Here is a 72,089-nt window from a genome sequence, read left to right as displayed (position 1 = left end):
TAAAAAGTCTGCTTAAAGAATTCAAATAAGCAAATTGCCTATCAATCTACACAAGTCAAAATTTTAACGACTTGAATTGAGGTCATTTGGGTGCTGATTAAATAAAAAGAAGATTTAAGGGAATGAATCCACAAAATTCATTCCCTGTGAATGAATTCTGTTGTTCATTGTTTGTGATGAACAACAGATGAATGTTTGTTTTTTTGGTATGTTTGAGGGTTTGCATATTGAAAATGACCAAAATATACCCAAATAGTTTTTGGGTATAAAAAGCTTAAAACATTGGTCTCAAACTTAGTGTTTCATTTTTAATCTCTTTTTTAAATGTTGTATAATCTATGAGCACTGATTTTCCACAATTAAGTTGGAATAAGTTGGATCTGAAAAATAAAGAAAAACTAAAAAAAAAGAAAAAGAAAATAAAAAAGGTAAAAGAGCTACAAAACTAAAAAAAAGAAAAGCTAAAAAAGAAAAAAAAGAAAAAACTAAAATCTTTTTTACCTTTTTTGTTTTTTTGTTTTTTTCTTTTTTTTTCCTTTTTTTCTTTTTAGGTTTTATCTTTTTTTTAGTTTTTTAGACTTTTTAGTTTTTTTTCTTTTTTAGTTTTTCTTTTTTTTTAGCTTTTTTAGCGTTTTTTCTTTTTATTTTTTTTACCTTTATATTTTTACCTTTTTTATTTTTTTATTTTTTGTCTTTTTTTAGTTTTCTTTTTTTATTTTTGTTTTTTTTAGTTTTTCTCTTTTAGTTTTTCTTCTTTTATTTTTTCTCTTTTAGTTTTTCTTCTTTTAGTTTTTCTTCTTTTAGTTTTTTCTTTTTTTTCTTTTTTTTCTTTTCAGGTTTTATATTTTTTAGTTTTTTGGCTTTTTCAGCTTTTTATTTCTTTTTTAGTTTTTCTTTTTTTTGTAGCTTTTTTTTAGCTTTTTTCTTTTTAGTTTTTTACCTTTTTTATTTTTTTTAGTTTTTTTAGTTTTTTCTTTTTTTAGTTATTTCTTTTTTTCTTTTTCTTTTTTTTAGTTTTTCTCTTTTAGTTTTTCTTCTTTTAGTTTTTCTCTTTGAGTTTTTCTTCTTTTAGTTTTTCTTCTTTTAGTTTTTTCTTTCATATTTTAGTTTTTTCTTTCATTTTTTTCTTTTTTTTCAGACGTCATATGCAAACCCTCAAACGTATCCCACCAACTAGGTGTTGGTTCGGCACGAATCACCACATCAACAGCTAGTATATATATATATATACTATATATATATATATATATATATATATATATATATATATATATATATATATATATATATATATATATATATATATATATATATATATATATATATATATATATGTATATATATATATATATATATATATATATATATATATATATATATATATATTATATATATATATATATATATATATATATATATATATATATATATATATATATATATATATATATATATATATATAAAAATATAGATATATATATAAATATATATATATATATATATATATATATATATATATATATATATATATATATATATATATATATATATATATACATATACATATATATATATATATATATATATATATATATATATATATATATATATATATATATATATATATATATATATATATATATATATATATATATATATATATATATAAAAGTAAAGTTGAGAGAAAGAGTCAAACTTTAGCGTAAAGAGTTTTAGCGTTCGACACTATGTCGAAACTTGAAATTATAGAATTTGAAGAAATCTCCACTTCTTTTAGTTTTTTTTTTACTAGTTCTGACGAATTCTTAATGTAAGAAATTTGTGTAGACATGAGTGATTTACATAATGACACTAGCCACTTACTCAGAGCAATTGTTGGTGACTTTGTACTCGCATGAATTGGTCGTAATGGTAGATTTGGATTACGTATCTTTGGAAGTCCATATAATTTAGGGCACAAAGAACTTCTTGGTAAGAATTTGTAGAAGAGTTGAGGTGTAATCTTCCCTTCTTCCTTCAAACTCTTAAACTCGTTCTTAAACTTCTTTGTGTATGAGTTCATCGGGTCAAAAGAAAGTTTTTGTACGTTTTTTCATCTTTCAGTAAAGCGTTTAATTTTGATTTTGAATCGTAGTCCTTGGTGTCCATTACCACTAAAGTGTTACCCTTGTCTGCTTTTGTAATAATAACAGATTCATCCCTTCTTAAATTATTAAGAATCTTTATGTCTTTGATGGAATTGATAAGGATTTCTGGTTTTAAAGCACACTCTGACAGGGTTTTAACTGTAGAAGCTCTTACTAGGCTAACATCTTTGTTAGGATGGGGTTTCTATGTAAAGATGTTTCTATTGAAGAGATAATTTCTTCTACTGGGACTTTATTAGTTTTAAAACAAAATTTTGGTCCTTTTTCTAATACAGACTTTTCTTGTAACGTTAAGGTCCTTGATGAAAAATTAACTACACCTGGTAATATGTACCTGGTAAGGTGTACCTGGTACACCTGTTAATAAAGTCCCAGTAGAAGAAATTTTTACAGGCGAAGTAGAAGAAAGTGGAAGAAATTTTTACAGGCTGTCCTTTTCATTTACTTCGCTATGAAAGGAGAAATGAAGTGTAGAGTTCAGGATAATAGTTACTGTTGTATCCTTTTTCTCTGCTTGTCGGTGAAAAGGATTCGTCGGATCGATGAATTTAACGTTGGCCATATCCAACATCAACCTACTGGCCTATAAAAATTACCTCTGATTTATGCTTCATAGGAGAATTTTGCATATTATGAAGTTAATGGAAAAATTTTAGTTGTCTTTTCTTAAGTTTAGATAAAAAGATTTTTTAAAGTCTAAGTTATGCTCCATGATTCTAGTCAAACTCGGAGAGATATATCTTACGTCGTTGAATAGATGCCTGTAACATACTGAGCAGAGTTGAATTTATAAATATTTTGGTCGCACCAGAATGTATAAGTGCTTTCAATTTGATTCAACTTATTCAAATTACGAAATTAAACATAATACTAATAATAATTAGGATTCTCGAAGCAAACTTGTCGAAGACCATAACAACAAAAATTGAAACTCAAAAAAAAAAAGAAAAAGAAAACACGTATAATTAAAACAAAGAAATGAGTATTTGCGACACTAAAATAACTAAATAGGGGCAACATTGTACTATCATCACTATAAGAGGATACAATTACTGGGTTGTAACTATTAAAAAGTCTCCCCGAAAGATCGTTCCTACTAGTTTAGGTGGCTTGGATCGTTACCCTGAGGGTTAATTGGAAAAATAAGTCCAGAATAAAGGTGTGGAAATTACTATACCTAATCCATCAGTCATAGTCAGTTTTAGTGAGCTGATATATTCGTTTCGTTTGATTAGAAGATATTGCATTTTTATAGGAATATCTCTGAGTAGCACTCCAGGTTCTGTTTTCGAAACAAAACTCCAGATCACATCAGAGGTTGTATTCTCATCCACAATTGAACCATCCACTAATGAGCAGTAAATATGTATTCAATATTGAACTCAAGTTTTCCACAAATAGTCTCTATTGCAAATGAGTCGCATCGAGATATATCACATCCATCCTTAATTCAAATGTTTCTTGAATTTCTTTTGTCTAAATTGGTGCATTTCCCCTAGTTTTTCTTCTACTGATTCTCTCAACTTGTCCTTTACTTATACTTTTCTAAGAGAGGAGAAATAAGGTGAAAACTTTGGACAATTTTGATGTTCAAACTGGGAGATGCATGACTTAAGTCTTTTGACAAATGTCTGCAATTTATTGAACACAGTTGAATTTATTCAATATTGAATTCAAGTCTTCCAAAAATAGTCTGTTGCGAATGAGCTGGGTCGTATATATATATATATATATATATATATATATATATATATATATATATATATATATATATATATATATATATATATATATATATATATATATTTATATATATATCTATATTTTTATATATATATATATATATATATATATATATATATATATATATATATATATATATATATATATATATATATATATATATATATATATATAATATATATATATATATATATATATATATATATATATATATATATATATATATATATACACATATATATATATATATATATATATATATATATATATATATATATATATATATATACTAGCTGTTGATGTGGTGATTCGTGCCGAACCAACACCTAGTTGGTGGGATACGTTTGAGGGTTTGCATATGACGTCTGAAAAAAAAAGAAAAAAATGAAAGAAAAAACTAAAATATGAAAGAAAAAACTAAAAGAAGAAAAACTAAAAGAAGAAAAACTCAAAGAGAAAAACTAAAAGAAGAAAAACTAAAAGAGAAAAACTAAAAAAAAGAAAAAGAAAAAAAGAAATAACTAAAAAAAGAAAAAAACTAAAAAACTAAAAAAAATAAAAAAGGTAAAAAACTAAAAAGAAAAAAGCTAAAAAAAAGCTACAAAAAAAGAAAAACTAAAAAAGAAATAAAAAACTGAAAAAGCCAAAAACTAAAAAAATATAAAACCTGAAAAGAAAAAAAAGAAAAAAAAGAAAAAACTAAAAGAAGAAAAACTAAAAGAAGAAAAACTAAAAGAGAAAAAATAAAAGAAGAAAAACTAAAAGAGAAAAACTAAAAAAAATAAAAATAAAAAAAGAAAACTAAAAAAAGACAAAAAATAAAAAAATAAAAAAGGTAAAAATATAAAGGTAAAAAAATAAAAAGAAAAAACGCTAAAAAAGCTAAAAAAAAAAGAAAAACTAAAAAAGAAAAAAAACTAAAAAGTCTAAAAAACTAAAAAAAAGATAAAACCTAAAAAGAAAAAAAGGAAAAAAAAAAGAAAAAAACAAAAAAACAAAAAAGGTAAAAAAGATTTTAGTTTTTTCTTTTTTTTCTTTTTTAGCTTTTCTTTTTTTTAATTTTGTAGCTCTTTTACCTTTTTTATTTTCTTTTTCTTTTTTTTTAGTTTTTCTTTATTTTTCAGATCCAACTTATTCCAACTTAATTGTGGAAAATCAGTGCTCATAGATTATACAACATTTAAAAAAGAGATTAAAAATGAAACACTAAGTTTGAGACCAATGTTTTAAGCTTTTTATACCCAAAAACTATTTGGGTATATTTTGGTCATTTTCAATATGCAAACCCTCAAACATACAAAAAAACAAACATTCATCTGTTGTTCATCACAAACAATGAACAACAGAATTCATTCACAGGGAATGAATTTTGTGGATTCATTCCCTTAAATCTTCTTTTTATTTAATCAGCACCCAAATGACCTCAATTCAAGTCGTTAAAATTTTGACTTGTGTAGATTGATAGGCAATTTGCTTATTTGAATTCTTTAAGCAGACTTTTTAGTAGACTAAGTATGCACGTTTAAGCTGGTAAATTTGTCTTATGTTAGTAACGGATAACTTCTAATAACTTTAGATAACTTCTAATAGTTTAAACTAAAACTTCTTTAGTATCAAGTTTATTAAAATAAAATAAATTTCATACTTTTTTTTGTAATGTTTGAATTGTCTTTAAATTACTTCTGAAAAATTTAATCCAAATATAACAACTAGATTGAATATAAGGATAAATAGGATTAAATTAAAAGATTCGGCAACTTTTTTCCTGAATGAAAATTTTACTTTATACAGAATCCCCGCTTCTCTTGCAATATAGATAAGGAATTTTGATATTTTTTCCATGCCAATAAGTCATCAATAATTACACGTAACTATTTAAATTTTGAAGCCCTATCTATAAAATATCCATCAGCTGTTAAAGATAGTTCAAGGTTACCCTTACTATAGCAAAAAATCATTTAATTGTTTTTTTAAATTAATCAACAAATGGTTATTCCCAATATATTTCATTAGATCATTCAACGGCCTCTATATGGTTTTACCAAGGCTTTCAAAAATTTAAAGCTCAAAATAATAGGACTATTATTTGTGAATGTATCGTCAAACAATATTTCATCTCATTCCCTATATTCACGGCACAAATTAGGTAAAGGAGTGGCCCTATAATTGACCCCGTGGAATTGCACAAGTTATTAGCTGCTTCGTGACCTTTTAGTCCTATTATAACCACCTGTGACATATCCAATAGATATGACTCAATCTAATTAAACATCCCTGGTGAAAATTTATTTCTCTAACTTTCTATTTAATAGATTAGGGTTTACTGTATCAAATTTTTTCGACAGGATAATAAATAAAGGTGAGGTATATAAGCCTTTATCTGGAAAATCATCCCTTTGAAAAATTGAAAAAGTAACCGTGTGATCACATTTTTTCAGTCAGAGGTTCACTTTCCCATTCCTGCATCATTGACGCATGAATGCTAAAACATTGGATTCTTATTGTAACCAGACAATTGTATTGTTCAAATTCCACAGCAAATCAGCAAATAGAAATTGACAACCCTTGAAAAATACTATCCGCTATTTTTCATTTGTCGTATTTTTAATACACAAGCATAAAACCATTTTCGTCATTTAGTACAACTAAATCAAGGAGGCACACTCGTGCCTCTATAAAGAGGCGACACACGACAATGTTAAGCGATCTTCGGTTCCAGTGGTCGCAGACGGATAGGGAGGGATGCATTTCGTAGCCCGAGCTCCAACTAAGAAACCTGCAAAATTTCATCCCCCTCCAACTTTTCCTTCATGGGGAAAATATGACCGAAAGTTTCGACCTGTCAACCCAAGCCCCCCTTTAACGTTGTCCGATCGGGCTGAAATTCACAAGTTAAGGTCCCCTAGGGCCCAGGAGCTTATCCGCGAAATTTCAGACTTTTATACCCAGTAATTGCACCCTCTTTAAGTGCCCATAATAAAATATTGTCATTATTTCCTGATTTTAGGGTCATAAATATTCGTTTCAAAGCGCTTGTGAAATCAGGTACAACTGTAAATATAATAACTTCAACCGTGTTCAATAAATAGCAGACATTTGTCAAAAGACGTAAGTCATACATCTCCTAGTTTGAAAATGAAAATTTTCCAATGACCTTCATAATATGCAAGAATTTCTTCCATGAAGCAATAATCAGGGCTAATTTTTAAAGAAAATTGGGTATTGTTTGATATCGCCAAAGCTAGATTCATCTATCCAACAGATCTTTCCTCTCTACAGCCGAAAAAAGAGGATACAAAAGTGAATAGTAAACCGAAGTTTGCACCTTATTTCTCCTCTCGTACGAATGTAAATGTAAAGGACTAGTTGAGAGAAGAATCAGTAAAAGAAAAACTAGGGGAAACGCAGCAGCTTAGACAAAAGAAATTAAGGAAATATTTGAATTAAGGAAGGCGTGATATATCCCGACCCAGCTCATTCGCAACAGACTATTTTTGGAAGACTTGAATTCAATATTGAATAAATTCAACTGTGTTCAATAAATTGCAGACATTTGTCAAAAGACTTAAGTCATGCATCTCCCAGTTTGAACATCAAAATTGTCCAAAGTTTTCACCTTATTTCTCCTCTCTTAGAAAAGTATAAGTAAAGGACAAGTTGAGAGAATCAGTAGAAGAAAAACTAGGGGAAATGCACCAATTTAGACAAAAGAAATTCAAGAAACATTTGAATTAAGGATGGATGTGATATATCTCGATGCGACTCATTTGCAATAGAGACTATTTGTGGAAAACTTGAGTTCAATATTGAATACATATTTACTGCTCATTAGTGGATGGTTCAATTGTGGATGAGAATACAACCTCTGATGTGATCTTGAGTTTTGTTTTGAAAACAGAACCTGGAGTGCTACTCAGAGATATTCCTATAAAAATGCAATATCTTCTAATCAAACGAAACGAATATATCAGCTCACTAAAACTGACTATGACTGATGGATTAGGTATAGTAATTTCCACACCTTTATTCTGGACTTATTTTTCCAATTAACCCTCAGGGTAACGATCCAAGCCACCTAAACTAGTAGGAACGATCTTTCGGGGAGACTTTTTAATAGTTACAACCCAGTAATTGTATCCTCTTATAGTGATGATAGTACAATGTTGCCCCTATTTAGTTATTTTAGTGTCGCAAATACTCATTTCTTTGTTTTAATTATACGTGTTTTCTTTTTCTTTTTTTTTTGAGTTTCAATTTTTGTTGTTATGGTCTTCGACAAGTTTGCTTCGAGAATCCTAATTATTATTAGTATTATGTTTAATTTCGTAATTTGAATAAGTTGAATCAAATTGAAAGCACTTATACATTCTGGTGGATGGGAATACAACCTCTGATGAGATCTGGAGTTTTGTTTCGAAAACAGAACCTGGAGCGCTACTCAGAGATATTCCTATAGAAATGCAATATCTTCTAATCAAACGAAACGAATATATCAGCTGACTAAATCTGACAATGACCGATTGATTAGGTATAGTAAATTCTATGCCTCTATTCTGGACTTACTTATCCCATTAACCCTCAGGGTAACGATCCAAGCCACCTAAACTAGTAGGAACGATCTTTCATGGGGACATTTTATAGTTCCCACCCAGTAAATGTATCCTCTTATAGTGATGATAGTACAATGTTGCCCTTATTTAGTGATTTTAGTGTCGCAAATATTCATTTCTTTGTTTTAATTATACGTGTTTTCTTTTTCTTTTTTTCTTGAGTTTCAATTTTTGTTGCTATGGTCCTCAACAAGTTTGCCTCGAGAATCATAATTATTACTAGTAGTATGTTTAATTTCTTTATTTGAATAAGTTGAATCGAATTGAAAGCACCTATACATTCTGGTGCGACCAAAATATTTATGAATTCAACTTTGCTCAGTATGTTACAGGCATCTATTCAACGACGTAAGATATGTCTCTCCCAGTTTGACTAGAATCATGGAACATAACTTAGAGGTTAAAAAATCTTTTTATCTAAATTTGAGAAAAGACAACTAAATTTTTGTATTAGCTTTATAATATGTAAAAAACCAACTGTGAAAAAATAATCAGATATAATTTTTTATAGGCCAGTAGGTTGATGTTGGATATAGCCAACATTAAATTCATCGATCCAACGAATCTTTTTAACTGACGGGTGGAGAAAAAGGATACAACAGAAACTAGCATACCAAGCTCTATACTTCATTTCTCCTTTCATAGCAAAGTAAATGAAAAGGACAAGAGGGGTTAATAAGTAAAAGAAAAAATAGGGGATCAAATATTTACTTATTAACCCCTCTTGTCCTTTTCATTTACTTTGCTATGAAAGGAGAAATGAAGTATAGAGCTTGGTATGCTAGTTTCTGTTGTATCCTTTTTCTCCACCCGTCAGTTAAAAGGATTCGTTGGATCGATGAATTTAATGTTGGCTATATCCAACATCAACCTACTGGCCTATAAAAAATTATATCTGATTATTTTTTCACAGTTGGTTTTTTACATATTATAAAGCTAATACAAAAATTTAGTTGTCTTTTCTAAAATTTAGATAAAAAGATTTTTTAACCTCTAAGTTATGTTCCATGATTCTAGTCAAACTGGGAGAGACATATCTTACGTCGTTGAATAGATGCCTGTAACATACTGAGCAAAGTTGAATTCATAAATATTTTGGTCGCACCAGAATGTATAGGTGCTTTCAATTCGATTCAACTTATTCAAATAAAGAAATTAAACATACTACTAGTAATAATTATGATTCTCGAGGCAAACTTGTTGAGGACCATAGCAACAAAAATTGAAACTCAAGAAAAAAAGAAAAAGAAAACACGTATAATTAAAACAAAGAAATGATTATTTGCGTCACTAAAATCACTAAATAAGGGCAACATTGTACTATCATCACTATAAGAGGATACATTTACTGGGTGGGAACTATAAAATGTCCCCATGAAAGATCGTTCCTACTAGTTTAGGTGACTTGGATCGTTACCCTGAGGGTTAATGGGATAAGTAAGTCCAGAATAGAGGCATAGAATTTACTATACCTAATCAATCGGTCATTGTCAGATTTAGTCAGCTGATATATTCGTTTCGTTTGATTAGAAGATATTGCATTTCTATAGGAATATCTATGAGTAGCGCTCCAGGTTCTGTTTTCGAAACAAAACTCCAGATCTCATCAGAGGTTGTATTCCCATCCACAATTGAACTATCCACTAATGAGCAGTAAATATGTATTCAATATTGAACTCAAGTCTTCTACAAATAGTATCTATTGCAAATGACTGGCATCGAGATATATCACATCCATCCTTAATTCAAATGTTTCTTGAATGTCTTTTTCTAAATTGGTGCATTTCCTCTAGTTTTTCTTCTACTGATTCTCTCAACTTATCCTTTACTTATACTTTTCTACGAGAGGAGAAATAAGGTGAAAACTTTGGACAATTTTTATGTTCAAACTGGGAGATGCATGACTTAACTCTTTTCACAAATGTCTGCAATTTATTGAACACAGTTAAATTTATTCAATATTGAATTCAAGTCTTTCATAAATATTCTGTTACGAATGCTCTGGGTCGGGATATATCACGTCCTTCCCTTATTTAAATATTTCCCGAATTTCTTTTGTCTAAGCTGCTGCGTTTCCCCTAGTTTTTCTTTTACTGATTCTCTCAACTAGTCCTTTACATTTACATTCGTAAGAGAGGAGAAATAAGGTGCAAACTTCGGTTTACTATTCACTTTTGTATCCTCTTTCTTCGGCTGTAGAGGAGAAAGATCTGTTGGATAGATGAATCTAGCGTTGGCGATATCAAACAATACCCGATTTTCTTTAAAAATTAGCCCTGATTATTGCTTCATAGAAGAAATTCTTGCATATTATGAAGGTAATTGGAAAATTTTTGTTTTCAAACTGGGAGATGTATGACTTACGTCTTTCGACAAATGTCTGTTATTTATTGAACACAGTTGAAGTTATTATATTTAAGGTTGTACCTGAATTCACAAGTGCTTTGAAACGAATATTTATGACCCTAAAATTAGGAATTAATGATAATATTTTATAATGGGCACTTAAAGAGGGTACAATTACTGGGTATAAAGTCTCATGCTTGAAATTATGATATTATTCTTAATGTTAAACTTAATGAAAAATTGGGCTCCTTCTTGCTTTTCAACCATTTTAATCCTAAAAGTGTTCGTCGAACGAGTTGCTTGGGCCTCCCTGTGGGTGCAAACTTCGGTTTACTATTCACTTTTGTATCCTCTTACTTCGGCTGTAGAGGAGAAAGATCTGTTGGATAGATGAATCTAGCTTTGGCGATATCAAACAATACCCAATTTTCTATAAACATTAGCCCTGATTATTGCTTCATAGAAGAAATTCTTGCATATTATGAAGGTAATTGGAAAATTTTTGTTTTCAAACTGGGAGATGTATGACTTACGTCTTTTGACAAATGTCTGTTATTTATTGAACACAGTTGAAGTTATTATATTTACAGTTGTACCTGAATTGACAAGCGCTTTGAAACGAATCTTTATGACCCTAAAATCAGGAAATAATGACAATATTTTATTATGGGCACTTAAAGAGGGTACAATTACTGGGTATAACAATTTTCATGCTTGAAATTATGATATTATTCTTAATGTTAAACTTAATGAAAAATTGGGCTCCTTCTTGCTTTTCGACCATTTTAATCCTAACAGTGTTCGTCGAACGAGTTGCTTGCGCCTCCCTGTAAAAATGACAATTGGGTCAGCTGCTTTTAGAAAGCCAGGAAATTTATGCAAATTGAAATTTACATTCTTTGCATTGTCCTGGATGGATTTTTGTTTTTCGCATGACAGCTCTGTAATATTTCTCTTCAATATTATTATTAATTAAATTTAAATTACTGTTTTATTTGCGATAAATCTGCCACAAATAGCATCTGTTGCGAGTGAGTCGCGTGGAGATTTATCCCATCCTTCTATAACTCAAATACCTCCTGAATTTGTTTTTGTCTGCATTGCTGCATTTCCCCTATTTTTTCTTTTACTTATTCACCCCTTTTGTCCTTTTCATTTACTTTGCTATGAAAGGAGAAATAAAGTGTAGAGCTTGGTATGCTAGTTTCTGTTGTATCCTTTTTCTCCGCCTGTCAGTTAAAAGGATTCGTCGGATCGATGAATTTAATGTTGGCTATATCCAACATCAACCTACTGGCCTATAAAAAATTATCTCTGATTATTGCTTCATAGTTGGTTTTTTACATATTATGAAGCTAATAGAAAAATTTTAGTCGTCTTTTCTCAAATTTAGATAAAAAGATTTTTTTACGTCTAAGTTATGTTCCATGATTCTAGTCAAACTGGGAGAGACATATCTTACGTCGTTGAATAGATGCCTGTAACATACTGAGCAAAGTTGAATTCATAAATATTTTGGTCGCACCAGAATGTATAGGTGCTTTCAATTCGATTCAACTGATTCAAATAAAGAAATTAAACATAATACTAATAATTATTAGGATTCTCGAGGCAAACTTGTTGAGGACCATAACAACAAAAATTGAAACTCAAGAAAAAAATAGAGAAATAAAACACGTACAATTAAAACAAAGAAATGAATATTTGCGACACTAAAATCACTAAATAAGGGCAACATTGTACTATCATCACTATAAGAGGATACATTTACTGGGTGGGAACTATAAAAAGTCTCCACGAAAGAACGTTCCAACTGGTTTAGGTGGCTTGGATCTTTACCCTGAGGGTTAATGGGATAAGTAAGTCCAGAATAGAGGCGTGGATATGTAAATTACGCCTAAAGATGTATGCCAGCCTCCCTGATGGACGGCCTCCAGTTACCCTGGCAGAGGTAAAAAAAAATTCTATGTGACAACTGCCGTGTGGTAAACGCAGCATATTAAGGCTAGCTAAAGTAAAAGAAATGCTCTTGCAAACAAACAAAATCCTACTGACTGCATAATTCACCAATAAAAAAGTCTTCGTCCTTAATTCCATTAATATTTTAGGATATCGCAGAAAACTGAAAAGTCATTGATGTGGATGCGGGTTCTTTTTTAGTCTTTCTTGCCTAACAAGAAAAACTAAGTTGCAAGATGGGTGGTTTGTATCGCAGTTAGCACATCTAGGTGTAGCCCTGCATGGTTTATTTGTCGTAGAAATGTTTGCTCCTATGAAAATCGGCACATTAGGGAGTATCAATCGGACAAGCTTGTTGAGTGGATGGAGGACCGAAATTTGAAACTGTATTTTTCACGTTTTGTGTATTGATATTACCGAAAAAATTCGTCTCCAAGCTTCACCCCTTCCTTTAAATAAATTGGTACAAGAAAAGTCTTCGAAATCGAGTTTTACGGAAAGAGATGGTCCAAATCTCTTCGCATTTTTAAAATGCCATTTTGAATGTAAAGTATATTGTTGTCCACTCCGGTTGGTGCACCTCGTATTGTTTCCAGAAAAGGCTTAGAAAAGCACTTTAGTAGCAGTACTAGTCAATTTTTCATGCAGAAGAATAGAAAAATCCCCACTAGCTGATTTTTCAATGTTAATATACCATTGGTCTTTTACGGGTTTAATACTGCATATTAATTCATGACCATTGAGATAATTAATAACTCATCCTTTTCAGAGGATTAGAAAGGTAGTGGGTATATTCCAAACAACTATGGTTGCATTGGTATCAGCAGTCGAAACATGCAGGTGGAGTAATGGATATTCAAACTGGTATTCACTCTGAGCTGAAGACATGCCAATGATAGTCTAGTGCAACTGGTTGATTTTGACCAGTAGCAAAGAATAAACACTTACCAGAAGGCCTGTCTCTTCAGTGGGAATTTTTTTAAACAATATATTTAAAATGATCTACCATCACAAATAGAGATCTCTTCAAGATCTCATCTATATAATGATAATATCAATAATCATTACATAAAAACTAGGGAGTTTGGCAACTTAAATAAGGCTCTAAGAAACTTCATCATTTCTTCTGCATATTTTCCAGAAAATAGCTTATTGATAAATTGGGCTTTTCAACTATTATAATCCTAACAGTGTTGGTAAATAGAGCTCCCTCTGCCTTCCAGTTAATATGACGAATGAGTTGCCTACTTTGACAAAACCATGAAGTTTAGCGAATCGGATTGCAAATTGAAATCTGCATTCTTATAATTGTCTTGGGGGATTTTTCTTTTTCGCACCTTAAATTTGTGATATTTCTTCTCAATATTATTCTTATTTGAATTCAAGTCTTCCACAAATAGTCTGTTACGAATGATTCGCGTTGAAATTTATCGCATAGCATTTTTAGTTTTTTTTTAGTTTTTTCAGACAGTCAGACAGACCGGACATGCAAACGAGACAGACAGACAGAGAGTACTTGTTAACGCAGCCAATTTTTAGATTTCAAGTGAATTTGGGTGGGCTCGTTACTGTGTCACTTAAAAAAAAAGGGGAAACACCACCAGGCTACTTGTTCTGGGTTCTGGAACAGCAAAGTTGCCAACATCGTCACTTTTTAATATTTAAAGTTTAAATCCCACCAGATCATCGTAAAAAACCATTCAAATTTCAAATCTAATTTCCTTCTGATGAAATACGATTTGGAGGGTTAGTGTAAACGATATGCATCCATATATATTCATAAAAAAAAATACAAAAAAAAAATATATTAGAAAAAAAAAGTTTTGAAAAGGAGCAGCAATGTTGCTTACATTGCTGCTCCCATTTTGGGTTCTGGAACAGCAACGTTGTCAACATCGTTGCTTTCTTGGAGTTCAAGCTTAAATCGCTCCAAAATTTTAGCATGAGGAGAAGTCTGAGCCAAAACTCGTGGATATGAAAACTCCCGACGCTGAGGCGTCTGACCTGAAAAAACAAACATTGTAATTCACACTGGGCAGGACGATAGCTCTTATAATTCTATTTATTCAAAGATAAATTTGAATTTGGTTTCAAAATGTGTTGTTTGAATGTTGATTCAAAACTTCCTCAAAGAATACATCACGTCTAAGTAATACATCACGAACCAATTATTGTATTTTAATCCAAAACTTAATAATGAGTCCTGCAGTGGCCACTGGAAGAAGGTTTGACCTCAGCTTGGTAATACGGGACTCAGAATTCGAACCAGAATTCCATATTTATGTATACACACCCCCTCCTCTTTCTAAGTTTTAGTATTCCAAAGTAGGAAGAATTCTGAGGCTTTTTTAGATTTTTAGGAATTTTTAAATTTTGTAACTTTAACGAAACTTTTTTCTTCTTAGCAACACACTGTAGGGCCGACACAAGGACCTTAACTGACAAGAAGCGTCGTTACGTCTATACTGCTACTACTCCTACGAATATCCGAGAATAATTAAATGCAAGATATATTGTATGTCTTGTTACATTAGTTACTTCTATTCATAGATGAAAACTACGATTTTCAAAAATTTTACTGAAATATGAGTAATGAAAATATTGATGTTTATACAGGGTGGGACATTAGGTCTTGTAACTCCTTTTGTTAAAAATAATTTTGAATTTTTGTCTAAAATGTATTATTTTAATCTGAAACTTGATAATGATTCCTGGAGGGTGTAAAAAGGGAGGCTTTGAACAGAGGCGCCATTTGGGTGGGACAGGTGGGCAACTGCCCACCCCAGATTTTTCAGGGGGCCCAAGTTTCTACCAAAAAGGGTCCTTTAGACTATTTGCTATTAACCATTCTAAACTTTGAAAGCAAGTTAGATACATAATCTAATTCTCAAGTTCCGTCAAATGCCCGTTTCCTAGATGATTATATTAATATTATAAATTCTGAATATTTTCAGTAATTCCTCTAAGTTGATAGACTAAAATAGGTCAGTTCCTGACCTATCATTTCTTGATGGAATCGTTCCTTGTTATCTTCCAACTGCACTACATAGAAGCAATTACGCGAGGGACAAAATCGCTGTCTCAGCAACTCCATGTAGTCGCCACCGACTTGGTTATTTCTCAATCGCGCACCCTGACTAAGGCCACAAGAAGCAAACTCACCGACCTGCGTTCAGATGCTTCATTTGTATCGCTTTTCAAGAAGGCTAAAGAGTTTGCAACAGAACTCGAAATTGAAGTGCCTGCTGTGAATGGACCCGCGACTAGACCCTCCTCTGTTGGTCAGAAAGGATGACCTTGAAGAACTCAAAAGATCACAAAGCATCGGAAACAATTTGTGACAACTTTGACGCTAGGAAAGAATTTCATCGAATCTGGAAATTGGACTACTACTTTGGCGGATGAAATGAAGCAAGAATACTTCAAAACTTTTGACCGTCTACTAGCCGAATTTGACAGAAGGTTCACAAATAACTTGCCAGTGCTGAGTACGCTCGAAGCCTTGGATCCAAGCTCAACCAAGTTTATGGACACGGAGCTGCTCAAGCTTTTCTCTTCTCTTTACGGCGACCTGGATATCAACAGCATTCTTCTCGAATCTCAAGCTGGTATTGCCAAGAGTTTCTTGTCCAATGAGAAGAAAAAGCAGGAAAACTTCCTAGACATTGTCGACCATCTTAAGGCATTACCAGTGGCTTACTCAGAAGTAATTAAAGTACTTCGTATTGCTGCCACACTTCCTGAGACAACAGCGAGCTATGAGCGTTTGTTTTCTAGCCTAGAAATAGTGAAAACCTACCTGCAGTCTACAACAGGAGATGATCGTCTCAGTCACCTCCTTTTGATATATGAAGAGAAGGATTTAGTAAAAATGTGGACTACAACCAGCTTGTTGACGGTTTTGCAAAGATGAAAGCTCGGCGGTTCCCCTTGTTACCTTGAATGTTGTTATGTTTTTTTTCTTGTCATGTTTTTCCTTTTTATAAATATATTTGATCTGGAAGATTTCTGCCGAAGGGACACTGAGATTTTTGTTACAACCCTCAGCATAACAATAAAGGTTACTTTCACCGACGTATTGTTTAATTAAATAAGAAAGTTTCTCGCTGAAAAATGCCAGACTGTAGTCTGGTTGAATTTTCCACTTTCAGTTTAATCACTTAACCTCGTTGATTGTATTCTTCGTTGTTATAATTAATCTTAAGAGGTCAGTGTGGCTGAGTTCCACATTTGGTTACAGTACATTTCCAAGCAACACACGGGTGCTGAAAATGCATTTTTACTTAGAATATTCAATAATTCCCAACATTGGCATCGATATAACCCGGATTTTTCTTATGCGACACAAAGTGAATTGTGGGGGGGGGGCAGATAGAGTTCATGCCCACCCCAAGATTTGGCCCAAATGGCGCCTCTGGCTTTGAATAAATTGGGATGGAGGAGGAGCGTGCGTAGCTGTGTTGGCCTCAGGTGGCTTGGTGCTGCGGTGAGTTGCTAGTAGTAGTATTAGTAGTAGTAGCAGTGGAATATGACTAAACGAAACTAATTTTAGAATACTAAGGGCATAAAACTAAAACACATTTGTAGTATTTTTTTTTTATTTTTTTTTTGTGTCATTATTCATTGCATGTATTTTGCTAGTGTCTATTCATACTTGTCGAACGAGATTCTCTAAGACTGTTCTTTGGGTTGTTACAAAATTATGAGGTTATTAAGGCACTACCATATTTTGATCAGTGTTGCCACATTGAAACGTAAAACTAAATATGCAAAACTAGTTATTTGAACTGATAACACTTTTTTGTCTGTAAAAATTCAAATATTAACAATGTTTCGATTACCAAAGACAACTACACCTTCAAAGAAATGATACTCCAATATTATATTTCTTAATCAATCGCTAGAATCCCAAGTCATGAGGACTTTAGGGCATTATCATATCTTGATCAGTGTTGCCACGTTGAAATGTTAAAATAAATGCGCAAATCTACTTCTTTAAATTGGTAACACTTTTCGTTAGTAAAAATTAGCATTAATAATCTTTTGATTACCAAAGACAGCTACACTACCAAAGAAATGCTGCATCTTCGTAAGGTGTTTTGTGGCATGTGTCTTTAGCTCATTTTTTTGTGGATTTTCCACCCCCGTTTCTTGCTTTTAAATTCGGGACCCGCTACTACGAAAAAAACAGCATAATTGAATATGCAGGTCTCATTCATTAAAAATTGAATCCCCGATTTATCCTGATTTTTGAAATATAAGGTTAGGTAATTTATAACTTAACCTTTTCAAATAATGAGATTCCATTTTCACTGTCCTTGGTACTTTAAACGCTAATTCAGAGGAGAAAAATAGTCAGATCATATACAGCTTTAGAACTCCCATTTTTTTACTGCAAAAAAGAGCTATTTGAAATGTGATCACCGCAGCAAAATTTACCTTTGCATGACTCAACAGAATTCAGCTTAATTAAATCTCAACCCAGCAAAACTGAACCCACAAAACCAAACCAATATACAATTCAACCAGGGTAAAGTTCGAGCAGTACAGCATTAGACTCATGCAAAACAGAACCCGAATATTGGTTAACTTAATAAAATTCCCGGTGACAATTCGTATGAAGATTGAAGGAGGTAGAGCTAAAGGATGGAAAGGTTATTGGAGAAGAAAGCTTTGTAGAGGCATCTTTGACATATTTAAATGACAATGCCAATGACAATAATGGTGGTCGTAATGACCAATTAAGGGAAAAACGATGGCAATTCCAAAGCTAAGTTTTTGTGGGTTTAATATTAACCGGTGTAATAATCGCAGGTTGGGTCAATAGAGAGGCCATGTTTTTTAACCTAAGTTTGTTTTTTGGATATTCCATCCAATTTCAATACACGATAAGCTATTAGGACGGGTACATCAAAAAAAAAATCAAGGAAAGAGAGCAAAATACCAGTGGGCACATCACAGGCAAGATCCTCAGTTAAGAATTTTTCCACTTCTTCCTTTCTTGAGCGGAATGCAACATTCCCAAATTGGATTAGGTCATTCAATGAGGAACAGTGACGTTCAAGTTCTTTTTGACGTTCCTTAACAAATCCAAGAAAATCTGACCTCTGCTCTTCGATAAGGCTTTTATGATTTTGACTTGTACTATGCAAGGCCTTGGACAGAGACTGAAAAAAAAATTGAACAAATGTTTAAAATGACACAGTGTTAAAAAGGTGTCAAGAAATACATTGTTTATCAATAAATGTTTTTGATAAAATATATTGGAGCTAAGATGTATTTTCAGCGCCAACATCTATGGAAAACTTGAGAGGATTAGAAAGTCCGCTTTAGACGATTTTGTCACTCCTAGCATGTTATTGGATTAAGAGCCCTCCCCCTCACCCCATTTTTGTCAGCATCATCAGAAATTACAAATGCTTCTGAAATAATTTTACACTTCCCAGAAAAAAATGAAAAAATGAATTTTTTTCTACAGTTCAGTAAGAAAAATTGTATTTTATACAGTTATACACAATAATTTAATAGAACATTATTATGAATTAAATGGAATACTTCAGAATCGATTTAAATATTGTTTTAGACGTAATATGTATTTTTGATCATATAAAATAACTATAAAACTTAAGTTAATCCACAGGGCGGCACTGTCCTATAATTCAATAAGCACTTGCATATCCCCGTCACTGATAGTGCCGAAATATGCTTTTATAAGGAGTCACTGATCACAGTGAGTCTCAATAAACCAATACAACAGAAATATTTCAACGGCCGATATCAAACAAGAGAAATTATTATGTATATAAGGGGGGTTTGTCTCCACCTCAATACCTCGCTCTTTACCCTAAAGTATTTTTATTAACTTCATAAGAGCCATTTACTCTAATTAAACGGCCGTTTTGATTCAGGGTTCATTCTTAAAGAATTGGAACCAAATTCGAACTTAAGAGTAAAGAGAGAGATACTGACGAGGGGGAGAACCCCCTCACATACATAATAAAAATATACAAATATAAAAGTTTATTGCGTAAGTTAATTTGTAAGTTACGTATATTAATTACTAATAAAACACGTTCTTAAAATAAAATCAAAAGTTCTAGTGGACCTTTTAAGTAAACTAAAAAATTGCAGGGCAACTAGGCCCAGTCCCCCGCCCCTTTATTCTCAAAATTGGCAAATCAAAACTTTGTGAAAGCCATTTAGCCAAAAAAGTAAAACTAATATGCAAATTTCCTTTTAATTATTTATGTACGGTGAGCCAAAATCAAAACCTGCATTAATTTAAAAACATTCAGAAGTTAAATAAAAAAAGATGTTTTTTCAACTGAAACTATGGAGCAACATTAAAACTTATATACGTAACATTAATTTTTACGTATATAAGGGGTTTTATCCCCTCCTCAATACATCGCTCTTTACGCTATTTATTCTATTTAAACGGCTTTTGTGATTCAGGGGTCATTCTTAAAGATTTGGAACAAAATGAAACTTTGGCGTAGAGACCGAGGTATTGACGAGGGGGCGAACTCCCCAATTTTGACTCTTTCTCAAAACTCTACTTTTTAAAACTATATAAAACACTTTAGCGTAAAGAGTGAGGCATTTAGGAGGGAACAGCCCCTTTAATATACGGAATAATTTCTGTTCATTTTTAAGCTCTAATGTCGCTCCTTACTTTCAGCTAAAAAAAATTAATTTTTTTATTTAATTTCAGAACGGTTTTGAATTAATACATGTTTCGATTTTTGGCTAAATGGCTTTCTCAAACATTTGATCGGACGGTTTTGAGAAAAAAAGGGCGGGGGAAGGGGCCTAGTTGCTTTCTAATTTGTATGGTCACTTAAAAAGGCCACTAGAACTTTTCATTTTATCTACGAACGTTTTTATTAGTAATAAACATACGTAGCTTACAAAATAAACTTACGTCACAAACTTCTATATTCGTATATTTTTTGTTACGTATATGAGAGGTTCACCCCCTCGTCAATACCTTGCTCTCTACACTAAAGTTTCATTTTGTTCTGATTCTTTAAGAATGACCCCTGAATCACAAAAACCGTTTAATTAGAATAAATAGCTCTGTTGAAATTGCTAAAAATACTTAAGCACAATGAGCGAGGCGCTGAGGAGGGGACGAAACCCCTCATATACGTAAATATTTCACCTCCTTCTAAGTTTTAATGTTGCTCCTTACTTTCAGTTGAAAAAAACCTTGTTTTTTTCTATTTAATTTCTTATGGTTATTTTAAACGATGCTGGAGAATTCTCTCCCCCTATGATAAATTCCTCCATGAAAAGATCCTCTCACGTAACCCCCTTCCCATTACCAGAAAAATCCCCCCTGAAAACGTTTGTATACTTCCCAATAACCAACACTATATGTAAACAATGAACAACGTTCATAGCTTGCAGCCCTTCCCCCGGGGACTCTGGGGGATTAAGTCGTCCTCAAAGACATAGGCATTACATTTTTTGACTATGCTGAACAACATGGCTATCTTGAAATTTTGATACGATGGCTATGGAGAAAAATGAGCGTGAAAGGAGGCCTAGTTGCCTTCCAGTTTTTTTTGTCAGTTAAAAAGGGCACTAGAACTTTTAATTTCCGTTAGAATGAGCCCTCTCACGGCATTCTAGGACCTCTGGATCGATACTATCACCTCTGAAAAAAAAAACAGATAAACAAATAAACACGCATTCGTGATCTTTCTTCTCGCAAAAAAATACAAATTCCACATTTTTGCAGATAGGAGCTTGAAACTTCTACAGTAGAGTTCTCTGATACGCTGAATATGATGGTATGACTTTTAGGGGATGTTTCCCCCTTTCTTCGAAAATAAGGCAAATATTCTCAGGCTCGTAACTTTTGATGGGTAAGACCAAATTTGTGATATTCATATATTTAAAATCAGTGTAAAAATCTGATTCCTTTGATGTGTATAGTGGTGTCAAAATATCGATTTTTAGAGTTTCGGTTACTATTGAGCCGGCTCGCTCTTTACTACAGTTCATTACCACGAACTGTTTGATACGGGGAAATATTCGTTGAATTTTTGTTGTTTCTCTTCGTTTTCATTTACTGACCATATACCCGTTTGTCGTCTTTATATTCATTTCTTTGTTTAACTGTCAACGAGCATAATACAAAAAGTCCAAGTCAGTTTGAAAATCCTAGAGTAGTTACTATATTATCAAAGGCTTCTATGCGTCATGTTTGTCCTAATGTCTGAAATACTTCAACACAGAATATTGTACAGGACTAAAACCCGAGTGAGTTTCGAAGTTTGCTGAAAGACCATTGTTTTGGGTATATGGGAAGAATGGGTTTTCTTTATTTTGTAAATTTTGGATTTTTAGATTTTTCAGATTTTTGGATTTTTTAGTTCTATGCATTGATTATGAGAGGTACAGAATTGTTTTCTATTTAATTTTGTTGTCGTTTCTTGTTTTGTTTCTCGTGGTGAATTGTCGTCACCTTTCACAAGTTGATTTATATTTAGGCCTAGTGGGGTGATTATTTACATAAAAAAGCTTTGCTTGGGGTTTCGTTATTTTAACTGGGTACTTGTATAATATACCCAATACCACTCAAGAAAATGCGTTAGCTACAATTATTCTGCATACTATCAAGTAAGAATTGTTTTCTGACTTCACATTGTCCAAATACTTTTCCCCACCCCACCCCCTTAATGTGCAAATATCTAGCTCAAACTGTATATTTATCATTTATTCTATCACTTTTTCTTTGTCTTTTCTCGCACTAAGGTGAAAGAAACAATCAAAAGAAACCGGCTTACAGTGCGTCAACGCATGAAAATCTTGAGCGGTAGTGAGAATATCAGACAAGTAACTTTAATTGGTAATAAACACTTTCTTAAAGAAGAAGAAGAAAAAAAAAAGTTTACAGCGTAGGAAATACGTAAATCCCATGCAAGTGGTAGAGTAGAGAGAAACTACCTCTTGGAATTGGTCTTAACCCAAGTTTCTTTTTATTTTATGTTTTATTTTATTTTATGTTTATTTTATTTTTTATATGTTTTTTTTCTTTTTAGCAAGAGCAGTGACGAGCTACTACTTAACGCATAAGCCTCTCTCTCAATGTGTTGCATAGTTGCGTCCAAAAACGTCATATAAATAGTAATAAGCTTGTTACTAAACTTCAATTTCATAAACTGCATTAATTGTATTGGTGATAAATATTTAACCGTTTTTTAGGGTGTAGAAAACACACCAAAATGACAAAAAATAATTCGATTATTAGATAACGAATAATTTTTTTAGATGCCAATTAGAAAACCCTACATAAATACATGACAGTATAAAAAATTATAAAAATTTTCGAAATTTTCAAAATATTTTTTTGTAGAAATTTTTAAAACATAGTCAAAACCATCAAGTCTCCACTAGTTTACAAATGTTTCCCAGACAAAATTTCCACAATATCTTAACAAAAATCGTTGAACTAAGTGAATAAGACTCAGATATTTTCAGGGATCCTGATCTCTGAGCTGATCTCTAAAAGCTTGCTTTGCCTGGATCAAGTATTTCCTTTAAACACAAACAAAAGTTATTACAGAAAGCTTGATTATTTGCCCTGATCACTTAGTAGAATTTACCAATTTGCCAAGTGAGCGGCTCCTATGATAACATGTATAAGAATAGCAGTGACCATAATACATAATAAGAGGTAATTACATGAGCTTCATCTAGAAACTTGGCATGACAATGGCTCTGCCTATCTCCATACTCTCTCAATTCATTTTCTGTTGCTTCAAAGATGGCATTCCAATTCGTCTCATGAGTTATCATATGAGACTTCACATCAAGATCAAGTTGTGCCGTAATCTCACCCATGCGTTGCACCTCTGTTTCAACCTATCAAATCAAAATAGAGAAATAATATGTGTCGTAAATCAGGAATATTATTGCTAAGAAGACACAAAAAAGGATGATTATTGAACGGTGATGAATGCGAGGTTACATTAAACGTTATTGATAAATACTCTACACTATAAAGCAATACAATCCATATTTTATGCCATAAAAGGAAAAACTTTTAAGAGTAGATTAAAATAAAATTCACCAAGTCAAACTAAAAAAAAAAAGTTAAAATAAAAATGAGACATCATTTATTTAAAAAAATTGCCATGCAAATTCAATAAGACCTTCCTTGCATCTTTTGACAGCAACCTGAAGAAAATTAGGTTAAGTTAAAACTAAGAGAGACTAACGCGTTATACCTGGCCCGTGAAAGGTGGAGAAAATTCAACCGTCTATCGAAACCGACTATTTTTTTTTAAAAATGAAGCATAATTTGTATACCATGTAAAGTTATATAAACGAGGATACAGAGGAATTTCCTTGACAAAATTGCTAAAGTTAGGAACTAAACTGAAAAAGCAAATACCGCTCATGTGTGAACATCAGCGTGAGCAAAGAATAGGCCGAAGCTTATTGTCACAAACCTTTAATATGCGTACTTTCAATTTCTCCCTAAACCAGAGTCTTCCTCTGGAGCAAGTCTTTTTTTAGAGTTTAAAAAGGTACCTACCTACTACAGTAAAAGTATCCAAATACAGAAGTTCTTCTAATACAGGAAAAGAAAAACGTGAAAATGAATTCAACATGTTGTGATTTTAGTTTAAAATAAAAGTTTAATTTTTTAACAGCGAGGTGCCTCTTCCAATACTTCCGACCCTAAATGGGAACAGTCGTTTCACTTAAAATCTCATGTCTGATTATAAGGTCAATCCTTACTCTATCTAAGAATTGTTTTTGAAAAATCAAAAATCTTCAATTTAGAGACTAGAGTAATGCAAACGAGGAACCAAAGAAAGTCATGAGTTGGGAACACTATTCGGTACTTTAAAAGCAAAAAATATTGATGCAAAAGTATAAATTCACCCAAATTGTTTTTGACAAAACATTTTTCGCTTTTATATTTTCAACGTCAATTTATACCACAGTACTTGTAGAAATATTCATCGAAATAATCTAATCTTTTCTAAGCCTTGATCATAGACTAAAGCATTAAGCTAATCCAAGATGAACTTGGAGTAAAATATCGAGTCGGATTTAAATATCATTACGTAAGTCCTTGTTTTAAATTATTGAAGACTAGTTTTTGACTAATTAAGGATAGAAGTCTCCTTCAAGTTGGGGACTAGAGAAATTGCAAAGCGGCAGAACAATATTATTGGAAACGTTGCATGAGCTTCTAAAAATGTCAAACATTAACACAAAAGAATAAAGTCTCTAGAAATGTTTTTGCCCTTTTCCGATTTTTAGCATTCTGACGTCAAATCATATTTCGGCACTTGCTGACATTTTTCCGAAAATAATTTGATCCTGTTTTTAAACTACGAGTTCAATGCGATATATATGCTTATCCGCCAGCCATACCAATTTACAAATTCTCAGAAACCCCTTAGACGTCTTTGTTATTTACCTTCAATCAAAATCAAGTGTGTTTGATTTTTTCCCACCTAACAGTGCAGCTTCAAAAACAACAGATTATTATTTGCTATCTTTTGCAGATAATTTGTTTTGAACCTGGAATGCCTAATGGTCTGAAAAACCACAATTGTTAGCGAAACTAATGCCTATAATGATATTTTCGTAATGTTATGATTTATCTAGGACTAATTTAAAGCAATCAGAATAATGCAAAGAATTTTTCAGCCAATCAGATATTTCTATAAGAAATTTTATTTTCCCAAATTGCTATTACTCCTCCTCCATCCGAATCTATTAAAGCTCTCCTTTTTACACCCTCCAAAGAACTTCTACTTCTCTTAAATCTTTCCTTGCGACCTCCTCCCACTCCATTTCGGGACGACCCGCTTTTCGTTTGGCCCTAGATGTTTGACCACCAAGGACGCTCTTTGGTAATCTGTCATCCTTCATCCTTTCTCTCATTATGGCCCTATAATAAGTAAGTTTCGTAAAGCTTACTGTTTAGAATAGAATAAGCCAATTGGGTACCCAAAACAACCCCTAGCCAATTTCTCTGGGAAACATCTGGTAAATATCCCTCCGTCTTTCAGAGCACCCATGCTTTAGAAACATACGTGACTACTGTTATCACTATTGCTTCCAATCTAGGTGCAGAGACTTATCTTCCTAGTTTTTAAAATATTTTTTTCAGCTGTGAAAAAGCTCCTGAGCTTTGGATGTTCTACTTTTAACATCTTCACCCCACCCTCCGTCTTTACTAATAATATTATCTAGGTAAGTGAAGCTGTTCACTTTGTTGATCTTCTCGTTATACGTTGTCATCTCTTCACTAGCACTTCTTAACATTAATTTCCAAACCTATTCTTGCACCTTGAATCCTCAAAACCTCCAAAATTTCATTCATTTTGCCAACATTTTCATCTAAGATGCTTTAATTGTCAGCATAAACCTAAGTCTAGGAGAACTTCTCTTCCCTAATTGAATACCTGTTCTCCCATTACCTCTGCTATACTCCTTAGGACAAAGTCCATCAAAATACAAATGGATTAGAACGCAACCCTGCTTAATTCTTGATTTAATACATCATTTAATACTCCTATAATCGGATTACTTTTTCAAGTTAAAAGGATTAAATTTGATAATGTTTTGGACTTTTCTATTGCGTAAATTGATGCAAGCATAGACTTCTACGTGCGGATTTTAACATTTATTATGGCGGTTACTCAAGCAAAGTTTGAGTAAGGAATGAAACGGCTTCAGGCGTTACTGGATAAAATATTAGCAAAGCAGAATAGTTTTTCTGTCTCAATAGTTGCCCTTCAAGACAAAGTTAGGCAAATATCAGTGGCAAATGCTAATCAACGAGATGAAGCAAAGAAGTTTTGAAATGATCTAGAGCAAGAAAGATTGCGGAGTAACGATTACTTTTAGCTTTTGGCTTTAAGATTTTGGACATGGAAGCGAGAGAAAGAAGATTAGCTTTGATTGTTCATGGTTTTCCTGCTGAAAAGCATAATCAATCAGAGACTAGTGACATAATGTCTCTTCTTTCTGTCAAATTGCAAGTTACCGAGGACATTTCTCTTACCAAGTGTTATCGCCTTACGAGAAATAGCTGTTCAAACATTACTAGTGGGAAAACTAGTGTTCGACCGGCCCCTGTTTTTATATCGCTAGACACGGATCGTAGCATTCAGTCGATTTTCAGTGAGGTAAATAAGTTGAAGGGTAGTGGAATTCGCATTTGCAGTGAATTCCCACCAAAGCTAAATTTTCTACGGAATGAGCTATTGTTTAAGGGAAAGGACATGCGAGATTCAGGTTCGGTTCATCTTACGCGTATTAAACAAAAAGGGAGTAATGTATGGCTCGAATGTAAAAAGTCTCCGTCTCCACAGTGGGTTAAGATTGACTAGTTACGGTGATTAATAATGACATTTCATTTGGTGAGATTATTTTTAGTACTTTACAATATGTAATGTTTCTCTCTTCATACGATCCTATTTTTTCTTGTGCGATTTTTTGTCCCTCTGTAGCTTATTATGAGTTTATTTTATGTCTTTTTGTGTGTGTGTGTGTGTGTTTCTATTTATATGAAGTAATTGAGTGGAATAATTTTTCAGTATCCGCATTTGATCTTACAATGAATATGTTCCATTTCTTTCTCTCGTTTCTATTTACTTTCAAGCAGTTTCTTTTTCTTTCATTATTTTCGAATTCTCACTGGTTCAGTAGTTTTTGCTACTTTAAAACTCGGACTGTGTGCATTTTGTGAAAGTTTCTACTGGTTCGGATCGTAATTCTGATTTTGTACATTGGATGATAATTGCATTGAGAATGCAATTGAGAATTGCATTGAGGATTTTTAAAGTGTAGGGTTTTTTTTTTTAGTTCACAGGATGATCTTGTTGATGTAGTTCATAAACTATCTTGTCATGTTGTTGGATTCTGTGAAACTTTTCTTAAAGACCTAACTCCTCAGGTTGTTTTTCCTGGATATCAATTTATTTTTAAAAACCGATTGACTAGGGACCAAAGTGGTTTAGCAGTATTAGTTAAAGAGGGTACCACTTTTCGACGCCTTGCAAATCTGGAACGTTCTCATGAGGAAATGCTTTTTAAAGTAATGGTGACTAAAATTAGTCTTGGAATTTTTTTTTTTGCGTAGTATACCAACCGCCTTCTTCTCCAGTCAGTTCAGTTCATTCTGGTTTATTAAAAAAAATTTATAACAGTCATAACATACTTAATCTCTCATCTCTATTCATCTCTTAATAATAGCTAAAATCACTTTTCTAATTAGATTCTTTATTCAAATTAAACTAATTCAAAACAAGATAATTTTTTATTCTCTTTTTGAAAGAACCAAGGGAGCTCCTATCTCTCAGTTCAAGTGGTAGGGTATTTAAGCCTTAGCACAGACGATGTCAGGCGAAAAATCCGACCTCACTGTTGGCGTATTTCGAATATGGATCTGTGCAGATAGTCTTGTAATTGGAAGACGCTGTTCGGATACCAAACTGAATAGATTCCTAAAAGGAATCTATTCAGTTTAGAGAGGAAGTCTTTCCTCTCTAAACTCGATGATTTTTTGCATCAACCCCATTTTCAAAGTAAAGATGTTATCCTTTCTGGAGATTTCAATATTAACCTTCTTGAAGCTTCAAATGAATCTTCTGTTGAGTTATTGTCTTCTTGCTTTTCTGCGTATCAGCTTCCTACTTGCCTGATACCTACAAGAATTTCACCTAGTTCTGCTTCTCTCAGTGATAATAATTTTACATACATTTCCTGTTGGTTTCAGATTTAGCTTTTACTTATAAAATACCGCAGGTAAGTAAGGAACGTCAAGCACGGTTAATAAATAAAATAACATTAAAGCACCTGAATGAAAGCCTTGGACTATTGGATTGGCAAGATGTAATATTCACGGAGGATACAGATATGGCAACTGATAATTTTCTAAGAAATTTCAATTGCTGCCTTGATTCTAGTTGCCCATTTGCTACGAATAAAATTTCCAGAGAAAAATTTCCTATAATGCCATAAATAACGTCTGGAATTTTGATACCAGTTAAGAAAAAAAAAATCAGTTATTTATAAAGCAGTTAAAGAATCCAACTGATTATAATATTAAAAATTTTCGAATTTTGAAAAATAAATTTACCTCACTGATACGATTGTCGAAACATAAGTATTATAAAGAGTCTTTCGAAAAAGCTCAAGTTCTCCTCGCAAAACGAAGTCTTTAATTAATTCTTTTATAAAAAGATAAAGGAAGTCTAAGTTTCCTGGAGTTATTAGTTTAGAAGATGGATCGACTACTATTAAATCGGAGAAAGTGGCTGATATTTTGAATACTTATTTTGCTAATATAGGAGTGAAAATGGTTTCATCAGTAATGAACCAGTTTGGATCACGTAGTAATAAATATTTTTCTTCATACCTTCCATCTCCTCAAAGTAATTCAGTTTTTCTCGGGCACATTTCCCAGTCTAAAATAACAAAAATAGTGTGTGATTTTGCAGACGCTGGAAAACTTTTCACCATAAGCGTCTCGAAAAAAGAAGCTAAAAAAAAAAAAAAAAAAAAAAAAAAAAAAAAAAAAAAAAAAAAAAAAAAAAAAAAAAAAAAAAAAAAAACCACTAGGTGAAGCTTAGTAGATAATCGAAGTACTTTAAGGACATTTATTATGTACTGAGAGCAGATCTTACATATGGCATTTTATTTCCTTTTAATTCAAGAAATAAACTAAAAACTAGTTGCTAGAATATAACAGAAAGATTTTTGAATTTAAAATGGAATAGTTGTGGGTATTAAGTCATGGCTAATTGTAGAAAAAGCCAAGACAGATAGTCCAATTGAGTGAGAGGCAATTCTGTCATTAATCTCCCCCTCCCCCTTATTAGAATCGTATGAAAATGTTGTTGGCTCATTTGTTAATAGATATGTAAAGAATGCAAAATTGCTGATAACACTAAAAATAAAATATAAACTCACTCTATCGACAATAGCATGATTATTTTCGAAGTTTTCTTTTTTTAGCTTCGTAATTTTTGTGCCAAAATCCTTTTCTCGGTTCGACGCGTCGACTAACAACGTATTCATATCGCTTCCAAATCTGCTGGCATCCTGTTTTGCACCATCAGTGAATCCACTAACTTCTTCCGTTGAATTCGAGACTCGCTCTTTTATTGTTACAAAATCTTTTTTCTTTATGTTTTCTAATAACGAAATAACACCATCAAGCTTGTCTTCGGATGTCTAAAAAATAATAATCAGAATTTTAAAGGAGGATACTAATAATAATAATTGAAGATTAATACGCAATATATAATTAATAAGCAATAATAATAATAAGTAAAGATTGAAATACATAAGTAAGGACTCGGTTCTATACTCTATCTGGTAGGGGATAATTTTACTACTTGTATCTTAGTCAACTTCTCTATACACCTCTTTCGTGGTCTGTCTCAAGGAAGAAGTCCATGCAAGACGTGGCTTCCACAAACTTGTGTTGCATAGCATGACGCCTTCTGAGTCAACACAGCTGACTTCCACTAACGTGTGTTGCATAGCATGACGCCTTCTGAGTCAACACAGCTGACTTCCACTAACGTGTGTTGCATAGCATGACGCCTTCTGAGTCAACACAGCTGACTTCCATTAACATGTGTTGCATAGCATGACGCCTTCTGAGTCAACACAGCTGACTTTTCACAGCATGACACGAGGATTTGTGTGCTTTCGTAATACAACGTTGACACCTCTACGTCAGGGTAGGTTCTTTGAGCTCTTTATCATCTTGATAACCAAGTGCAAAATGCAAACTATTCAGATTTTCCAAAATGTAGAACATTTATGCTTTGTAACATAACGCCATTCGAATTCTTGCAGCCGATACATTTTGTTTTTTTACAATTTCTAAGCCAGGGCTGCAAACGTTGTCCAGAAGTCTCATTTACATAATACCCACTATTTTGGACCAGAGCGCTTAAGCATTGTCTATGCGCATGAATGGTGGGTATTAGAGATTGTACCAGAAGTTCCAAATCCAAACCAGACAACTACCACTAGTAACAACTCACTGCAGCACAAAGCCAACTGAGACCAACACAGCTACGTGCGATACTCCTCCATCCCAATCTATTCAAAGCCTTCCTCCTTACACCCTCACAAGAGGTTCCCATTTCCCTTAAACCTTTACTTTCCAAAATCCTACCATCTTATTCGGGGACGATCCACTTTTTGTTTGACCCTAGATGTTTGACCAACAAGGACAATCTTTGGCAATCTGTCCCCCTTCATCCGAAGAGCGTGTCCTAGCCATCTCAACTTTTCAGTCATTATAGTCCTAAGAAGCACGATTAAACCACATATTGCGTACGGCTTACTGTTGGAGATACGGTCTGTCAGTCGGGAACCCAAAACAATCTGTAGGCAATTTACCTGGAAAACATCTAGAAAATCCTCTTCTGATTTTTGGATTGCAAACGTTTCAGAACCATAATTGACCCCTGTCATCACTGCAGCTTCTGATATTTAGCCTTGGTTCGCAGATTTATCTTCTAATTTTTTTTCAACTGTTAAAAGCACCCCGAAAACACTATTCTACTTCTAACATGTTCACTGTGAATTTACTGATAACCCTACGTAGGTCAGTGGAGCTATCCACTTGAACGATCTTCTCGTTACCCAATATGATCTCTTCACCTTCACTTATTCCTATTCTTATACCAGCTTAGTCTTCTTACCATAATTTTCAAACCTATTCTTGCAGCTGAATTCTCAAAACCTCCAATATTCGTTCATTTTCGAACTTTTTCACCTTGGATGCTTAAATTCAGCGTAATCTAAGTCTAAGAGAGTTTTATTTCCTTAATTGATTTCATGACCTCAGATTGCCTTTGGTGTTTTCCTTAGGACGAAGTTCATCAAATGATCCATATAAATGGGGATAAAACGAAACACTATTTATTTCCTGATTTAATACGAAAGCAGTCTCTAACCTTATTTCTTATATTAATCGTAGCAATGTTATTCTTGTAATCACTAATCACTTTAATGTATTTATCTGGTATGGTATAAAAGGTTAGGAGCTTCACTAAAGCTCCTCTATCAGCTGAGTCGAACAACTCATAATCTGTAAAACTGAAGAGTGAAAGGGTTTGATGTCTCAGGCAATTCTTAATTACTAATCTAAGAGTGAAAATTTGGTCGAAACATCCTCTCTCCTTCCTAAAACTACACTGTTCTTCTCTTAAAACTTTATCTACAGTGTCTAAAAGTCAAAAGACTATAATCGTACTAAGTAACGTTTTTCTTCAGTAACCAGGCTAATGTCTATAAAATATCTCACTCACTCTTATCACCTTTCTTATAGAGGGGTTTAATTAAAATTTTCTCAAATCGCTAGGTATTTTTCCTTTTTCAAAAATCATATTCAAAAGCCTCAGTAATTCATCTTTAACTTCATAACCGCCATATTAAAAAAAACTCATTTACATCACTATCAACACCTGGATCATATTGTTTTTTAACCCTTTTAGTACTGTCACTAATTATTCATCAAAAAATAAATCTTCTTTCACATCCAAGGTGTCGTAAACTTTACCATTCGTTTCTATATCTTTTCCTGTAACTCTGTCACGGATTAGCACATTCTCAAAATGTTCTGCCCATCTCTCTTTAACTATTTACATAGTAATAATTGTGACCCCGTTTCTATCTTTAACAATGACAAGTCTACATTGACTCTCTACATTTATTAACATGGCAGTAAATATTTTACTATTATACTGTCTAGCCGCATCTTCCAGACCTTCAGCAGTTTCATCAATACCACTTCATATCTTCTGAATTCATATTTTAATGTTTTCTCCATTTTCTTTGCATTCCTTTTATTTTTCATGTGATCCATCACTCAAATAATTTTCGCACACCCCTCCCTCATTATCACTAACATCACTGATGTTAGTGATATCACTGATGTTACTTGACGATAAGCGGTTTTCATTGGCTATGGATGACGGTTTGACTAAAGGCATAAAATACTACTTTACCGTTCAATAGCTTTTAACAGGAGAAAATAACTTAAAGGGCGGAAAAGGCCTTCGATTAGTTGAAAGTGATGTCATGCGATAATTATTACCCAATAAAAGGCCATTTGACAATCTTTCTGGCACAAATTTTACATTTCTTGTCAGTTCCTAACGTCCACCATATATGCGTATCCGCATTGACAGTCTTCAAGCACACTGGTCCAAAATAGCGACCCTTGTGTGGTCCATGTTTACCATGACCGTGATACTTTTCGACCATGTTCGACACCCTAAGGCAATCAGATAAATCTTTTCAACTAAAGAAGGTCCTTGACGGTCAATCATTTTGATCAAAAGCTTCCGTCAGTGATTGACCCAAGCATGATTGACTATCTAGGAACGCTTCAGTCTACCATTGACGTTATTGATGGAAAGTTTGAATGTCTTAATCATTTTGATTAAAAGTGGTGTGTTAGATTAGCTTCAATCGAGATTGAAGAGCTGATTGAAAGGTCGATTGAAGGTTTATTGAAGCAAACGTCAATCGATTGATGGAAGCTTTTGATCAAAATGAATGACCGTCTAGGACCCCCTTAAGCCATACAGTGAATTGACTTCATCAAATGTTTACGAAAAAAAATTAACCTCTTTTGCTAAAAAAAAAAAAAAAACTCCAGAAGAACAGACTATAATTATGTACATTTTTGTTGACAGTGTCTTCGTATTTTACCAGAAGATTCTTAATACCATAAATAAGAATACCTGAACTTGCTGGAGAAGTTCCATTTCTCTAGCTTTAAACCTTTCATTTATACGTTCATATCCTGTCATCTGGGTGTCGACAAAGTGTTCATTCGCAGTCCGAATTCGATCTAACAGGTCTCGTTGTTCAGTCGAAAAAGTTGAAACTATTTCATTCATTCTGTCCGTCTGAAAAAGACAAGCAGGTCAAATCGGATATAAAAGACTAGTAGAGCCGTAATTTTATGAGCTGAAAAGTTTCGGTATACCAGTGGTTCCCCAACTTATTTGACCTACGAACCCTATTCCAGAAAAGAATACTACTCACCAGCCCCAGAAAATTAATTTTTTTAATATTTTAACATAAATTAAACAGAATTATCTATGTACTAATGTACCTCCCTTTTACATAACCTCAGACCTTAAATCCGTGATTCCCAACGTAGGGCGCAAGCCTCCGGTGGGGCAAGGAACTATTTTGGTTGGTCATGGGGAGGACGTACACCCTATAGCTGACTATACATTAGAGCCTTAATTTAAAAGATAAAATCATGTGAAGGAGTTACATTCATAGACATTTAAAGGGCAAGAAACATATATGATGGTGTTGCAATAACGTCATGCATTGTATATATTAAATAAAAAAACAAGTTTTCTTATTTAACTGAAAGTAAGGAGCGACATTAAAACTTAAAACAAACAGAAATTACTCTGTATATGAAAGGGGCTGTTCCCCCCTCAACGCCCCGCTCTTTACGCTAAAGTTTGACTCTTTCTCTAAATACTGCTTTTTAAAACAGTACAAAAATTTAGCGTAAAGAGCGGGGCGTTGAGGTTGGAACAGCCCTTTCATATACGGAGTAATTTCTGTTCGTTTTAAGTTTTAATGTCGCTCCTTACTTTCAGTTAAGAAAACTTGTTTTTTTTATTTAATATATACAAAGCATGACGTTATTGCAACACCATCATATATGTTTCTTGCCCTTTAAATGTCTATGAACGAAGTAAAAGCTTATGTAACGGACTTCTTTATTCATATGTTTGTATTGCGTATATGAAAGGTTTCGCCCCTCGTCAATGCCTCGCTTTTCACACTAAAGCTTAAATTTTGTCCCAATTCCTTAAGAACGACCCCTGAATCACAAAGGCCGTAGAATAAATAGTTGAAATTACTAAAAATATTTAAGCGTGAAGAGGTATTAGGAATGTACTAGGAGGGGTATTAGAAGGTATTACGAGGTATTAGAAGGAGGTGAACCCCTCATATGCGTAATAATTTCTGTTCGTTTTAGGTTTTAATGCTGCTTCTTGCTTTCAGTTGAAAAAAAACTTTTTCATATTTATTTTTTCAGATAATGCTAGAGAATCCTGCCCATAGAATGCCATGAAAATCCCCTACATGGAAATTTATTTTCCCATTGACAAATTCCTCCATGGAAAGTTCCCCCCACATCACCCTCTCCCCTCAACCCTCCCCCCACCAATCAAAAATCCCCCTGAAAACGTCTGTACACTTCCCAATAACCACTACTATATGTAAGCACTGGTCAAAGTTTGTAACTTGTAGCCCCTCCAACGGGGACTGTGGGGAAGCAAGTCGTCCCCAAAGACATAGTTATAAGGTTTTTCGACTATTCTGAATAAAATGCCTATCTCAGAATTATGATCCGGTGACTCTGGGAAAATAATTAGCGTGGGAGAGGGCCTAGGTGCCTTCCAACTTTTTTGGTCAGTCAAAAAAGGCACTAGAACTTTTCATTTCCGTTAGAATGAACCCTCTCGCAACATTCTAGGACCACTGGGTCAATACGATCGGCCCTGGAAAAGACAACAACAAACAAACAAATAAACACACATCTCTGATCTGTCTTCTGGCAAAAAATACAAAATTCCACATTTTGTAGATAGTAGCTTGAAACTCCTACAGTAGGGTTCTCTGATACACTGAATCTGATGGTGTGATTTTTGTTAAGATTCTATGACTTTTACGGGGTGTTTTCACCCTATTTTCTAAAATAAGGCAAATTTTCTCAGGCTTGTAACTTTTGATGGGTAAGACTAAACTTGATGAAACTTATATATTGAAAATCAGCATTAAAATACGATTCTTTTGATGTAACTATCGGTATCAAAATTCCGTTTTTTAGAGTTTTGGCTACTATTGAGCTGGGTCGCTCCTTACTACAGTTCGTTACCACGAACTGTTTGACAATATTTTTCATTACCATAAAACATGTCTGTCGGTTGTGAATCACTGCCCTTATCCTCATGTGCTTCAAGAGGCGACTAGGACATTGGCAAGAAATATCAAGAGGGGTGCCATCTGCATTTTAGAAATGTCTAGGTGAACATGGCTTGAAATCGGTTGAGAGCCACTGCCTTCAGGCATTGGGAAGAAATGTCACGAGGGGTGCCATCAGGATTTTAGAAATGCCTAGGTGGGACATGGCCTGAAATTGGTTGGGAATCACTGCCTTTATCCTCCTGTGCTTCAAGAGGCACCTTAGGCATTGGCAAGAGATATCAAGAGGGAGACCATCAGGATTTTAGAAATGTCTAAATAAATAAATAAATATATTCGCAAATTTGATGGCAGGCCGTTAAGCCTCTACAAAACAAAAATCTTAATTTGCATTTCGTCTAAATTTGCATAAGGAGAAAATGTAACTTGAATAATATTCATCAACTTCCTTCTTGAATGTCCGTAGGTTTGTGGAGCAGATTACTCTTTCTGGTAAGTTGTTCCAATGCTGAACAACTCGGTTGCCGAAAGTCCATCGGCCCATGTCCTTGTAAAAACGTTCCATGCTCACTTTGTACTGATGTCCTCGGAGATGATTTTTATTGAACTGCATGATTCTCTGGGCTGGTACGTTATCATAGGCACCATTGCAGAGCTTGTACATTTCAATAAGATCACCACGATGGAATCTATAGGCGAGGGTTGGGATTTCAAGCTTTCTAAGCCGCTCTTCGTAGGGAAGGAAGCATAACCTGGGAGAGAATTTAGTTATCCTCCTCTGAACATTTTCGAGAGCATCTATGTCCTTGTTGTAGTATGGTCTTGTAGAACAATGTCCATACTCAAGAATCGGGCGGACAAGGGACTTATAGAGCGTAGCAAGCATTTTGTCGTCCTCGCACGAGAAGTTTATTCTGATCATACCAGCAACTTTGGAAGCCTTCTTGACGACAGCTTCATAGTGGCTACTGAAGTTCGGTTAAGAATCCACTAAGATGCCTAGGTCTCTTTCTTCTCTACTAAGAGTGAGTGCAGCGGAACCAAGAAAGTATGAGGACGAAAAGTTTTGTGGACCCAGAGTGAGGATATGACTTTTCTGGGTATTGATTTCCATGACCCACTTCTTCATCCAGTCATCGATTCGTTGGAGATCCGCCTGCAGGTGGTGAATGTCTTCACATGACGAGATGACGCGATAGAGCTTTGTGTCGTCCGCGTAGAGAAGGATGTCAGATTTGATGCCCTCAACTAGGTCGTTGATGTAGAGATTAAACAGAAGGGGGCCGAGAATTGACCACTGGGGTACCCGCTAAGAACTTCTTCTTCGGTATTGCTGAGACAACCTTCTACGCACACAACTTGCTTTCTGCCAGTTAAGAAGTCCGTAATCCATTGAAGAAGACTGAATGAGGACCCGCATGAGGAGACACCGTATTTCCTGAGCTTCTTGACGAGACGCTTATGGGGAACTTTGTCAAAGGCTTTCTTGAGATCCAGGTATATGAGATCAATCTGGAACCCCTTGTCGATGTTTTTCTTCCAATCATCTGTGGCACAAAGCAGTTGGATCTCTGCAGATCGTTCCTTAAGAAAACAAAACTGCTTTTCGGTAATTATTTTTTCTCATTTTAAGTGTTCTAGGGTGTGGTCTGCAATGAGAGACTCAAGTACTTTACACGTAATACAAGTGAGGCTTATCGGTCTGTAGTTTGATGGGTCTTCTCGTTTCCCACCTTTGTATATTGGGACGACAATAGCTTTTTTCCAAATAGCAGGAAGCTCACCGAGTTCAAGAGACTTTCTGTAAATGTAGACTAGTGGCTCTGTTATTACCGTTGCAAGTTCTTTGACAGTTTTGGATGTAGATTGTCTGGGCCTGTGGACTTGCTTGGGTTAAGTTCTCTGAGTTTTTTTAGAACATCGCTATGTTTGATCGCTATCGGTCTTATCAATTCGCTTATACCCTGAATTGGTTCCTCGTGGCTAAAGTGGTCTTCGTTCTCAGGTTCCTGAGTAAAAACAGAAGAGAACTAGCTGTTGAGAAAATTTGCCTTGTCCGTGGGGTCGTGTACTAGCTTTTGTTTCACGGGATCGTAAAGAGATGAGACTCCACCTTTGTTTTTCCTTTTGCTGTTCACGTATTTCCAGAAAATTTTTGGGTTTTCTTTCAAGGAGAAAGCTAATTTACGTTCTCTAAGCTTTCCTTCTCTTCTTGTTGCTTTTCGAACCCTGTTGCGGAGCCTCTTGAATGTTTTCTCTCGGAGTTACTTTGTCGATTACTTTTGTAGTCTCTCCATGCTTTTTGTTTTGCTTTAAACAGTTCAATATTGGCTTTACGTAATGCAACACGGGTGTATTTATTGTGCATAGGAATAAATTGTTCTTCCATTGAGGCTACAATCTAAGTGAACCTTGTGTAAATGGTGTCTAACGACTCCAAACCACTGAATTCTTCAATCCAGTTGACATCCGAAAGCTCTCTTCTAATAGCAACGTAATCTTCCTTGTAGTAGTTACGTTTCGGTGCCACAAGCGTCCTCAAAACCTCCGTTTCCAAGCTAAACACAATTACCGAGTGATCCGATTTACCGATTGGTGACAACTGCTTAATATCTGATACCAGGTCTCCATCGCTTACCAGTAACAAATCGAGGATACTTGGTGTGTCAGATCCCCACATCCTTGTTGGCTCAGATATTAGCTGCTCTAGAAAGTGTTCGTTAATAACGTCCAGGAATTTACTCGTCAAGCTTGCGGTAGATTCCGTGGTGTATCGCCTATTCCAGTCTATCTTAGGGAGATTGAAATCTCCTATAATAGCAAGCTTTTGGTTGGTGTTCTTAGCGAATGCTGCTATTTGCGAGAAGAGAGCTTCGTCGGATGTGTTAGTGTTGTTGGGGCTACGATAACAGATCCCAAGAACAGTGTCGCTGGTCGTTTTAGACTTAATGCAGATCCACAGACTTTTTTTGGGCTCAATCGTGTCGGTTGGCCTCGATATTGGATGCACGTTGATGCCTTTTCGACAATAGCACACTATCCCTCTACCTGTATTCTCTTCCAGATTTTGTTCATACAGATAATAATCTTCGATACTGAGCTCTGTGACGGTAGGTAAGTATCTGTAGTTTTTTGGTTTAACTTCTACTATTGCCACAATATCTGGATTTTCCAGTTTGATAACCTGCTTTGCTTCCTCCATTTTGTTTAAGAGAGAGTCAGCGTTGAAATAGAGACATTTTATTTTTTTTCGGATTCATTTGTATGGCTTGGGCCTTTTCCTCGTCAATTTTGGGGCTGTCGTTGGCTGGGACCATTTGATGGTCTCGCTTGTTGTCTCATTCTCTGGTTCCCGTTGGACCTGGAATTGGTGCTTCCAGTAACATTAGAGTGTTGCTGTGCTTGCTGACCTTGGCTCAACTTTGCTCGACGCTGTTGTGCCAGTTGTGCCCTTTGCATTGGTGTTCGATCAGGGTTTATGTAGACCTGGTTTTTTACAAGTTCGTTGGTCGATTTTCTTAGATTTGGGGCTGCGCTGAGAATCTTCTGTCGCTTCTTGATTGTGTCGATTGAGTCCTTCAGTTTGACTACTAAGACGCGTGGCTTACTGCCATTTATTTGACTTCCCACGTGTACGACCTCACGAATGTCGTCATCCTGCAGGTGAGCTCCCAAATCATTCTCTGTAGTTAGGTTAATCACCAAGTCTTTGTCAGAGATGTCTTCTGACTCCGGGAGACCAAAGATCGCAACATTTGTCCGTTTTCCTTCTCTAAGTTGTTTTTCCTTATCAGCCTTCAGTATCACATCAACAGTAGTATCATAGCTTTGGATGGTGCTTTCCGTTGGAACAGGAGCTGGGAGCGAAGGACTGGGTGCATTTAACTGTAGCGCTTCCCTCAGTTTTAGCTGCAGGAACGATACGTTTCTTTTGTTGCAGCTCTCGCATTCGTATTTGAAAAGACGTGACTCAGGATCTAGGCTCTTAATTGTTAGGAATAGATCGGCGTTTAATTGTCTACATCCCGCGTATTCACCACAGAAAAAGCATTTGATGGCCGTGGAATTTTCTGTCGGTAGATGACAGTAGCTGCATAGTTCATTTGCAGCGCTGAGCTCGACCGCTTCAGGTAAGGTGGATTTTCCCTTTCCCAAGCTCTGATCCGAGATGTTGTTGTTGCCTCTGAATGTTGTTGGCATATCGTTGTTTGTGCTGATCGGAGTTGAGTTGTTTTTCGGCAGTAGATTTGGACTAGGGGCTACTTCTGGTTTCGGTCGGGTTTTGACTCCCGATGCAGGTGAGCTTGTATTCGCAGGCTTGCAGCTAGGGCAAACAAAGATGCTTGCTAGTTCACGTGAGTATTTGTCTTTCCGCACGTCAGATGGCACCACTTATGGCATTTCGTGCATTTTGCACCGCCGCTGCTTTTGGTTACATTTTGACTGCATACAGAACATGGTGGTTGGTTCATTTGTTTAGTTGCAAATCAAGTAGTAGCGCCGAGTGTTTTGAGCTCGAAATGTCGTCTGGCTATTGAACCTTTACCCCGCAATTAAGGAAGGTGGGCCAAAAAGATGTCCGAATCACTTCGCCGCGATGCTCTGGCAACAATGAATAGAAAAGTAAGGGAAGTGTTGAGGGTTGGTTACCTTGTCCCCGCAATTTCAGGGGAACCCCCGGCGGGTACCACGGCTCTTGCTACCAACTCACTCACCCCCCTTCTGCTTACCTTTCTGTCGCCACCTCTATCGCAGCGTGATTGCCTTTAAATTTTGGAATTTCCAATTATATTCACTACTTGATGCCTAAATGAAATGTCTTTCTTGCTAAAAACTAGTCAGATGTAGTCGTTTAGATCGTAACAGCATCAGAATTGATTGTATTTGTTGGAAAATAAGTACTAAGCAACTATCGACCAGTGTTATATGAAGAGCAACAAAAATGGTGCCATATGATATTAGCGATGTAGATGGCGACCTAATTAATATGTGAAAAAAGATGGCGCAGATAGAAATACCTAGAGAAAAGACCTATACTAGGAATTGAAAAGGGTTTCTCAAATTCACCTTAGCTAAAAATCTATCTCTAGACGTGGCCTGAAAATGGTTGATAACTACTGCCTTAATCCTCCTGTGCTTCCAGAGGCGCCTAGGACATTGGCAAGAAGTCTCTAGTCTCCACAATATCTTGCTGCCACCAGCATATCTTTCCCATCTTCCCACTTTTCCATAACATATAGTAAAGACAGGTTTAAACTGATAACGTTGATATTTAATGAACTCAAAATAGAAGGGCAATACAAAAGAAAGTCCAAAGATTCCAAATCATTTTCTCGAGAAGCAAGAAGCTAGTGTTCCGCAAACAATTTAGTAATCCTTGACTCTATTTTTGGCAGCAGTTATCTTAAACAACTATGATTCACTATTTACGATGAATCCATAGTGCACTATTTGTGATTAATATGTTGCACGTGTGGCCATCCCCGTCCCCTGAGTCACTCTAGCACCCACCAGGGGGTGACTGCACCTACTGTGGGAATAACTGCGGTAGACTAAATTTTAAGGTTTGACAGAAACCGGTAAATTTGATGAGGCAAAAAGGTAAGGTGATGTCACTATGTGAATTCCAGCTGCTATCAGTGGTGCAAACTTGGGAGGGGCGGATTTCCACCCCCCCCTAGATTTCAAAAACCTTTTTTCTAGTATTTTAATTTGAAAATCTCCTTCGTGGCGTTTATGTTGCAAAATTGCCTCCCCGCCTAGATTTTGAAAAATATATTTTGCCCCCCCCCCCCATATTTTTGCGAATTTGCGCCACTGGCGTGTATGTCAGATTGAAAGCTATATTCTGTGGTTTTCATCCAAAATGTGTCACCCTCTAAAAAAAGTACATAAATGCTATTTAGCATAGAGTACCAATAGTACATTTTACCAACAAATAAAAAGAAGATTTCAATCATTGCAAAAACTGTTTTTCAACCTAAAATGTTTTTTTAAGCGAACCGACTATTCACCTATATGAGATTTTACGTGAAACCCGGCTAACAAAGAAAAATATCACTCCTGCCACATCATAGTTTCAGTCACTTTCTTCCCCCAAGTCACCCTCCCACTAAAGTAAGGCAAATAGGACTCACTTCTGAGGATGGTAATGCTGACATATATCTATTTCACATAGTAGTGTTCCATGTTTTAACATGCTACTAATACCAACTTAAAAACATTTCAAATTTTAAAATAGACAACGTTTCGGTTCAAATGACGTTTTTAATAATCATTCCTTATGTAAAATAATAGTTGTAATAACAATTGTGTCTTCATCTATCGCACCCTCACATTTTATCTTTTCCATCTGGCTTGGTGCCTTTTCCTCCATAATTTATGTCTTTTAAGTGCTGGAAAACAGTCACATAATCAATCCAAATAATCGTACATTATTTATAATGCCCGGGCAATTTAAATAGTGTCTAATAGAAAGCGACAAAATGATGATTTATATAGAAAATATTACATTGGTCGGACATGATGAATAATGCTAGAAATCAAGTGGGCAATTTGAGAAAATTTTCATTCATATTACTATCCATTAATATTTCTCTATACACTAAATAGTATTCCAAGCAGTTTCGATTACCATGCCCAAATGCAATATGTGCACCATGCAAAAGTTGAGATATGTCTTCCCGACGCATGAAAATCCTAATCTGTTTTTTAAGTTCCAATATAGTTTTTTCAGCTTTTTCCTCCTCTCCAATAGTTATTGCGTCAAAACTGCATAAATCCTGACAACCCTTAGGTTTTTTTTTTCACTTACCACTTTGATTTTAGATATTTTACCCTTTCCTTTTAACTCTGAGCCAAGGTCGTATTCAGGGGGAGTTAGCTAGTTTGAACTCCCCCTCGAAATCTTTGTCAGACTCGTAAAAACGTAACAAAACTAAACAAAAACAAATTTTTGATGAGTTTTTTATACTTTTTTGTACCCCCCCCCCGAAAAAAGTCCATCCCCTCGATCCCCCCCCCGAAAAAAGTCCATCCCCTCGATCCCCCCCCCGCAAAAAAAAATCCTGGATACGACCCTGCTCCAAGCATTGAGGTTTTGGAAGAATATGTATTCTAACTTTTGAGACACACTCATTCAGCCTTTCGTTAAAGCAGTTTCAAATCCGTAACGTTTGTTAACAATTGTTCCTGCATTTTATTTTTAGAAAAATAATTAATGCTTAACAAAAAAAGAAGTTTCTTTAAGGCAAAAAACAATAAAAATTCGCCACATATAACATCCGAAGAAAACTGTCAAAATATATAAAAATAAATATAGAGCACAGTAAACAACTAAAAAAAATTATAAACTCGTTAAAGTGCAAAATGGTACAGGCTACAAGCCACCAAAAATAGTTGCTATTTAGCCAGTGAAAATCATACCACGCACACGACGAGAAATTACAGTCAATCAAAGTAACCGGATGAATAAAAGCAGTATTCATTATGACCGGACAATGTATGAAATAATCATAAATTGTCGTAAACAAATACAAAAATTATTAAACTGCTTGATATTATCAATCATTAATTCACGATGACCAGGCATTATGAAAACATACCCTGATAAATGAAACCGATCGAAATAGTTTGATGTTATGTTCAATAACATTGTGAATGTTTTAATGACGAATTTTTCGTCATTTGCATTAGTTTTCAATTTAAGTTCTTTAAAATTAAAATATAAATTTATATATACTATTTTTGTTATATACACCAAGAAAATTAGCGTTTATTGGATATTTTTCCCATTTTAAATGAAATAGTTTTAATGACTTACGGATATAAAAATAAAATACGTTTAGGGTCATGGGGTCTCACAAGTTTTTTTCGAGAACATGTTTCGAAAATATGGTTTGTGAATGATCGAATGTCCAAGATGACGCTACGATCAATAATTACCAAAAACAATAAATCCAAATAATGATAGAAAATCAATAACAATAATAACCCGAAAATAAATTCAAAATCGTCACCCTTGTTACAGATACATTCGTTAACAAATTAAAATCCATAGAAACCTATAAAATCTATCTATAGATTTAATTTATCTTATGAATAACTTAAAATCTTACAGATAAAATCTAAAAAAATTCCATGTTACTTTTTTATCATATTCATAGGAATAAATATAACCCTTTCCCACTAGGCTTTGTAGGTCTCGCTGCTATACCACGCCGATACACAGAATACCCCAAAGTGTACACTTCATGAAATGCAATTTTATTTCATAATTTTTCTTCACCTGCAGGTCTAAGACCCGAGGGAGTTACAAGCAAACCATTTTTCTATTTACTGTATACGTAGCCTTTTCTTGTAAGTGAAATAATAAAATGTGCTCAGGTTTCTTATTATTTTAATGCCCGGGTCAAATTATAGTCACAAAATCAAGATAAGTCACAACTCCAGCACCAATTGTAAACTGTTCATAATTTCTCGATTTGAACATTGTTCAACTTCCAAATATAAAATTTGCAACCGATCAATCACAGTCAAGAGTTCTGCACATAATGTTTTGAAACTACAAAAGATCGAAGCTTGGAACAACAGTTTTTCGAACAGACAAAAGTATCAAAGACATAGTGTTAAAAGAATAGTTGGGAAAAAACTATAATTTTAAAAAATAATTTGGGAAAAATTGATATAAGCTTTTCAAACCAATTACTTGGCATTTCAATTCTCCGCTTCTGAAATACGTTACATACTACATTATATAAAAATACGTCTATCTGACGTTAAATTCAAGAAAAAACCTATTCAAACAGTTCGTGGTAACGAACTGTAGTTTGGAGCAACCCGGTTCAATAGTAAACAAAACTCTAAAAAACGGAATTTTGATACTAAAAGATACATTAAAACAATCGGATTTTTATGCTGATTTTAAATATATGATTTTAAATATATACTGTTTTAAAAAGTAGATTTGAGAGAAAGAGTAAAACTTTAGCGTAAAGAGCGGGCGTTGATGAGGGAACAGTCCCTTTCATATACGGAGTAATTTCTGTTCGTTTTAAGTTTTAATGTCGCTCCTTACTTTCAGTTAAAAAAACCTTGTTTTTTTTTTATAATGCATTCATTTAATCTAGGTTATCAACAGCTGTGATAATGACGCGGCACGAGCGCAATTCTACTAATTTTATGATAGCTCTAACGTAAACATGCTATTTAATTTTTTTTAAGGGCGTCTGTTTTTCAGGGATAATATTATCAATGATGGTATTTTTATTTCCATTTTGGCATTTTCCATCCTCACAACACATTATTGCTAGTTATTTATTTAGTTTACTCTTTGACCTATTTTTATCTATTTTAGCGGCATTTGATGCGTTGTTAATTATTTTCTTGAATGTCCCTTTTTCTCTGTAACGAGTAAATAATTCAAAATTTAATCTAAATGAATTACGTAAAGAAATATTCCGAGTAGGAGACGCCTTTTAATCTGGCGTTAATAAAACACTTCTCAATCTGCTAAAATAGCATTTAAACAATATACATACTTCTTGTTTAAGACGAAGCATTTTTTCTTTTTTTTAAGACATAAAGTAGCAATCCATGCCCTTTGGCAAACAATTTGGAAATTTTGGCAAATATTTCACTCATCTAATTTCTAAACTCATTTCTGATTTTCCTACTGAATAATTTAATAAATATTTAATCAAATCAGAAAATTTGACAGGGATGTCAGCTTTTCAATCAAGAAAAAGAAAAATTTTCATTCAATCGGCCGAGTCACGACGTAGGCAATAATGCTCCTAAACCAATGAAAAAATGGAGGAAAAACCATAATATCAAGAACGCACAGAAAAATTTCGATTTTTTTTGTATTCTCATCCTATAAACGATAATAGGAAATGAATGGTAATAAGATGACGGAGGACAATAAAAGTGACCGCGCATTCTTGTGTCCAAAAAGATTTATTCTCCTAGATTCCCTCCTATCACTCGATTTTGAAAAAAGACACTTATCTTTGGTTGTTTCATCGAAGAAACTGAAAAAATTGCCCCTTCTCTAGATTAAAAAAAATATTTTTTGACCCCCCCCCCCTATAATTTTATGAAATGACGCCACTTACTCTTTAGATCTTCCATGATGGATAGCACTCTTATTACATTTCTCCAAGACTAGCTTGCAAAAATTAAATATATTTAATTTAGTCTAGAACACATTCGTGCATAAGACTATCAAGGAGGCACATTCGTGCCTCTATAAAGAGGCGAACCACGACAATGTTAAGCGATCTTCGGTTCAAGTGGTCGCAGAGGGATGGGGAGGGATGCATTTCGTAGCCCGAGCTCCAACTAAGAAACCTGCCAAATTTCATCCCCCTCCGACTTTTCCTTCATGGGGAAAATCTGGCCGAAAGTTTCGACCCACCAACCCCAGCCCCCCTTTAACGTTTTCCGATCGGGCTGAAATTCATAAGTTAAGGTCCCCTAGGGCCCAGGAGCTTATCGCGAAATTTCAGCTCGATCCGATAACTCCTTCCCTGTTTTCCAGAAACCACGCATAGCCACTTAATTTTCATATTCTTTTTTTCTCGACGCCTACAGGTCACAGCCGACATCGGATCTGGGTGTACGAAGACTCATTCGATGCGGAATTCTCCGAGTAAGTGCCCTTGAAAGTTTCGTAGGAAAATCTTAACCCCTCGAAAGTTTCGACCCCCCCCCCTTTAACGTTGTCCGATCGGGCTGAAATTCAAAAGTTAAGGTCCCCTACGGCCAAGAAGCTTATCCGCGAAATTTCAGCTCGATTTGATAACTCCTTCCCTATTTTCCAGAAACCACGTATTAGCCACTTAATTAACCCATTTCTCCATAAGAGCCTATGTTAACTTGAAATTTTTAAAAGTTATTTAAAAGTTATATTTACACAAATGCAGGTGGTTAGCTCAGTCGGTAGAGCGTGGGACTTTTAATCTTCGGGTCAAGGGTTCAAGTCCCTTATCGGGCGGTTTTTTGTCACAAAAAAAATTATTATTAAATTACATCCACCATGGATTGTAGAAAAACGTACAGAAATAATATGAAAAAAACTTCGTTTTCTTAAAGAGTTAAAGAGGCTGCGTCCCAAAGTCGAACCTTAAAACGTACAGGAATTAGGAGAGGCAGTTGGGGGGCTGCCGCCCCCCAAACCCTCCGCTTTTAAAGACTCTTTTGTACAGGTTTTTTGTTGTGTCTGGGAAACAGTTTCAATAATTATGTTAAAATGTAAATGGAGTGGACCCCCCACAACAAAAACCTGTACAGAGAGTCTTTAAAAGCGGGGGATTTGGGGGGCGGCAGCCCCCCAACTGACTCTCCTAATTCCTGTACGTTTTAAAGTTCGACTTTGGGTCGCAGCCTCTTTAACTCTTTATATAAACGAAGTTTTTTCATATTATAATAGTCAGAGCGCCAGATTCTGTATCTCGCTTATTTCGATTAGTACCCATGCCGGAAGGTACAAAAATGTTTAGGGTGGATCCTATGGTATTCAACCATGCTGAAAACGAATATCGTAGGGCGCATGTTCGCCGTTGGGGCGTTTCTGAGATATAGGCCAAAAACACCAAATTTGGCCTATAATGGGGTTCGATGATTCTAATTTTTTTTTACAGATAAGATTGGTCAAATCCAGCGTATTCTTACATCAATAGAAAGAAGAGACTTGGGGCTACACGAATATGATTTCTGTTTGTAAAAAAAAAATTAAAAATAGTACACTTTTTACTGCAGTTTTAAAAAAAGTCAGATTTTTTTCAACAAATTTCTAACAGAAAAGCTAAAAACTCGAAATTTTTTCAAGATGAAGTATTTTTTTTTATATTAAAAAAGAAAGTCCGTTTAATTCCAAACACATTGAGCTAAGAAAAAAAGTTTAAATTATTATATATGGGGGGTCTGCAACTTTTTTAGCGAGTATACCCGATAATATGAATTTTGTTTAGTCACCTACTACCTAGCGGGAAGTTGATTGATAAGCTAAGCAGAAGAAATTGACCAGCAGAAGATGAAAAAGAAAAGTAAGTCAGGTAGGCCAAGAAAAAAAAAACAGTTACTTCAGGTTGATTCAACATGTGATTCTGACGCAAATACTGATTTGCTGATGGATGATAATGAAGAATATGACACAAATTTGGAAGATCAAAAAACAATTTTAAAAAAAATACAATTTTTAAAAGCACTTTTGGTGTTGTAAAGTTGGCTGGAAAAATGAGTGTAAATTTTTTTTTGCAGAAGTAAGAGACTTAATGAAAGTAATTTACAAAATTAAACATCACAAGAAACTAGGTGATACTGACTCCTTTAAATTTATAAGGACTGATAAACAGGCATGTTACATTGATCAATCAGATTTAGTATTGGAACTTCCAGTTCTAGTGAAAATGCTTGTCAAATGAAACATCTGTGATTTGAAATTGATTTGTTAATATTTAATCTAATATCTTGCTTTTCCTTCATGAAGCACCAAACAACCATGCAACAGTCGAAAAACCTCTGCGAACGTTCACGGCGATAAGTAAAGCTGTCGGATGTGACGATACGGTGGTCAAGCAAGATCTCTTCATTTATCAGCTAGCACAGGGAGTGAAAAGTAAATACCCGGATGACTTCAAAAACGTAATCCTACGGATGGGAGGCTTCCACCTCCTACTCAACTAACTCAAGGCAGTTGGTAAAATAATGGACAGTTCCGGACTCAAAGAGATTATAGTGCAGGCAAAGCTGCTGCTACCTGGCACATGCAAAAAGGTATTTCGAGGGAAAGGCTGCTACCAAGATATCAATACCTACTGCATACTGTACGAGGTCTTGCTAGCCCTCTACTGGTAGTCCTTAGAAGAGTATTACTCCAAAGCACAAGAAGACTTCACTTCAGAATTGCACTTCAGAAGGCAAACGATACCTTAATCACTTTGGCTCCCATAATGAATGCCTTCGAAACCCTTCAAAATGCGTCACCCACGTTCGCTTTCTGGCGGTAGTTCTTGGAAATACTTGAAATAGCTATGCAATTCCATCATACTGAACGAGACTGTGACTGGGAGTCTAATTTGACAGCAACTGCTCGGATATTGCCATACTTGGTGGTGGCTGATCATCCTCAGTATACAAGATGTCTCATACAGTACCTATATGACATGTGAAGTTTACCACAAACCTTTCCTGATGTACACAGAAGGCTCATGAAAGGATACTTCGCAGTGAAGAGAACACACACAAGGTTTACGGCCACCTGTTCCGATCAGATACTGGAATGTACAGTGAGCAAGGATGCAAAGACGAAGGCCGGAATACTAGGATAACAAATGGATGAGAGACAGACTGAAGCTTGGATTCTTACCTTACCGATTTCCACTGCCATCAGCAATGGTTTCCTGCAAGTAGTCTACGTATCCACAGAGACATTGAAATATCACGAAGACAATCAGTCGACGACGACGCGATTACAACGTTCACGAGATAGAGTTCGAGACATTTTCACTGAATTTGGCAATCCGTTCAGCAGAGTGGACTTCGACCTAGTGAATATTGTGACGTCAGAAGCTGTGAACGATGAGAAGATTGTTTCTGATATTACTTGCGTAGCCACAAAAGGAAAAGAGGTGGTTGAGGACTTTCTATGCAACAGGAAAGACGATGTGAAAAAGGTTGTACTCCAAACTTTCCCTTCAGAGAGAAAAACTCAGAAAGTGAATGGTGTCCCTAAAATCGATCTCCTGAGCTCTGAAGTAACAGCCTTAAAGAGAATCATTACTGCTCAGTTGAGCTACGACGAAGAAAAGGAGAAAGCCGTTGCAAAGATCCTAACAAAAGAGATTCTTCCCTTTCCTCCATCCATTTTTGAACATCTTCCGCAACAACCAACCGAGACATCCTCTGGCTGAAAAATGAGGGCGGGGAACAAAGCTGTGCTGTTAAACTGGCTAAGAAAAAAAGGAGGACTTTCAGCTTGGCCGGCCACATTGAAATCCAAAGAAACAACATCAGCTACAGTACACATCTTTGACCTAATGTCCAAGATAAGGTCATATCGGCCTGCCAGGTTTGAAACAGTCAAATCCTTCGCGGAAAGAATACTTCTATCATTGCTGAATTATCTTCCAGTGGGTATTCCTGAAGTCCACATTGACGCACATCGGTACAACGGGCTGTTTGGAAAGCTCACGGACACCGGAGAGTTGATTTCTATGAAATCAGCATGGAGACTCTGACGAGGGAAAGGGAAAAACCTCCAGATTTCCACTCCTAGCACAATTGAAGAATGGGATGCCGTACTTGCAAGCTCAGCGTCTAAAAGCCGGCTCCTCGAAATTTTGTATGAAACCTGGGAGCAGATGAGTGATCAGCTTTCGAACGCACTCAACCTTTTTCTCTCAGGTGGGTTCAAGGAGAGAATCAAAGTGTCTCTGGTCAAACGTGGCTGCTGTCCAGCTTTACCCGAACACTGTTACTACGAGGAATGCTTGTCCTCCAGCCACGAACAGGCTGACCAACGCCTTATGACACATGCCAAGTACACTATCTGTTACGCTTGTAGCATCGTGGCATCGTTGTGCATACCAACGACACAGATGTGGCAGTAGCCTGTGTTTATTTTTTTGAAGAGCTTCAAGCTGAAGGACTGAGCGAACTTTTCTTGAAATTCCCGACTTACATTATCCCAGTACACGAGCCGGCGGATGGAGTTCACTTGTCCAAAGAGGATCAGATTATGTTACCGTTCGTGCACTGTCTGCCAGATTGTGACAAAACGAAGTTTTTCTTCGGCGTCGGGAAAGCTTCTTTCTTAAACACCGCGGTGTCTCCAACTTTTGCTTCAAAAATAGTGTCTGTGACAGAGCAGATCAAGGATGCAGAAGGGAAGCTTTCAGTCGACGCGTTTCGAGAATTTTACGACCTATCAAAATTCCTGGTCATAGTAAAAAGTACGGTAAACAGGCCGGATTCAATTCACTGGCCAGTGTAAGGGCTTACATTTGGTACCAGAAACAAGATGTGAAAAGACTTCCACCTTCTGACGACACCTTCGAGCCATGCATACGAAGAGCCATATTCGCTACATGGATAATCTTGTCGTCAGTACAGGCTCGGTCGAGCATTCCAGATCCACTTCTCCTTGGATAGAAGATGGCTGAAGGGGGAGTAGATGCGGTCGTCTCAAACTGTAAAGAAGCATCAAGCCTGGAATCTTACTGCAGATACAAAAGTGAAAGATGCAGGAAAGACTGTAGTTGCTCAAAAATGAAAGGATGCTGCAGCTTATGCTCCTGCCGCGGAACGAGGAGGGCATGCTGGGAGTCTGACCTTGCCCCATCTGAATTCTCGGAAGAAGAAAATGAGGAATATTTGTGAAAATTTTATTTGATACCTTTTACTTTTAATTAATACAGGTCCCTAATCAGTTACTATTACCCAATTTTACGGGCAGGCCGAGTAAGACAACTCCTTTATGTAGTAAATAGCTCAGTAGTATTACTGGCAAATCAGGTCCCAAAAAGGTAATTGCAGACGCCTTAGTACACCAGAAAACATATTCGTCCATTCTAAAAAAAAAAAAAAAAAAAAAAAAAAAAAAAAAAAAAAAAAAAAAAAAAAAAAAAAAAAAAAAAAAAAAAAAAAAAAAAAAAAAAAAAAAAAACTTTTTTCAGTCAACATGTTTTATATATCTATTTTTATTTTTAAGTAAAAGTTACAAATTTTAAACAGTTATGAAGTTTGAAGTATTCCTACCCTTTGAAGAAGAAAAAAAAACGTCCTTTTTCACGATACGGCTAGTGATCATTTCAGTGACACTACAAAACAAAAATCGCAGACCTTTTAAAAATAAAAATAGTTTATATGTTTTTAGCTCAAATTGTACGAAATTGAATGCACTTTCTTTTCGAATATAAAAAAAAAAATTTGTTACCTTGAAGAAATTTCGAGTTTTTAGCCTTTCTTTGAGATATTTGTTGAATTTTACAGCACTTATTTTGAAACTGCAGCAAATAGAGAAAAAATAGCGTTTTTTTTTTCTATTTAAAAATCATATTCTTGTAGATCTAGATCTCTTCTTTTGATTGACATAACATTACGCCAGATTCCTCAGCCCAATAAGTCGCAAAAAAATCCTGAATCGTCGAAATGGACTCCATAAAACGAAAGGATCTTGTTTGCACGATTTGCTACAACACACACTAAGCTTTCTGTCATTGTATGCTACGCTCCTACCAATGAGGCGGATGATGATGTCAAAGATAGCTTCTATGAAACCTTGCAAGCTGTCACCAAAGACATCCCCAAACATGATGTTCTATGTGTTGTTGGTGATCTGAATGCCAAAGCAGGAGCCGATCGCAAGTACTGTCCGGAAGTCCTAGGACCGCATGGACTTGGCCAGATTAACGAAAATGGTGCATTACTAGTAGACTTCGCGCTAAGTAATGACCTTGTCGTTGGTGGGACACTCTTTGAGCATAAAAATGTGCACAAGTACACATGGACATCTCCAGACGGTTCAACGCGAAACCAGATCGACCATTTACTGATCGCCAGAAGGTGGCGTACAAGCCTGTTAGACGGGCGTGGGTATAGAGGAGCAGACGCCCAGTCGGATCACATGCTCATGATCGCCCACTTACAGATCAAACTACGTGCCCAAAAAAAGACACAGCAAGATCTGAAGAAACTGTACGACACGGACAAGCTACAGGATCAAAAAATCCGCAGAGATTTCTGTATCTCTGTATGGAACAAATTTGATGCCTTGCCTGTTGAGGCAAATGACTCAGAAAGTGTCGAAGAGAAATGGGAGAAAATAAAAAGTGCATACACGACGATTGCCGCAGAAAAGCTAGGTTTCCGAAAGAAACCAAAGGAAAGGTGGATCTCTGACACAACATGGAAACTGATTGACGAAGGAAAGGCACTTAAGCAAGCCATGCTCATAGATACTACAAAGTGTTCAGAGCTGGCAACAAAACAATTATACAAAGAAAAAGATAAAGTGGTAAAAAAGAGTGCAAGAAAGGACAAGAGACAGTTCTTTGAAAAGAAAGCAGCTTTAGCTGAAGAAGCTGCTAGGAAGGGTGACTCCAAGACTGTCTACCGATTGACAAATGAGATGGTAGGAAAACAAAGCAGCCGAATCACCCTTGTCAAGGGCGAAAATGGATCAATTATATCTGATCCAGAAAAAATTGACGAGAGATGGGCTTCCCATTTCGAAAAACTTCTGAACAGACCGAGAACTTGCGACCAAGCTAACGTACCTGATATCCCTTTTATGTATCTAGACATCAATACAGATCCTCCGAGTGCTGAGTAGATCATGCATGCAGCAAAGAAATTAAAAAATGGACGAGCCCCGGGTATTGATGGCATCTCAGCAGAAATGCTGAAGTACTCAATTAGTACCTGCATATCCATTTGGCTTTCTCTCTTCACCAAAATATGGACCTTAGTGAAGGTCCCAAGAGATTGGAGCAGAGGCATTATAGTCAAACTGTTCAAAAAGGGAGACTTGATGAACTGCCATAACTGGAGAGGCATCAATCTTCTCCCTGTCTCATCCAAACTATTAGCCTCCATCATTTTGCAACGTCTGCGGAAAGCACTAGACGCAACTCTACGAGAAGAGCAGCATGGTTTCAGAACTGGGAGATCCTGTTCTGATCTAATATTTGTACTGAGAATTCTTGTCGAAGAATCAAAAGAATGGAACAAGAAGCTCTACCTCCTATTCATTGACTTTGAAAAGGCATTTGACTCAGTTGACAGAGATTGCTTGTGGAGAGTTTTGAAATACTACGGAATTCCCGAGAAAATAGTAGATATGATTATAGCGCTTTATGAAGAATCGGAATGTTGCGTAAAGACCGAAAACGGTACAACCAGATTTTTCAAGATCATGTCTGGTGTTCGTCAAGGATGTGTACTTTCCCCCATGCTCTTTATAATTATAATGGATTATGCCCTGAGATTCACATCGGGCTACGGGGTTAAAGTAAGCAACAAACAACTGTTTGATCTGGACTTCGTGGACGACGTTGTCCTTCTCGAAGAGTCTAAAGAACGGTTGCAGCAGCTGCTTGACACTATTACCGAGAATGCAGAGAATGTCGGGCTAAAGATAAACATAGACAAATCGAAGAGCATGGCCATCACAACCTCGCCACTTGTTCTCCATTGCAAAAACAAAGATCTAGAACAAGTCCAGGAGTTCAAGTACCTGGGTAGCTGGATTGATTGTGATGGAGAGATCTCGACCGAGATTAAACGTAGAATTGGACAAGCTACAGGTGCCTTCAATAGATTGAAGCCTATTTGGAGAAGTAATAAATATTCAATGCGACTGAAGCTCCGACTCTTCGATAGCAATGTACTCTCAATTCTCCTTTACGCAAGTGAATGTTGGAAAATAAACACGCAGCTTGAAAAAAGGATCTTTGCATTTGAAAATATGAGCCTCAGAAGAATGTTGAATACAAGTTGGCAACAAAAAAATTACAAATGCAGAAATACGCAGAAAAACAGGTCAACCTCCAGTCATTGAGTTGCTGAAAAGAAGGCGGTGGACATACCTGGAACACGTTCTTCGTATGGAAGAGAGCCGCCTTCCTCGAACAACCTACGAATGGAAGCCAGACGGTAGAAGAAAGAGAGGCCGCCCCAAAAATACATTGAGACGAACACATGACCGAGATCTGAGGACGGCCGGCACCTCACTAATACCTGAATGGGAAGACGTCATCGCTGCAGCACCAATGCGAGACGAATGGAGAGGCTTTGTCGACGCCCTATGCGCCACCGATGGCTCTGGAGGAACTAAGGTCTAAGGTAAGGATGGTCGACTATCCTAGGATCCGTCCTCATTATTTTTGTACCTTCCGGCATGGGTGGGTGCACGATACAGAATCTGGCGCTCTGACTATAAGACTTCTTTTCTTTGGTTGATTTCATACCTCATAATAACAATAATGATAACAATAATCAATGTTAATATAATACAATACATGAATAAATATTAATAATAATATAATAAATAAAACAAATTATATAAAAATAAATAACATACAATATTATAACAAGAATGCAAAACTAAATAATGTAGTAAAAATAATAAAATAGAAATAAATAATAAAGATAACAATAATTTAAAAATTGCTTCAATTCTGACTCTGTCGCAGACATACCTCTTTTGGCAAATAATAGCCGATGCCTTTATCTAAGATTACTATTAGAAATTACTTAGACAAAACAGAACATATAATATTTTTTTTATTTTGGCCAGTTTTTCATTTCTCTTTTCTACTGGTTACTAAAGAGCATTTACTGAATATCTCTGTGAATTCCACAGCTTGATGTTTCTATATCAGCACAACCTGATGTTACAAAAGGTGGTAGCAGAACTGACCATAAAATGGAGCAAAAACCTCGAAAGCTACGCATTTGATGCGTTGTTCATCATTTTTTATTACAAGTCTCTTTTTTCTGCTACAAATAAATAATAATAAATCTACTACTACTACTACCAATAATAACTCACTGCAGCACCAAGCCGCCTGAGGCCAACACAGCTACACACGCTCCCCCTCCAACCTAATCTTTTCAAGGCCTCCCTCTTTACACCCTCCCAGGAAGTTCCCATTACCTTTAAATCTTTATTTATGACATCCTCCCAACCCAGATGAGTACGACCTGCTTTCCGTGTAGCCCCAGACGGTTGGCCAAAAACGACAATTTTCGGCAATCTGTCATCTTTCATCCGCAGAACGTGGCCTAGCCATCTCTATCTTTCTTTCATTAGAGCCCTAGAAAGCGAGATAAAACCACATTTTCGTACAACCTACTGTTTGAAATACAGTCAGTCGGTCTGGTACCCAGAACAATCTCTCAAAAACATATAATAAATTTTCCTCCACTTTTCGGAGCGCCCATGCTTCAGAGCCATATCTAATCTATTAGAGCCATAATAAATATAATCTAAATGAATTGCATAAGTAAATTTTTCGAGTAGGAGGCGCCTCTTAATCTGCCGCTCATGAAACATTTCCAAAGTCATATGATGTCTGAACATAGCATTTGGATATATATATTTCTCATCTCAAATGAAGCAAATATTTTCTTTTTTTTAAAGACATAAAGTAGACATCCACGCCTAAAAAAATTTGGCAAACGATCCATTCATTTTTTATCTCTAATTTTGCCACTGACTAATTTAATCGACTTTTAAACAAATTAGAAAGCTTGATATGCCTATCAGTCTTTCGATGAAGCAAGAGAATAAAAAAAATGGATAATCCAAGAATGGACCTACAGTTACTTTTTCTGTATTCCTATCCTGTAAATGGTAACGAATAGTTTTGAGGATGAGTGACATATCCCCTTGTTATTTCTTTTTCCCTTTAATTACGTATTTAGTAGGTTCTAGTTACTAATTCTGACTAATCCTATAATGGAAACGACTAGTAATATCCTCGCATCGAATGACTAGTCGCGCATCGAGGGCAGACCTCAAACAAGGTGGAAAGGCGGTCTAAAGATGTTCCTAAAATGGTCGATGTTACCGCTCACGAGACTCCCCTCATAGTAGCAGAGGAGTCTACCTGGATGAGTAAAATTGCAACGTCCTTTACACAAAAGACCATTTGTCATTAGTCTTCAGCAAAAGCATTTCAGTGCCAGCGAAAGTAGATGAAATGTAACCAAACAGTCCTAAAATCCTAAAAGGGTGTAACGTTCCTAAAAGGTATTAAATAAAAAGGTATTAAATCCCCTCCTCAATTCCCCGCTCTTTACGCTAAAGTTTTTCACTGTTTTAAAAAGTAGAATTATGGCAAAGAGTCAAACTTTAGCGTAAAGAGAGATTGATTGCGCAGGGGACAATCCATTTTATATACGGAGTAATTTCTGTTCGTTTTAAGTTTTAATGTCGCTCCTTACTTTCAGTTAGAAAAACTAGTTTTTTTTTATATTTAATTTCTGAACGTTTTTGAATTAATGCATGTTTGATTTTGGCTCACCGCACATAAATTATTAAAATGAAATTTGCATAATTATTCTTTTTTTGGCTAAATGGCTTTCTCTTAGTTTTGATCAGACGATTTTGAGAAATAAGGGGTGGGGAAGGAGGCCTAGTTGCCCTCCAATTTTTCGGTTACTTAAAAAGGCAACTAGAACTTTTAATTTTTAACGGACGTTTTTATTAGTAAAAAATATAAGTAACTTAAGAATTAACTTACGTAACAAACTTTTATATTCTTATATTTTTGTTATGTATATGAGGGGGTTCGTCCCCTCGTTAATACCTCGCTCTTTATGCTAAATCTTATGTTTTGTCCCAATTCTTTAAGAATGACCCCTGAATCAGAAAGGTCGTAGAATAAATAGTTGAAATTCCTAAAAAATACCTTAGAATAAAGAGCGAGGCATTTATCTCCTCTTAAATACCTCGCTCTTTATGCTAAAGTATTTTTAGAACCCCTTATATGCGTAATAATCTCTGTTCGTTTTAAGTTTTAATGCTACTCCTTACTTTCAATTGAAAAAACTTTTTCATGTTTATTTTTTCATTGTTTTTTTTTATAGTAATGCTAGAAAATCCCGCGACCTTTTCATTGAATTTCTCTTCCCCCATGACATATTCCTCCAAGGAAAGATCCTCCCACATGGCCCCCTCCCCTCAACCCCACCCCCAAACCAAAAAAAATCCCCCTGAAAACGTCTGTACACTTCCCAATAACCATTACTGTATGTATTGGGGGAGTAAGGCATCCCCAAGACATAGTTATTATGGTTTTTGACTATGCGGAACAAAATGACTATCACAAAATTTCGATCCGTTGAATTTGGAAAAACGAGCGTGGGAGGGGGCCTAGGTGCCCTCCAATTTTTTGGTCACTTAAAAAGGGCACTAGGACTTTTCATTTCATTAGAATGAGCCCTCTTGCAACATTCTAGGACCACTTGGCCGATACGATGACCCCTGAGAAAAAAAAAAATTCGCACCCGTGATCTGTCTTCTGGCAAAAAATACGAAATTCCACATTTTTGTAGATAGAAGCTTGAAATTTTTGCAGTAGGGTTCTCTGATACACTGAATGCGATGGTGTGATTTTCGTTAAGATTTTATGACTTTTAGGGGGTATTTTCTCTTATTTTCCAAAATAAGGCAAATTTTCTCAGGCTCGTTACTTTTGATGACAAAGACTAAATTTCATGAAACTTATATATTTAAAATCAGCATAAAAATCTGATTCTTTTGATGTATCTATTAATATCAAAATTCGGTTTTTTAGAGTTTCGTTTACTATTGAGCCGGGTCGCTCCTTACTACAGTTCGTTACCACGAACTGTTTGATAAAAGGTATAACCATCCTAAAAGGTATAGCGTTCATTTCCGAATTTATAGCTACCAATTCATTGAAATAAACACGCTTTGAAATACGTATGATTTCAAAAGTAGCCTTTAGTGGCTAAATTAAAGTTCAATTAAAATCAAGGTGCCATCAAGCCATGGCTAATTGGGAGAAAAAGCCACGACAGGTAATCTGAGTGATAGGCAAATCTGACAGAAGCCTTTTTTAGGATTATATATAAATTACGTCATTTCACTTGTTGATAGATAGTCTGTCATCCGTCCATCCATCCTAGGGCAGAACTAAGGTAGATAGTCATAGGGCTAAGGGATAGATGCTCGGGATGAATGACTCATCGGGGTTGACTCATCGGGGGTTGACTCATTACGGCAAATGCCATGTAAGTTCCAGTGCACAATTTGTTTGAGGTGGTTAAAACAGGCCATGTAAAAACACTTCCGACACAAAATGACGAAATTTTCATTTCGTCATTGCCCTTATTAAAACAGTCTTTCAGCCAGTTAAGACGGCCACAAACAGACTGGTGTGTTTTTTTCTAGTTTGGAGCTAAAAAAGTTTGAGCTGGATAAAACCGGTCATGGAAGAACATTTCCAACACGAAATGACAAAATTCCCCTTTCTCCCTTATCCTGATTTAAACAGTCTCTCAAACGGGTAAAATAGCCACGAAAAAAAGTTGAGTAAATAAAGATGAAATGGCTACTCTGATGTAACATAAGTCTTGGTCAGACTGGTAGTACCTTACGAGCGTAGAGGCTTCACCTGGAGGCGAAGCCCTGGGTTTGATCTTTTTACCTATGAAATGTGTAAACTTGTTTACAAATATAAAATGTTCCGTTATTTGCTACCAAAAATGCCTTTTCAGTTTATGAACCCATTATATTCCATTTACAAAATAGCTTTAAATTTAATATAACGTAATAATATAGTTTAAAATATACTTGGTAAAATAAAATATAATGAGACATGAACAGGGGTCTACATAATTGGAAAAACAGAGTGGCAACACAGTTCTTCGAAAAAAAATGTTTTTCCAGTCTAAACAGCTGTTCTTACAGACTGCGAGACAGTCATTAAGCAGTCAAAGCAAACTGCTTGCCACCATATGGTAACTTTAGTTGGTAATTAAGAAAACAAAGTCTTATGTTAAGTACCTAAAAATTTCTAAGCTTCGCTCTATGATTTTGTTTTGAAGGAAGCTTACAAAATGCGGTTAGGCTCCAAGTCCTTTACAGAATGTCTATTGTGTGTTTTTTTGGGGGGCGACTTTGAGGGAAACAGTCTCATGTTTCATGAAAGTAAAAGTAAATTCAGTCCTTGGACCTATCTTAGTTCTAACCATATCAGAAATCTGCAATTTTCTAAGGTTTTCCTTTTAGTTGTTTCAAAATTTCGAAGCTACGCCATTTTTGCCACTGTAGCCGCGATAAACCTTGAAAACAGAAGCAAAACTAATCATTAATAACGCTTTCCATTTTTTAAAGTTTAAACATTAACAATCTTTTGATTTCTAAAAACAACTACACCTTCAATAGAAAGCTACATCATCTTAAGCTGCATAGTGCTACATATTTTGTAGCTTATTTTTTGCAGATTTTTTAAGCATATTTCTTCTTAAATTTGGTGCCCACTACTACCAAAAATTGCTTATAAAGGTCTTTTTTTAACACTGAATTCTAAATAGCTTAAAATATCATATAAAATATTATACGAAATATGTTAAAATATCATATAACGTAAAATACGTTATATGATGCCTTTTTGAAGCTTATTTTTGCAGATTTTTTAAGCATATTTCTTTTTAAACTTGGTGCCCGCTACTACCAAAAATTGCTTATAAAGGTCTTTTTTATTAACACTGAATTCCCAGTTTTCCTAATAGATACATGTAGTTACGCAGGTTTCAACTTAACTAATTCTAAAAATCAGATCATCTTCTCTGTCCTTGGTACTTCAAATGTTTACTGGTAAGTAAACTGGTAAAATGGTAAACAAAATCGGTAACTGGTAAATAATCTAAAACTACAGCAAAGTAAAAAGGTGCTTAATACTCCTTTGCCTTCAGATTTCATTTTCACTATCCTTGGTACCTCAATATTTCCCGGAAGCAACCCACGCAATTCCAGCAACCCCAAGGGGTACCAAACTAAAACAAACCTCGACTTTAATGTTCTTTCTAAGGTGTTCAATTTCGGCCGCACAATTTGACATATGACGAGCAGTGGATACGACGCTGGAATAAAGTTTTCTGAAAAGGCTGTACTCTGATGAGCTGATTGTGATCCAAAATGACCCCGTTGTGTATTCCGGAATGCAGATATAAACTCCTGTGTCGATTTAGTCTGCAAAATAAGAACAAAACTATACACAAAGTCACACAAAATTGCCGAAAACCAAAGCAAAACGATACTTGATTCTGTCTACACCTCTACCGCATACCAAGATTTATCAGGGTACCCTTAATCTCATAAAAACTATTTAGCCATTTGTGCATTAGAATCTTTTGGGAGGAAATGTTTTTTTTTTCTTTCCGGGCCGATTTTGGGACTTCAAATCCTTGGGGTAAAACCACTGCTCCAAAATGGTATCATCTGAACGCAAATTTCATTAAAAAATCACTGAATAAAATACTAAAAACTAGTGTTACGTAAAAATTACTTCTACTTGACTTTACTTAACTTTACTTACTTACCAACTTTACTCACCTTTACAAGCAAACTTTACACGATTATAGCCTAGTGTCAGTCAAAGATTTGTTTTATCAGGGTGAAACCGCCCCTAGTCAACGGCAAAAACCTCGTATATAATTTTGTTTCTTCTGAAATTACTGCAATACATTCTAAATTTACTAGCATGTAAAAACTCGAAACTGGAAAAACTTGAAACTAGTTTCCAACAAGAACTTGGTTTAAAGATTATCGTGACGAAAACAGCGCTGGTAGATTGAAAAAACAATTTGTTCAATTTTTCTTTAAAAATTACTTTAATGCAAAAATCCCTAAATATCCGACTTCAAGATACGCGTGTTAGTCGAAAAACTATTTGTTATGAATATCAAAGACACAAAGTTATTATTTTGAAAAAAGAACCTTGGGTCTTGAGCCCTTGCATCTAGTTTCGTTCCACTCTACAGAATATAAAGAAAATAAATTAAATAATAACAACAATCATAAAAAATTAGATGAGAATTCTTCAGCATCCATAGGCAATATCACAACCATGGTGTTATTCTTGCTGCAAACCCTGACATTATTTTTAAAACCAAGAAACCTCGTAGTCATTAAAATTAAAGTCTCAATACAACCCATAGTTTACCTACTTTTTGAGGTAGAAATTTATATATTAATTGAAATATTTATTATTATTTACTCTATAAAATATTTGAAGAATTTATTGAAGTAAATTAATACAATATTTATTGAAGCATTATCGACAATGGATATAATTTGCGCTACTTTAAGGCTAAACAAAATAAATTAGATAAATGCAACTTTGGGGGTCAGTTGGGTTCACAATTATTTCACTCGACCTTGGAAATTTATAGGGAAAATCGTGCAATGTGAAAATATTGCGAATAAACGAACGGTAAGAAGAACATACCCTAGACGATGAATGGTCTTACGGCTCTTGTCAACAGAAAAACCGTTTCAACAACAAGGTTGCCAACTGGACACATTTTATGTCAAAAGGACACATTCCCATCAGCCGGAACACAATGACATAACAAGGCAAAAAAGTGACACATTTTAGAAATTTGGGACATAAAAGAGCAAAAAAGGGACACATTCTGTAAATAGATGACATAAAACGAAACCGAAATCGGTATATAATTTCCTAAATTTTGTTCTTTATGTTACGATTTAAAATGAGATTATTTTCGCTGGCTACTGAAGTATTTCTTAATCATGTGCCAAGTTTTTGCCGGACATACGTATACTTCCTCGAGTAAAATTCTCTTTTTGCTATTCGTAATAATCGATTCTGAGCGTTATGATAATTATTATACGTTCAATGGTTTAGATTGCACTTATGATAGATCTTTATTTTGTAAGGTTTGTCTGTTATACGCAACGATTATAGAATGTCTGCGGTTACCCAAGACTTCTTACACCGTCCTTTTTTCTTTGGCAAAACTTTTCTAATTCACTTGGGACAATCTGGAAAAAATATATCGAACCTATCTTCATTATTTGATGCAATTGACAAAATTTATCACGATTCATTTAGGATAATACATTGTTATAACACGAAAAGAATTGTTCTATTTACATATTGCCAAGAATACTCATTCTTTAATCTATATTTCCTTGAGGAATAGCAAGTCTACAAAACACACAAAATGGACAGAGGTGTCACTACAACAACGCGACAGGAGTCAAATGTTTTATATTTATTTTTGTTACGTTTTTACGAGTCGGGCAAACATTTCGGGGTTATGGGGTTTAAACCCCCCAATTTCCACCCCCTGGATACGGCCTTGTCCGTGACCCTCGTAAATATGTTGATTGATGGAAATAATCCAAATGATATGAAAATATTCAATATTCGGCTAATATTTGCATTTATTTCAATCAGATCAACGATTAGATTACCCACAAAGAAACACGGGAGATTCTTTTTCGTTCTTTTCATTTCAAGTTTTCAAGCTGCTCCTCCAAAAGATCAAAGAATTCACTATAGGAGGAAGCCAGTAAGCCTTTATGCAGATAAGCCACGTATTTTTTCGGCAACGCAACTATTAGTTATGGTGCGTTAGGAGGTTAAAGTTCCAAGCTAATCTCTGTGAGAGCCCTTTACACATTTCTTTAACCTTGCTAACCTCCTGAGCTTTACACCTTTCTTAACTTTCATTTTGCCAATTTTTGCGTAATTCAAAAATATTATGAACCCATTTCAAAATGTTTCTCAGCAGTTTGTAAGATTAGGAAGATAAGTCTAAGAAGCTGCGGTGACAACAGTGGACAACCATTGTTCCGAAGCGTGGGTGCTCCAAAAAGAGAATTTGCTAGATGTTTTCCAGATAAATTGCCTACGGACTGTTTTAGGTACCCGTCTGATTGACCAAATCTCAAATAGTAAGCTGAACGAAAAACGCGTTTCAAGAAAGCAAGCTTTCTAGGGCTATAATGAGAGAAAGCATGAGATCGTTAGGACGCTTTCTACTGATGAAGGATGACTAAACAAAAAGCGGGCCGTCCCCGAAAGAGGTGAGAGGATCTTGTAATGAAAGATTTAAGGAAAATGGTAAATTCTTGGGAGGGTGTAAAGAGGGAGAATTTGAGTAGATTCAGATGGAGGAGGAGCGCGCGTAGCTGTGATGGCCTCAGGCAGTTTGGTGCTGCAGTGAGTTGTTACTAGTAGTAGCGAGTGACAATTTTTATCATGCTGAATTAATGATATAGTTTTTGGAGAATATTCAAAATGTACACATTGCCCCCTTTCCCTCCATTCATCTTGACCAGTATTAAATTTCATATAAATAATGTGTGCTTCATATACGTATCTGGACTAACTGACTTAGTGATCACACTCTAGCTCTCAACCATAGACAAACATGCGCAATACAAAAGTTTCCCAATGGTATACCCTGCAAGTTTAAAAAATGGATTAGGAATTTGGTGGACCTTGCAGCTATTCGTGATGATTATAATGTATGCAGGCAGATAGTGTTGCAACGTTTATTTAACGATCAATTCGTTCAAATGGGCAATTCATGCTGGTTCACTAAATGAGCATAGAATTAAAATTGATAAGTAATCAGAAGAAAACTGATGATTATTTCAAAAGTTATTTCAATTGTCTCGAATTTCTTTTGTAAAATTAGCATATCGGAATAAGCTTGCTTTTAACAGGAGGAACTTATCAAAACATTTTTGGAAGGTAATGAAGACAGACGAGAACCAACAGCAAAATTATCCTTTACCAAAAATTGCTAAGTTGGATATTTGAATTTATATACCTTTTTTCTGTGACCTTAATCATGTTAAAAATACATACCAAGAGCTGAGATAACCGAGCTATACCCTTGCCCTCAAATATCGATGATAAAACGCAAAAATATCCTATTTTTAAGACTCCCCTACTTTAACTGCCCATTTTAAGAGTGAGGGACGTATCCCCTTTTTGCTTCTTTTTTCTTCGTATCATGAGTTTAGTAGGTTCTAATTACTAATTCGCACTTATATGATTTTGTCTGAATTCAAATTTAAATTGTTTTTACGTATATTTTTGTTACTTATATTTAGTCCTCGCCGAGTGGTTAGCGCTCCGGACTTGGAATCCTGAGGTCAGGAATTCAAGTTCTGGTGTCTTTGGTTATTTGGTTCAGAACAGGGGTCAATGCTGTGACTCTGTAAGCTCAGCCAGATTCGATCCAGCTCTAAATGAGTACCTGGAAAAATCTTGGGTAAAAACACAGGAAGCAAGGGATGATTTGCCCCCAACCACGCATTACACTCCCAGCCGAAAGCATTGAATCAGGATATAGGTGCCTGTGCGGCGCGGACCATTCGTCAGCATGCAAAAAAGTATTAAAGTACTTAGGTATTTTTGTTTAACGTAAAGGTACTATTTTAGGGCCAAAAGTACATTCTATTCCAGGTACTTCTACTCTTAGCTTACAAAAAGATATTTAACTTAACGATTCTCAATCAGCCAATTCTTCAAAAGAATATATTCAGAAAAAATTTGTTCAGTAAACATTTCTTTAAGATTTACTCTGCTGATATTATTAACACTAGATATGCTTGTATGCAGGAATGTATTTCAGGAGTGGCAGAGAAATAAATCCAAAATTAGCATAGGCACATTCTGTAGAAAATATACGAAATTACAAAATCAATCATAGAAAAATGTCATTCATTCCGAAAGGACACAAAACCCCCTCCGCTATATAAATGCCTGGTAGAATGGAGGGAGGGATCTAGCCAGGAAAAAAATTGCTTTTAAATTAGATGGTGTTTTCTGTGATTCAGTTTCAACAGATTTTCGAATGTCGACCTGGCAATTCTTCAAAAGTATATGCTTAAAAGAATTATTTTCCAAACATTTCCTTGAGTTTTACTCCACCGGTGGTATTAATACCGAGTAGGCCCGTATGCAGGAGGAAGGAATCAAGGGGAGGGGAGTATTATAGGGGAGTTAAAGGCATACATTCACAAAACTTAACAGGCAAATTCTGTAAAAAAAAAAAAAAAAAACAACAACAACAAAACATGAAACTATAGAATAAACCAGAAATAGATGGGCCCCTCAACTACTTACACCCCTGTTAACAAACAGGACAACCCTAATATATATATATAAAAAAAAAAAAAAAACCTGCAGAGTAGCCGTTGTTTTCTGAGATTCAATTTCCTCAGTCATCCCGTCAACTAGACTGTCGAGTAAACTTCGGTGGGCGTTTAAGTCTCGTACTCGCTTTTCCATTAACTGACCTGAAAACAAAAGAGGTAAGTGTATATTATATAAAGAACCATAGATTAATAAGGACGGACAGATTAATTAATAGGCAACAACAAGTGGTTTATATACCCACCACCGACATGATTAATTCAAAACCACCCCCAAACTCTCCATAATTAACTTACTGGAAAACAGACTGTTTATTCATAAAAGTGTAATTGTCGTTTTTATTAATGACAATTTGCCATCTGTTCAGAGAGGGTTCTCACAGAGAGAAGAATGAAGTTTCAGAATATGACTGTAGTAGCAAAGTATGAAAACAACACCATCTCTTCTTTTAACAAACCAACAAATAAAATAAACTTTTTTTTTTACTTTTATTGCTGCTGGTTTCAAATCAAATTGTTTTTTCAGATTAAATTAATTTATTTAACATAAAAATTAAAACAGAGTTACAGCAGCCATCTACAAAAAACTGAAGGTTTGTTTAGGATGGTTCCAAATCCGTTATTATACAGCTTTACAACTACTACATAAAAATGAAGTAAAAAAATTAAGAGAAATAACATACAACTTTATAATCTTTCTCAGTTATCACCCAAAAGTTAACGCTTATTCTACTCTTGAGCTGGATTACATAAATAGCCTCCCTAATACCATTTGGGAGGGAAATCCACACCCCCGGTCCCGAAAAACGAGGCAGGAACGCAGCATATTGAGTACTCCGGAGCTCAGATGCAATGTCATATGCATTTCCAATGAATTAACTGTAAAAATTTCCACAATACTTCGGTGAACCCTTATTCAAACATTGATATTTAAAAATTGCTAACTGGTAATCCAGTAACTAATATATATTTAATTTTCAAACTTGTAAAGCAATTCAACGCGCTATTTCCAAACTGAATATAATCACCTAAAATACGAACTATTTTATTCTGTAAAATCTAGACCTTTCTAAAACCTGAAATAAAACTACTAGTCCATAGCATGCAACCATACGATAAGTAAGGGCTAAGAATAGAATGATTCAGTAAAAGTAAAACGTTCGACGGTAGTTGATTTCTCAGTTAACTTATCACACCCAAACGTCTCGAAATCTAGACTGCCACAAAATAATAACGCGATTTCCAGCTTAAATTAAAATGAAAACTAAAATGAAATTCGTTTTTGAAATATCCACTGCTAAATAACTAGAACTTGTAAAACTATTCAATTCAGCAATGGCCTTATTTGTCTTCTCAATTAACTGGTTCGGATAAGAAACTGTAATCGTAAACACCGTGTCATCATCAAAACATGTTATCAGTGAATCTGGTGTATAAAAACGCATGATATCAACGTAGATTAGACAAAGAAATGGACCAAGCACTGAACCCTGAGGGACTCCGGAATTAACGATAAAAGTTTTTGAAATATATTTTTGAATACAGACTCGTATGATACGTTGGTTAAGATAGGATTCAAACCAGTTCAGAATAACACATTGGATCCGTAAAAAGCTTAGCCAACGCAATAAAATTTCATGAACCAACTTGTCAAAAGCCTTTCTGAAGTCTATTGAATAAAAAAAACAAGTTTTTTTAAAACTAAAAGTAAGGAGCGACATTTAAACTTAAAACGAACAGAAATTATTCCGTATATGAAAGGGTCTGTCCCCTCCTCAATGTCCCGCTCTTTACGCTAAAATGTTTTATTGTTTTAAAAAGCATAGTTGTGAGAAAGAGTCAAAATTTAGTGTAAAGAGCGGGGCATTGAGGAGGGGACAGCCCCTTTCATATACAGAATAATTTCTGTTCGTTTTAAGTTTTAACATTGCTTCTTAATTTCAGTAAAAAAAAAACTTGTTTTTTTATTCAATTTCTGAATGTTTTTGAATTAATGCAGGTTTTGATTTTGGCTCAACGTACATGAATAATTAAAACATAATTTACAAAGTAATTTTACTTTTTTTTTTTTGGCGAAATGGCTTTCTCAAAGCTTTGATTGAACGGTTTTGGATCACTAAAACTTTTCATTTTGTTTACGAACGTTTTTATTAGTAAGAAATATACGTAACATACAAACTAACTTCCGCAATAAACTTCTATATTTGTATATTTTTATTACGTATATCAGGGGATTTGACCCCTCGGCAATACTTCGCTCTTTACATTGAAGTTCGAATTTTGTTCCAATTCTTTAAGAATGACCCCTGAATCACAAAGGCCGTTTAATTAGAATAAATAGCTCTTTTGAAATTACTAAAAAATACTTTAGCGTAAAGAGCGAGGTATTGAGGAGGGGGCGACCCCCTCATATACACAATAATTTCTCTTCGTTTAAGTTTTAATGTTACTCTTTTTTTATTTAATTTCTCATTGTTCTTTAAAACTGTGCTGGAGAATCCAGTGACCTTTTCATGGAAATTCTCTTCCTCCATGATAAGTTCCTCCTTGGAAAGATCCTCGATCCTCTTACATAACCCCCTCCTCACCACCAGAAAAAAATCCCCCTGAAAACGTCTGTATACTTCCCAGTAACCAATACTATATGTAAACAATGGGCAAAGTTCATAACTTGCAGCCCTTCCTCCGGAGACTGTGGGGGATTAAATCGTTCTCAAAGACGTAGTTATTGGATTTTTGACTGTGCTGATCAAAATGGCCATCTTAAAATTTTGATCTGATGGCTTTGGGAAAAAAATAAGCGTGGGAGGGGGCCTAGTTGCCCTCCAATTTTTTGATCACTTAAAAAGGGCACTAGAACTTTTAATTTTCGTTAGAATGAGGCCTCTCACGACGTTCTAGGACGACTGGATCTATATGATGACCCCTGAAAAAAACACAAAAACATAAACAAACACGCATCCGTGATCTGTCTTCCGGCAAAAAATACAAAATTCCACATTTTGCAGATAGGAGCTTGGAACTTCTACAGTAGGGTTCTCTGATACACTGAATCTGATGGTGTGAATTTCATTAAGATTCTATGACTTTTAGGGGGTGTTTCCACATTTTTTCGAAAATAAGGCAAATTTTCTCAGGCTCGTAACTGTTTATGGGTAAGACTACATTTGATGAAACTTATATATTTAAAATCAGCGTAAAATCTGATTCATTCGGTGTATATATTGGTATCAAAATCCCGTTTTTTAGAGTTTCGGTTACTATTGAGCCGGCTTGCTCCTTACTACAATTCGCTACCACGAACTGTTTGATAAATACTGAAAGTACCAATACACTTTTTTTTAAGAGCACTATTAATGAAATCTGTTAGGTGAGGTAAGTACAACATAGCCCTTAAAATTACATAAGTACACCCATTTTAGCTGCAAATATTCTTGTTTATAGAATATACTGTGAATATTTGCCTCAGGAAGCTTGTTTCTGGAGGAAAGCTTTTGCAACGGCTACTGCTTAATCTGCAGCATTTACAGCCACGATGTAATCGTGGCGTCAATTCGCGAGAATTAAGTGGTTGAGGGGGACGGGGCAAAATGTATTGTGCAATTTATAAGAGAGGGGGAAATTGTTCGTTTTTCAGTGAAAAAAAAACCGCACCATCCGAAAAAACTTGCTTCTGTTTCAGATCAAACTAAAATATTCTTCATAATTTTTTTTACAATATTAGGGATTTACAATCCCTCCCCAAAAAATGCCTCTACTCTCCAAAGCCCTTTTTGGCCATCTCTTGAAAATCTAACTGTCAGTCTGGCCTTCCTTGACTGTATTGCAACAATTCTGACCCATCAAAATAACAAACTGAGGAGGAAATCCCAATATTGCCAAGTAAATAATTCGAAAGGCGAATTTTATTATACAAAAGCTTTGTCTATATGATTCGTAAATACCCGTTAAGCTTCCTAGAGTACTTGATTTTTCATGAATTAACCCCTAAAATTTCTCTGCCTCAATTCAAAATACACTACGTGACATAGACATTACATGACGCACACATGACATGTGTTACGTGTCGGCTTGGATTTACAGTTTTATAACGGCTGCACTTAAAGCGAATTCTTGCCTTTTATCTGGTATTTAATATTCTGTTTGAAAATGTTAATTTCAAACAGAATATATTTCAACAATGAAAAGTATTAGCAGACAATGGTTAACATGCTACGAAAAAACAACAACATATTTTCAAAAGTATAGACACTATTAAGAGGTAAACTACAATTGCAATTGCTATGTCATTTAATCATCATTTCAACCAAATTATATATATTCTCGTGGAACTAGGGGGGCGTATTAGATATACCTCAAAGTGAGCAAGAGCTATCGATTGGTCCAATCCGTTTTTTAGTTCTCAGAAAATTTGATTCTCATGATATTTAGAAGCTTTTATTTTCACAAAAAGCTTCGTGTCTTCTTTTCTTAATAACACTCAGTTGGAAAATAGAGCCTCTGGTATCAAAACTATTTTTGCAGTATCATGACTACCGAAAAAATTCTTGTTTTATATAAAAAAAAAAAAACTGGTCTTAATCCCCCCCTTCCGTCTACCCCACCCAAAATAATAATTCAATTTACGACTTCCAAATTCAATTTCCCAATTTTCGACGCTCCCCTGAAATTTACGATACACACCTTACCAATGTTCGAATAATCGCAGACAAATCATTACCATAATTTTTGCCAACTAGTAATATTTTTTCAGACTCTTGTTTATAGATTAATATATATATATATATATATATATTATATATATATATATATATATAATATATATATATATATATATATATATATATATACATATATATATATATATATATATATATATAATATATATATATATATATATATATATATATATATATATATATATATATATATAATTCAATCAAGGCTGTTGATCAATCCAAGATGGAAATCTAGGGAGAGTGGGTATGTGTGAGGGACAGGGACTAGCAGTGCCCCTTGAAAAATCCTCAAAAGAAAGTGTAGAGCTAACTTCCGACATAAGAGAATATATTTGACCATCGGAAAGATCACCACGTGGAGAGTGGGGGGTATGTTTTCACGTCAATTCACGAAATATTTATGGGCTGAAATGTAATTTTTTTTTTGAAACTGATATTTCAGAGATCAAATGGTATGAGCTCTAACAAAATTCTATGAATCAATAGATTGATTTAAAAAGGAAAATAAGAGGCTTAATGCCGGACAGGATTTAAAATAAGAGCTCTGAGTCACGATGTCCTTCTAAATATCAAAATTCATCAAGATCCGATCACCCACTCGTAAGTTATAAATACCTAATTTTTTCTAATTTTTCCTCTCCCTTTAGCCCCCCAGATGGTCGAATCTGGGAAAACGACTTTATCAAGTCAAATTGTGCAGCTCCCTGACACGCCTATCAATTTGCATCGTCCTAGCACGTCCAGAAGCACCAAACTCGCCAAATCACTGAACCCCTGCCCCCAACTCCCCCAAAGAGAGCGAATCCAGTACGATTCTGTCAATCACATATCAAGGACATTTGTTTATTCTATCCACCACGCTTCATCCCGATTCCTACACTCCAAGTGTTTTTCCAAGATTTCCCCCTCCAACTCCCCCCAATGTCAATTGATCTGGTCGGGATTTGAAATAAGAGCTCTGAGACATGAATTCTTTCTAAAAATCAAATTTCATTAAGATCCGATCATCTATTCGTAAGATAAAAATACCCCAATTTTCCCGTTTCCAAGAATTCCGGTTTCCCCCTCCAACTCCCCCCAACGTCACAGGATCTGGTCGGAATTTAAAATAAGAACTTTAAAGCACAAGATCCTTCTAAATATCAAATTTCATTAAGATCTGGTCACCCTTTCGTAAGTTACAAATACCTCAATTTTCAAGATTACACCCCCCTCCAATTCCACCAAAGAGAGCAGATCCGGTCCGGTCATGTCAGTCACCTATCTTAGATAGGTTTTTATTCTTCCCATCCAGTTTCATCCTGATCTCACCGCTTTAAGTATTTTCTAAGATTTCCGGTCCCCCCCCCCCCATTACGCTTGATCCGGTTGAGATTAAAATAAGAGATCTGAGCTACGAGGTCCTTCTAAATATGAAGTTTCATGAAGATCCGATCACTCCTTCGTAAGTTAAAAGTACGTCATTTTTTCTTATTTTTCAGAATTACCCCCCCCCCCCCCCCCAATAGATCGGATCCGTTCCAATTATGTAAATCACATATGTAAGACTTCTGCTTATTTTTTCCCACCAAGTTTCATCCCGATCCCTCCAATATAAGCGTTTTCCATGATTTTAGGTTCCCCCACCCCAAACTTCCCCCAACGTCACCAGATCCAGTCAGGATTTAAAATAAGAGCTTTGAGACACGTTATCCTTCTAAATATCAAATTTCATTGAGATCCGATAAGCCGTTCGTAAGTTAAAAATACCTCATTTTTTCTAATTTTTCAGAATTAACCCCTCTCCCAACTACCCAAAGAGAGCGGATCCGTTTCCGGTTATGTCAATCATGTATCTAGGACTCGTGATTATTTTTTCCCACCAAGTTTCATCCGATCCCTCCAC

General features: G+C 35.1%; 1 protein-coding gene across 1 annotated transcript; it reads right to left on the bottom strand.

The window, feature by feature from the left end:
- Nucleotides 1–14,563: 14,563 nt before the first annotated feature.
- LOC136025258 (kinesin-like protein KIF11) lies at nt 14,564–65,609 on the bottom strand. Its single transcript, XM_065701108.1, has 7 exons — nt 65,494–65,609; nt 60,331–60,515; nt 33,565–33,732; nt 29,762–30,025; nt 23,501–23,680; nt 18,750–18,972; nt 14,564–14,809 (listed from the first exon to the last, which is right to left on the bottom strand). The coding sequence occupies exons 2-7, from the start codon at nt 60,382–60,384 to the stop codon at nt 14,652–14,654; spliced, it is 1,047 nt and encodes a 348-aa protein (XP_065557180.1). The 5' UTR covers nt 60,385–60,515; nt 65,494–65,609; the 3' UTR covers nt 14,564–14,651.
- Nucleotides 65,610–72,089: the final 6,480 nt, after the last annotated feature.

This window comes from Artemia franciscana, chromosome 3, assembly GCF_032884065.1.
Source record: "Artemia franciscana chromosome 3, ASM3288406v1, whole genome shotgun sequence".
NCBI lineage: Eukaryota > Metazoa > Arthropoda > Branchiopoda > Anostraca > Artemiidae > Artemia > Artemia franciscana.
The sequence above is the reverse complement of the archived record's forward strand: the minus strand, read 5'-3'. Positions and strand labels throughout refer to the sequence as shown.

Coding starts and splice junctions, on each gene's coding strand:
- LOC136025258 (XM_065701108.1), bottom strand. CDS start 60,384: ATGTCAAATTGTGCGGCCGAAATTGAACACCTTAGAAAGAACATTAAA. Junction 33,733..60,330: donor GAAAGAACATTAAAGTCGAG/GTTTGTTTTAGT, acceptor TGTCTTTTTCAG/ACGGACAGAATGAATGAAAT. Junction 23,681..29,761: donor ATCATGCTATTGTCGATAGA/GTGAGTTTATAT, acceptor TTGATTTGATAG/GTTGAAACAGAGGTGCAACG.